The following is a 72,089-nucleotide window of genomic DNA, read 5'->3' as shown; positions in this document are numbered from 1 at the left end:
GACCTACTGTCGTCATTCACTTTTCCATGAAATCTTAATATCTAACCATACGGAATCCATACCTGTCGTATCAAATCCTTCTAAGGAGGTAACATAATCACCATTCATGATTCATGAAGAACACTCCTGATCCTGACATACATACATGACATGAAGCAGATAAAATTGCAGAAGAGTTTCAATCAAAGCAACGATAGCAGGTTAATACCATTCTTAATCATACGTCCTAAATAGAAGATTTAACTCAAGGGTTCATCTAGTCCTTTTTGAAACATGGTCCTGGCTTATCTCAAGATAGTATCTTCTGAGATAGATAGCCCGCCCATGGCGATTACACGAATTAAACCTTTATCAACTACTATTACGGTTGGGTATTGCACAGTCATCAGAAGGAATGTCAATCTTCCAAACCATAATACAACCTTTACGGCTTCAACCATCATCACTGTATTCCTTTGGCACAAGCGCCTATAATTATCCTCTTACCTTTAAAGTGTCGGCCACCTCTTTGGCCTTTCCTGATAGTAAAATTTCCTTACAGTCAATGTCATTTTAACCACCTTCAAATAAATTTTCTACCTCATTTCAATCACAGCTTATGTGAAGATGTTTTCCTTAAAATCTGATGAGTAAAAAAAAATCACCATTTTTCCATAAGTTATCCCCTCAGTCTTTAGAGGTTAATCATTGCCATGACTGACTCTCAATCATAATTAGAACATCTTTTATCTTAAGTCCTAATTGCCCTGAACAATTTCGACCATTACTGGTTCGATCCATACTTTCTCGTGGTTTAACACGTGCCCCACTTGGCAACATTATAATTACGTCATATTTCCTTTATCCACATTTCTATTCTTGAGAATTTTGAATATTACCTTTCTCCTTGTAAAACCTCTAAGGTTATCCTTCAATCGTTCCTCATGTATTCCTTAGATACAGGGCATATCAAAATACCATTTACTACTACTAGAGCCATTGTCTATATATTTCTGAAAAATTTCTCCACTGATTCTTAAAGGTTGTTATTACCTTAATCCTTTCCAATTCATCCTGTCAAAACTCATACTATCCCTATTAAGGGTGAAATGCCAACCTTTATGCATTCCCCTAGGATTCATTTTAAGTTACCGATGTTCTATTCTTAATTCCACCTTTAAAAAGGTACATGCATCCTTCCATGGATAAATCAAGTCATATATCCCTGATAAGGGTGTTTTATTCAATCATTCCCACCTCGATAGTATATGCCTAATTTCACAATAACATCTGTATTCCAAATGAGGTCAATCAATTATGGCCTCCAAAAGATAACGGCGGTTATCCGCTTTTCTTTCCTAATTTGGTAACGATAACAAGGATGTTCTGGAAGATATTGGTCCTGTTCAACATGAACTTCTTCTTAATAATTCCTTATTTACTTTTGTTGTTTATCTCAACAGTCATCTCAATGTTGGGATATCTCTCATACCTGGCGTCTCCCTTTCTGGGTATCAAGCCACCGATCTTACACTTCACATTCTTGAAGGTCACTTCCTTCATCCAATTTTCATAGTTTCTTACTTTCTTGTCTCCTCAGTCTATCCGTGTCTCATTATTTATCCTTTGAATTATCTCAAGGTTTCCTCGAATCTTCCCAACTTACAGGGGATAAAATATATGTATCTCTTATGCCCTCAACCATCAATTTTAACTCATGGTGAATCACCCTCATCCTGACGATTACATACTCTTCTATTTCTATTTCTACGAGTCTTTAGGGTTTCCTCATACCCAACTCCCTTATCATTCCTCAAACTCTATTGCCGTTATATTCCTTTCTCTTATCATTATTTCATGAACCAACACAACATAAGCATTGATTTCAAACATCCCGTCATTCTGGATTCGTGTCCTCAGAACGAATCTTGACAACTTTTACAACTTAGATTCATAATTCATCATACTCGTCCGCTTTTGTTCTGGCTCTAAAGCTTTTACACTACCTCCATAACCTTGGGAAGTACTTTCCCGAAAACAATTGTCTGAACTTTAATCAGTTTATTATAACCTCTGGCTCCGTGCCTTTCTTGGCCTTTCACCAACGGGTGGCCTCTCTCTTACGAGGGTAAGTGACAAAAACAGTCTTTTGTGCTTCATCAATCATTTAGAATCTCAAATAATTCCTATATTTCCTTTAGCCAGGCTCTTGCCTCGACTAGGTCAGCTTGTTCCTTGGACCTCTGAGAGCTTAGCGACTTAAAGAACCTGAAAGAATTTCTCACCGCATTGTTTCCTCAGGGTGGTGGTTGGGGATAATAGTCTAAGTTCTGTCTAGACAGGTCCATGAATTGTCGTATAGGAGTACCGTCTCGGGTCTCCTTTCCTTACTCGACTTTCTGTTTCCTTAGTATGAAATGTTTCATCCTACTCCCCATAATTGGGGTCATCTTTTAATTTAAAATCCTTATTTTCCACTCCATTATGTCATGGGTTCCTTCTATCTTGATGGCGACCTCCCTGACTATCACGTTCAGGGTTTGCCCTAAATCCTATTCCTCAAACTATGGCTCTCATCTAAGTTCTCATCTTTAAGCTCTTGAACTTTCGGAACCCAAATTCTATAGGAATACCTCATTATTCCCTTATCATCTTTCTCGGTATTAATCTCATATTTATTTGTTGGCTCTCTGCCTTCATTCATCACTCTTTCTGGCACAATATGTTCTTTTCCGATAATTCGGACTGTATTACAATCTCAAACAGTTTTTCGGTACCGGCTCCGGTTACCTTCACTTCTATTTCCAAAATCTCTTATAAACTCTCCCAAAGACCTTATCATCTTGAGCCTCTCCTTTTTACTAAGGGCATCAGCCACCACATTGGCTTTCCCCGAATGATACAGAATCTCCCAATCATAATTCTTGATTAGCTCTAACCGCCTCCTCGGGCGTATGTTGAGCTCTCTCTACGGGAAAATGTACTAGAGTACTTATGGCTTAGGTAAATCTCGCACTTCTCTCCATACAAGTAGTGCCTCCAATCTTTAGGGCAAAACTATTGCCACGAGCCCAAGCTCATGGGTGGGGATATCGAATTTTAAATTCCCTTAATTGTCTTGACGCAGACGCGATTATCTTGCTGTGCTATATAAGAAACACCCTAATTCCTTATGCGAAGCGTCACTTACAAATCACAAAATCTCCTTTTTCCCTCCGGCAACGCCAACATAGGGGTCGTCACCAACCTTTGCTTCAGTTCTTAAAAGTTGTTCTCGCATTTCTCTGCCTATTTGAACTTCTCAGTCTTATGAGTAAGCCGCGTTAAAGGGGCTACTATCTTTACAAACTTGAACGAACCTCCGGTAGTGACCGACCAATCCTACCTCTGGTAGTCGACCTAACCATGGTCATCAATTTATCAGTGGTCCTTTATTCATTCTTGCCAGGATCCTCCATGGGATCCTTCTCAGCAACTATCCCTTCTAGGACAACATCCTCAACCGCTACATTCTCAATATCAACATCATCCGGTCCTGCATTAGGACACTCTATCGGATCCACAATCCGATCTCCAATTAGTAATAAATATCATCGCGTTGTTGCTCCTCAACCTCAGGGTTCAGAGTCCCGCTACCATCTACGATAACGAACTACGCTTCTATCACGATATTTATAAGGGTTCCCATAAGGGTTTTAACTGTCAGTGCTACGTTAGGTAGCCCGACTATGAACTTGGCAAGAGTTCTTATTATCTTAATGAACTTATTATCTTAACGTCCCATCATCTCTGAGGTTTATAACGCTTAGCTCTGATACCATTTCTGTAACACCCCCAAATCCGGGGTCGGGGATCCGGGTTGTCATGAGTTCCATTTCCCTTAATAACACCCAATCTTAATAATTACTCAACTACCGTGTACTGTAACCCGACAATAAACACACACACCACACGTTATAGTCTCAGAGATGAATATCCAAAATAATCACAAGTCGTTTTATTCCACAATTATATGCCAATACACCTTAAAAAGGTTTCTGAATAAATTTACATTTTTTTGCCATTATTACAATTCATAAATATACATAAATCGGGTACATCAAAAGTTGAAAGCCTAGCCTATTGGTAGTTCCTACCTCAGCTACGGCGGCATCAATGCTTCTAGAAAACTGCGGAACGTCTCCTAATCACTTGCGAATCGGAAGCTTAGTCATGTTCATCTTTTCTATCTGTTGTTGTGTGATGAAAGAAGAAAGCAAGGGTGAGCAGCAAGCCCACCAAAATAATATGTATAATGATTAACAATATATGAGCCTTCTCATAGTACTCATGAAAATCTTGGTCAAAAGAAATGAACCAAGTTTGATATCTTAATGCGATGAAGTCGCAAAATATTCAGTATATATATATACATATATATACTTTTCAAAATATTGGAAGTCCTCTTCCATGCATAATACACACAGAGTTCCAGTGTATAATTGTATAAAAATATCGTTGCAAGGTGATCTCATATATCTAACCTTGTCTCAACGTTTTTCTGAAAATCTTTGTCATTCATAAGACAATTATTAACTAGATATAAGTTTAAAAGATGGAGTTACCAAATACTTCACTACACTTATATCATTTATAAAGCTACTTGAACTACCACTGTTCAAAGTATAATGAGCTTTCAACAGTTCATCACATAGATGAGACTACAAGACCAGATTTGAATAGATTCAATCTTTGAAATATTATTAAAGGAAATGAAGTTATGATATACTTCATTAAGTTCTGATATATATATATATATATATATATATATTCATATATATCTCCCATACATTTCCTGAAAACCTCTGTCATGTAAAGTATGAACAGACTTGCAATATCCAATAAATTTGGAAAGGAAAAGAATTTTGGCATAAACCAGATATCTTGCTGATCAGGCAAAGATACCCATAAGTAACCTTTTCTACTAGTAGATGGACGAATTCCCCACTGGTCATCACCCTGGTCGCAATAGGACCTTATGCTGGACTGCCACTCAGCCATTTATGCATTTGATGGACTCCCACTGAGCCACTTACACTATCATGGACGCCCACTGAGCCCATGTTGCTTATGCCGACTCAATAGATGGACTTACTTCCCGAACCTTGGGTAAGTAATCAATTCATTAACCAAAACTGCAACCTTGTTGCGAATATAAAATACACCATAGAGCCGGATCCCTTAGATTTTTGAGCGAGTATTCAAGTCCCCTTAAAATGGAAGATCTTAAATATAAAAATGAGTTTTGGGATCCGCTCTAACTTTTAAAAATCATTTTGAAGACTCGAAAACACTTTAAAGAGTGTTTGGAGTAAAGCTGATTTAATGAAGTAAATCACTCCCCAGAATATTTAGAAAATGACTGAATATTATTATTTAAATAATATTCCCATAAAGAATAATCTTTATAAAAATAATTGAAGTAGAAGTATTAAAACTTATACTTGAAACGAGTATTAAATAACCAAAGATATACTTATATGAAAGTACTATCTTTATTTGAATAATCGAAAATAAGTTTGATTATTGACACCTTATTCTTTAATAAAATAAAGAATATATCTCAGCAAATAATCGGAGTCATAGATCCTCAAATGAATATTCAAATAATATTCATTAAATAATATAAACTGAGTCATAAGCCCTCGAATGAATATTCAAATAATATTCAATAAATAATATAAAAGAGTCATAAGCCCTCGAATGAATATTCAAATAATATTCAATAAATAATATAAAAGAGTCATAAGCCCTCGAATGAATATTCAAATAATATTCAGATAATAAAATAAAAGGAGTCATAAGTCCTCGAATGAATATTCAAAATAATATTCATTTAATATAAAGGAGTCATACGCCTTCGAATAATATTCGAAATAATATTCAATAATAAAATAAAGTTAAAGTTATCGAATAAACCTTATTCGATTAATAGTTTTGAAAACTATGACCCCATATATATATAAGTATATATATATCCATATATATAAAATCTACTCGGGATCCTCGACTCCCGATTTTAGAAAATATTTTCACCTTTGGGTCCCTGTACTAAGGGTATATGCAAATTACCGCTATCCTCTAGCATAGGTATTATCAACTGAATCAACAGATATATATATGGAAAGAATGCGAAACAGGCATGCATATATATATACCATAGCAGCATGCTTCAATATATTGCAACATTTGCTAATTAACCAACATGCATCTATCGCAAGATAATGCAAATACATATACTCATCACCACAACAGTTATAACGGGTAGAAAACTTGCCTGAGCGACTGGGGGTTACGAATGGCTCGGGACGAGTCTGGTAACTTATAAGCAACAAGTAAGTTGGAATTAAACCAAAGTCACTTGTAAATCTATACTCTAACCAACTCAGACTCTAACGCTCGTTTTGCGCTCGCTGGTTCTCTTAAGTCACTCGAGTACCCTCGGCTCCACCAATTTTAATAATTTAACCTTTACGAGTTTCAAGGCGATTCCTTCGCGAGTGTCTTACCAACTGCCTAACACACTTACCATAAATGTTTCATACATTAATTAACCCTTTTTGGTCTTTAACCTATGTTTCAAAGTAAGGCGAGGGGAAAAGTTTTGTTCGCAAAACGCCGTTACATGAAACGGTCGTTTCTCCTAAACCGTGCATCGGAATCGAACGAACTACATATCAAAACGAAGCTCGTAACATGAGCTATCTAAACATGGCAATGGTCATAATCTAGCAGGGGGTTCTCGGGTCCTAATGTTATGCACAAAAACAGTCTAAAGAAAATCGGACGTTACGACGGCTATGTTTACGCGATTTCCCAATTTTAAACCATTCAAAACCAACCCAATTCAACCTCAAACCAAACATACAACCAACATCAATCCTTATCACATCATAACAACCCCAACCAATTCCATTTTAACATTCATACTTATGCCTAAGCTTAACTTTAACCATAATTAAGTTCTTTTAATCAAAATAACATCTACCATTCCATTTCACTACCATTTCAAATCCCAAACTCTAAATCACAACATCAAGCTACAATATCACCCTACTAATCAAAATCATCTTATAATACATAGGAATCTAGGGTTTGGAGATGATATACCTTCCTTGAAGTGGTGGGAGGAGCTAGGAAGCCTTAAGAAGCTTTGAGAAGTCTTAGGAATGCTTGGATCTTCAAGGAAAACAAGAAAAACTTCAAGTTAAAAACTTGAAAACACTATTCATTGTCTTCTTCTTTGATTAAATGAAGAAGATTGATAAGGAATTGATGGATTAAACTCATGATATAGCCCTAACTAAGCATGAAGATGATTAGGGAATTATCTTACCAATTTAGGAGGCTTGGATCTTGAGTTTTGAATTCTTGCCCATTTGCAATAGTAAAAAGCCGAGAGCATGAAGAACCATGCCTTGGTTTCTTTTTGATTTTGATGAAAAATGATTTGCTTGGCTTGTTTGGTTTGATTTTTGTGTTTGTTTTAGTAAATTACCTAGTTGCCCTTGATTTTGTGTGGTTAAAAAGCCACCACATCTCCTTCCTTCCCATGTCATGCTTGTGTCATCCTCATGATGTCATCCTCCCCTCCTTGTCCTCTTCTCATTGGTTGGGTGACATCATCCTCTCAAATCCCTTTGATTAACTTCCTAATTGTTTGCCTAATGACCGCTGATCTGTTATACGGTTCGCTTAACTTTCGTTTTCGTTTATCGTTTGAGGGATCATACCCGGGATCTTATTACTTAGGTTCCCTTAACCTTTCTAAATACATTATTTCCTTTTTATGATCCTATATTATAATCCTTTAATTTAAATCCTTTTATCCTATTACCTTATACTCAATTCTTTCCGTATCTATTGGATTTCCGGGAAAAATCAAAGTGTTCGGATTTGGATTCTGACGATCTTTACATACACTTATATCCCATATAAAGTACTAATAAAATCTCAGAATATCCATATCAGAACCCCTACATAGTGTGGCATGAAAAGTTTTCTCATTCAGCAAAAACACTATTCATAAGGGTTTCAAAATTTCCCAAAAATTGGGGTTATTACACAGGCTCTCGCCTCTACTGGGTTCGCTTGTTCCTTGGAACTCTGAGAGCTTAGCGACTTAAAGGTCCTGAAAGAATTTCCCACCGCACTGTCTCCTCAGGGTGGTGGTTGGGGATAATAGTCTAAGTTCTCTTTAGACAGGTCCATGAATTGCCGTATAGGAGTACCGTCTCAGGTCTCCTTTCCTTACTCGACTTTCTGTTTCCTTAGTATGAAATGTTTCATCCTTCTCCCATACTTGGGGTTATCTAATACGTTAAAATCCTTGTTTTTCACTTCATTATGTTATGGGCTCCTTCTTTCTTAATGGCAACCTCCCTGACTATCATATTCGGGGTTTGCCCTAAATCTTATTCCTCGAGCTATGGATTTCATCTAAGATCCAGTCCTTAAGCTCTTAAACGTTTGGAACCCAAATTTTGTAGGAATACCTCGTTATTCCCTTATCATCTTTCTTGGTATTAATCTCTTCTCCAGTCATTCACTCTCTGCCTTCATTCATCACTTTTTCTTGGCACAATATGATCTTTTTCGATAATTCGGGCTGTATTACAATCTCAAACATCGTTTCGGTACCGGCTCCGGTTACCTTCAATTCTTTTTCCATTTTCTCAAAATCTCTTATCAACTCTCCCAAAGATATTTTCATCTTGAGTCTCTCCTTAATACTAAGGGCATTAGCCACCATTTTGGCTTTCCCTGGATGATAAAGAATCTCATAATCGTAATCCTTGATTAGCTCTAACCACCTCCTCTGGCGCATATTGAGCTCTTTCTGCGTGAAAATGCACTAGAACACTTATGGCTTGTGTAAATCTCGCACTTCTCTTCATACAAGTAGTGCCTCCAATCTTTAGGGCAAAACTATTGCCACGAGCCCAAGCTCATGGGTGGGGATATCGAATTTTATATTCCCTTAATTGTCTTGACTCGTACGCGATTACCTTGTTGTATTGTATAAGAAGCACCCTAATTCTTTAAGCGTCACTACAAATCACAAAATCTCCTTTTCCATCTGGAAACGCCAACATAGGAGCCGTCACCAACCTTTGCTTCAGTTTTTGAAAGCTGTTCTCGCATTTCTCTGTCCATTCGAACTTCTCAGTCTTATGAGTAAGTCGCGTTAAAGGGGCTACTATCTTTACGAACTTGAACGAACCTCCGGTAGTGACCGACCAATCCTACCTCTGGTAGTTTCCCTAACCATGGTTATCAATTCCTCAGTGGTCCTTTATTCATTCTTGTCAGGATCCCCCACGGGATCCTCCTCAGTAACAATCCCTTCTAGGATAACATCCTCAACCGTTACATCCTCAATATGAACATCATTCGGTCCCTCGTTAGGACGCTCTATCGGATCCATAATCTGATCTCCAATAAGTAATAAAATATCATCGCGTTGTTGCTCCTCAACCTCAGGGTTCGGAGTCCCGCTACCATATACGATAACGAACTACGCTTCTATCACGATATTTATAAGGGTTCCCATAAGGGTTTTAACTGTCAGTACTACGTTAGGTAGTCCGATTATGAACTTGGCAAGAGTTCTTATTATCTTAGTGAACTTATTATTTTAACGTCATATCATCTCTGAGGTTTATAACGCTTAGCTCTGATATCATTTCTGTAACACCCCCAAATCCGGGGTCGGGGATCCGGGTTGTCATGAGTTCCAATTCCCTTAACAACTCTTAATCTTAATAAACAACCAACCACTGCGTACCGTGACCCCACAATATACACACACACACCACAAGTTATAGTCTCAGAGATGAATACCAAAAATAACACAAGTCATTTTATTCCACAATTATAAGTCATTACACCTCAAAAGGGTTTCTGAATAAATTTACATATTCTTTGCCATTATTACAATTCATAAATATACATAAGTCTGGTACACCAAAAGTTGAAAGACTAGGCTATTGGTAGTTCCTACCTCAACTACAACGACATCAACGCCTACAGGAAACTGCGGAACGTCTCCTATCCGCTCACGAATTGGGAGCTTGGTCATGTTCATCATGTCTATCTGTTGTTGTGTGATGAAAGAAGAAAGCAAGGGTGAGCAACAAGCCCACCGAAATAATATATAATAATTAACAATATATGAGCATTCTCATAGTACTCATGAAATTCTTGGTCAAGAAGAAATGAACCAAGTTTGATATCTTAACGCGACGAAGTCGTAAAATATTCAGTATATATATACATATATGCTTCTCAAATCTTTGAAATCCTCTGACATATATAATATACACATAGTTCCAGTTTATAACTGTATAAAATATCGTTGCAAGGTGATCTCATATATCTAACCTTGTCTCAATGTTTTTCTGAAAATCTTTGTCATGCATAAGATAATAAATTACTAGATATAAGTTGAAAAGATGAAGTTACAAGATACTCCAATATACTTATATCTTTCCCAGATACTACTTGAACTACCACCGTTCAAGGTATAATCCGTTTCAAAAGTTCAACACATAGATGAGACTACAAGATAAGATTTGAATAGATTCAATATTTGAAATATGATTATAAATAATGAAGTTACGAGATACTTCATTAAGTCCCGATATATATATACACCTATATATATATACATTTCATACACTCCTTGAAAACCTCTGTTATGAAAATTATAAACAGAGTTGCAATATCCAATGAATTTGGAAAGGAGAAACCTTGGCATAAACCTGATATCTTGCTGATCAGGAAAAGATACCAATACGTAACCTTTTCTACTAGTAGATGGACGAATTCCCCACTGGTCATCACCCTGGCCACATTAGGACCTATGCTGGACTGCCACTCAGCCACTTACGCATTGATGGACTCCCACTGAGCCACTTACACTTTCATGGACGTCCACTGAGCCCATGTTGCTTATGCCGACTCAATTAGATGAACTTACTTCCCGAACGATGGGCAAGTAATCAAGATGTTTTCTCAAAACAGCAACCTCGTTGCGAATGTAAAATACACCATTGAGCCGGATCCCTCAGGTTTTGAGCGAGTATTTAAATCTCCTTCGAAAGGAAGATCTTAAATATAAAAATGAGTTTTGGGATCCGCTCTAACTTTTAAAAATCATTTTGAAGACTCGAAAACATTTTTAAGAATGTTTGGAGTAATGATGATTTAATGAAATAAATCAGTCCCGATATATTAGAAAATATCTGAATATTATTATTTAAATAATATTCCCATAAGGATAATCTTTATAAAAATAATTTGAAGTAGAAGTTTTAGAACTCATTCTTGAAATGAATAATAAATAACCAAAGATCTACTTATACGAAAGTACGATCTTTATTTGAATAAATGAAAATAAGTTTGATTATCGAAACATTATTCTTTAATAAAATAAAGAATATTATTAAATAAAAGAAGCGGGGTCATAAGCCCTCGAATGAATATTCAAAATAATATTCATTAAATAAAATAAACGGAGTCTCAAGTCCTCGAATGAATATTCAAAATAATATTCATTAAATAAAATAAACGGAGTCATAAGTCCTCAAATGAATATTCAAAAATAATATTCATTAATTGAAATAAAGTTATCGAATAAACCTTATTCGATTAATAGTTTTGAAAACTATATCTATATATTATAAATATATATATATATAATATACTCAGAAACATCGACTCCCGGTTTAGAAAATGTTCACCTTTGTGTCCCCTATACTAAGGGTATATGCAACTACTGCTTATCTCTAGCATAGGTATTATGCAACTTATAAGCAATTGAATCAACAATTAGATATCAAGATTACGAAACAGACATGCATATATACCATATCACTTGCTCCAATATATCGCAAGATTTGCTAATAAAAATTATGCACTTATCATAAGATAATGCATATACATATATTTACATCATAACAACAGTACAACGGGTAGAAAACTTGTCTGAGTGTTCCCGGTTAGACTTAAGCTTAGAGTGGGTCCGATAACCTATGAACAACAACATAAGTCGGAATTAAACCACGTTCGCTTAAGAAACTAGACTTTAACCAATTGAACCCTAACGTTTGCTTATGGTCACTTCTACGCTTAACGAATCACATAAGTCTTTCGAGTACCCTTGGCTCCACCGTTTTTAATAAATTAACCATTAAGAATTTTAAGGCGATTATTTCACGAGTACTCTACCAACTGCCTAATCCACTTTATATAATTGTTTCATACTCCAATTAGTCATGTAAGGGCCTTAACCAAGGTTTCAAAGTAAGGCGAGGGGTAATGGTTCGTTCACGAAATGCCGTTACTTAAAACGGTCGTTTCTCCTAAACCGTACATAGGATTCAAGCGAACCACATATCAAAATAAAGCTCGTAACATGAACTATCTAAACTTGGCAAAGGTTAGAATCTTTCTGTGAGTTCACGGGTCCTAAAATTAAGAACAGAACAATTAAGGAAAATCGGGCATTATGACGTTTATGTTTACGCGATTTCCAATTTAATTAACACTCTAAATTATCATCAATTCACTCACAACCACCAATACAACAATATTCAACCATCATACTACAAACTCAGTCCCCAACTCCAAGTTTTACCAATTTATCCAACCAATCAAAGACCCAATATTCAAAACCAATACAAATCCACCAAAACTACTTACAATCAAAGATCAAGCCTTAATACTAACAATGCTACAATAAAACTTAATGGAATCATAAAATCAAAGCTAGGATTTGAAGTTGATACCTTCCTTGGTAGGTATTAAGTTGCTAGGAAGCCTTAGGGAGCCTTAATCTAACCTCCTAAAAGCTTGAACTTTCCAAAAAAATCAAGAACACAAAGTTAGGTTTTGAAGTTTCTAAAAGACCGATTTAAAAAACTATAAAAATGAGGGTCTTATTATGCTTATTTGGACGAGACTTGTGAACAAGCGTTGTAGGCCATCTCAGTACCTTTCCAACGAGCTATAGAACACAACATTTGAGTGAGTATTGAAGGAGATATGGTAGTTTTAAGTTGCTGCTCTGGTTTTGGCCGAGAGCAAGGGAAGAAAAAGTGAAGTAAAAATGTTTCTAGTTTGATTAAATTATTTGTGTGATGTTTAGCTTGGTTACTTCCTTTTGTTGTTAATTAGATTGTTTCCATGGTAAAAATTGTGTGGCTCACAATCAACCAACCAATCCCTCCATTTGTCATGCTTATGTCACCATGCCTATGTCATCTTTCTCATGTCATCCTCTTACACTTGTCTTCTTCTTGTTGGTGTGATGACATCATCATCCACTAACCTCTTTGATTAACCCCTAATTACTTGGCTAATGACCGCTTATCTGTTATACGGTTCGCTTAACTTTCGTTCTCATTTATCGTTTGAGGGATCATACATGGGATCTTATTACTTAGGTTCCCCTAAACCTTTCTCAATATTTTATATTCCTTTTATGATCCCCTCTAAAAATTCTTGAATTTAAATCATTTTTATCATGTTACCTTATACTCAATTCTTTCGGTATCTGGTGGATTTTCGGGAAAAATCAAAGTGTTCGGATTTGGATTCTGGCGATCTTTACATACACTTATATACCATATAGAGTACTAATAAGACCTCAAAATATCAATAAAAGAACTGCTACGTTGTGTGGCATGAAAAGTTTTCTTATTCAGCATAATCAGCAAAATCACTATTCATAAGGTTTACAAAAAGTCCAAAATTTTTGGGGTTATTACAACAGCATAAAATTGTTAATGAAGCTGAACAAGATGGCAATGTGGATGCTTGCTTAGATAAGGACTTTAGCTTGAGCATGGATGAGGCCTTGGCAAGATTTAGAGAAGAATATATAACTATCTTGGGAAGCAATGCCAAGGTTCTCAGTCCACAAGAAGTCTATGATGCCGTAACAGAAGTCTACAAAACTCAACTCAAAGCTTTTCATCTCAAAAGTAAAGCACTTCAACAAACTATGGACGCCATCAGGACAAAATTAGAAGATTGGTTAAGGACAAGTTGGATGACCTTGTGCCTACTCAATTTGAGATCAAGAATAAATTCTAGAAATTTTCTGATCAAATGGAAAGGTTTGACATGTCCACTATAGAGTAGAGCATCAAAAAACTAAGACAATCCTTTGTGTATTTGCATGAAGTTGTCCAGAATCACATTACAAGTAACAATGCCACAAGGGTCAAACTGGATCAACTTCATCAAGCTAGATATGAACCTTCAGCTTTATTGATGAAGGGAATTAAAGAGTCCATTTAAGCCACATTTGGTGCATCTGTCTCTTTAAACTCACAAGAACCAATCTCCACATCCACTAATCTTCAGATTCAATCTCTTCAACAACAAGTTTCCAATCTCCAAGCATCAAATGATTCTCTCACAAATCAAGTCTCTCAACTGACATCACTAGTACAAAGTCAACAGGCAGATATCAAGACTTTGGTAGAATCCCACATACACTTACAAATGCAGAATTCAGTTTCATTGAGAGCTATCACGGGTGCACTAAATATTCTGTTGCCTGCACTTCCAGAAGCTGTGAGGCCTGCAATTCCTACACCTCTACTCTTTCCTGCTACCAAGACTAAGGGGAGATAGATGCTAGGTTGCTAAAATCATCTATCTAAACTCAAAAATCCAAAGTAAAGGAAACTAAACAGCAAGATATTGGAATTGAGAGGCTAATGAAAGTAGCTGAGGGATCCAGTATGAGCAAAGAATTTGATGAACTGCTAAGGGCTCTCGGAGTTTCACTGAACAACAACTTCTTCACCTACAAGAAATCCTTGGACAAGATAGTCAAATTCTCAAGGGTGATTTTGGTAACCAAGGACAACTTTCAGGAGAAAAGAATTGTAGTCAACATAAATGATTCTGGTGTGGATAGGTGTATTCAAGTGTCCCTCAATTATCTTATAACAAGGAGGGTATCTGAATTGGACATTCTAATCAACAAGGTTAACAGAGTGATCAATAAAGACACTCTCTTGCTCAATGAATTGAAGAAGGCTCAAGTAGCTTTTTTTCCAAAAGTATATCTCTAACCAAGCAATGGAATGGAATACATCTGTCCATCCACCAAACATTGCAAACATTTCCAGATTCCAAAGCAATGTGTCATGGAAAACAAGAAGTTGATGATGAATCTAGAAATAGATTTGAAGATAAAATAGTACAAGACTGTTGAAGATGATGAGATGATCAAGACATTGGGGAGATACTTGAGAGACTGAAACCATGTTGCCCTAAACAAAAATCAATACTAAGGATGACTTGGATGATGATGAGCAGAAGAAAGATGATAAAAAACCTTCTGGCTCAAATCCAAGTCAGTCTTCTAGGGCAACTGGAAGCAAGATGAATATGAAAAGAAAGAGCCAGAATTACAAGAAGGATGATGGAAAAAGAAACAGAAAAGGTGGAAAAGGGGATTCAAAGAAAAGAAATGTCCAGGAACTACAAGCCAAGATTTAACCTACTCAAACCTCCAAGCCTGCAAGCTCAAACACTCAACTACCCTTAACCTTTAACCCTAATTTTTTGTACAAACCAACTGCAAACACCTTACTCAAAATACCAATCACTTCTAGCCAAACCACCCTAAAGAAAATATCAAACCTACATTCATTTAAGTCACCAATCAAAACTCATTACAAGACTGTTGGGAGAAATCAAAAGAAGTTGCAAGTTAGAAAGAGGGTTATCTGGAATTGCTTTGATCAGACTGATATTCTACCATTAAATCGGTGCATCACAGATGATGACTACTTTTAATAATTAGCTAAAGAAATAGTCAAAGTTTGGGTTGTATCATTGAGAGAAGTCAGAATCTATTATCAGGATGGCTCCTTCACTCTACTTGGCAGGGAATTAATGGATACACTTTCAACCACAGAATTTAAGAGGGTGATTAGCTTAATGAAGGATAAGGACACAAGTATAAGGGCATGGATGGTTGTGATGTGTCTATAGCTGAGAGTAAGAGATGAAAGAAAAGCAAAAGCAAAAGAAAAGGCCGAAAAAGAATAAAGGGATCAAAAGTATGTAGAAAAAATTTCCATGTTTGAACAAAGATTAAACCAGTTTAAGGCAAAGGGGATTAGTAGAATTTCTAAGGATGGACACTTTCTAAACATACAAGTTGGTAGATTTTCAAGATTCAGAGTTGGCTACTTGAATGGTTATTCATTGGATGATTGGCTCAAGCTTGTGGAAGCTCTAAGAGGGACTGAAATCATAGAGGAACTTCAAGTACTTGTAAATCTAAAGGACCTCATTAGAAAAGAATCAGGCTATGAGAATTTCATGTGATGAATATACTCATTGAACTCATGTAATTACTCAGTATATAAAAGCTGTATTTGTTATTCTATCAGTTTTATGAAATAATTTTATTTTTTTGTAACTTGGGGTTAGTCTTGTTATTAGGAATGAATTTGTGATAAACAATCTTCTCACAAATTGGGGGATATTATTGTGCAAGACATGCATATACAATAACAAGACTAAGTCAAACTAACAACCCTAAGATTTAGTTGGTTGATAATCAACTTTGTATTTTGAATTGTATTACTTGAGTATGTAAAAATGGTTAGAAGATTAGACTGGAGTATTTTTCTGTAAACAGTTCAAGCCTAAGGAATAAACTCTGGAAGAAGATCAAGATAGATCATGCCTCATAGAAGTGATACAGAAGCTTGGAGTTGAATAAATCTGTTTTATGAAAAAATTTCTAAGTCAAGATATCGACAAGTCATAGACCAAGCAATATAGAGAAGTCATTCGAGAACTCTAGAATGACTTATCGAGAATTCCAAAATGGCCTATAGAAAAATCTCAGATTTATCGACAAGTAAAATGAAGATGTGAAGAATGGAGATATCGATAAGTCATTTATGCATGTAGAGAACTTGGAGATATCGACAAGTAAAACTGAAGACGTGAAGATTGGAGATATCGATAAGTCAAATTATCATTAGAGATCTCAGAGATATCTACAAGTCAAAATGTATATAGAGATCTCTGAGATATGGACAAGTCAATTCTACATGTAGAGATCTCAGACATATCGATAAGTCACTTAGCATGCAAATAGAAACTGATGTGTATGTTAAAAATGTCTGATTTCTTCGCCAATAATGTTAAATGTATTATTCATAGATATCGGTTTTTACCCGATGTCTAGGACAGACTTTCACAACGGTTCTGAAAAATTTCTGATGTCTAATTCATATTTTTGTTGTATAATTGAGTGTTGTCAACTCCAGAATTGCAATATTAGGACGATTAGGCATGTTTAAATCTATAGCACACAAGCTTAGTATAGGAATTAACATTGATTCTAAATTAAAAACCGATGTCTGTTACTTTAATTAACATCGGGTTTTATATAATATGATGTCAAATGTTAGATTAAATATCGGTTATATATAAGTAACCGTTGTTAAAAACCTATTTTAACATCATTTTCTTTAATATAACCAATGTTAATTGTAAAAATAGACATCGGTTGTTTATTCTAGAATTGATGTTATTGCACTTTTTACATGTGCTGATATCCCTATATTAACATCGAATATTAGAAAATGCATTAACCACAATACTGAAAAAACTTAATTCTCAAAACTCAACCAATATTATATATTATTACCCAATTAAATTCAAGATCAAATATGCCTATCACTCTAAAAAACTATTCCCATGATAAGTTGTTAAGTGGCATTTATGTCCACTTAGAATGCTCTATAAAGGCTTCATTTGATGTTTTGTACTCAAGTTATTTGTGTATTTGATGTATTTTTGTAGTGTTTTTGCATTTCAGGATTATATCAGGAATCCATGTGATTTGGCATTATTTTGATGCTAATTTGGTGTTAGGATGGTGTTAGGAATAAAAGCTCGTTGTTCGCCAGCTCAAACCATGCAAGAAAATAAAAACCAGTATTTTTTTCCATAAGGTCAGCGTGCCCGCACGTGCAGTTTTGCAGCGCGCCCGCGCTGATGAAGCGCGCGCCCGCGCTGATGAAGCGCGCGCCCGCGCTGGTTTAGGATCACAGAATCTTGATTCTAATACGATTTTGATCAGCTGGACTTCTACTCTGTATGGGCTATTATATAAACATAACTTATGATTGATTTTGATAACATGACGTACCAGAACTTAAGGAGAAAGCGTAAAAAGACCGTATAGCACAATTCAACCAAGGCGAAGAGGATCAAGTTTATTCTTGTGATTCTTTGTTTTAAGTTGTAACTTTGGATGCTAGTTTTCTTACTTGTAAACCTATACTCTTGTTTCGTACTTGGTTTTATTTATTCAGTATAAAGACTACATTTGTTATATCATGCTTTCATCGGAACCCATATTGATGATTAGTCCGATTATGGGCTAATCGTTATCGTGGGGTTCTAGCGGATTTACTTATCAATTTCTATTATTAATTTTGTTTCGATACCTTAGTGTGTGGTGATTGTATAATATCCTAGTATTGGTTGTGCTTATTCGTCTTATGAGTGTCGCGAACTTATAAGATAGCGTGTTAATCTCTATTGAAGCGAAAGTGAATTTAAGGGTTTAGAACTTGCCATGCTAGCATAGGTTCATGTATTTTATATGCATGATTCGTAGGTAATTTTAACCATCTTACTTGCCCTATGCAATCTTGATAGATAACTTGTGCATTAAACCGTTATGTTATCAAATTCTATAGACATATATGGTCTCAATATAATTGGTGTCTATTCAGCTTCTATCTCTTTTGTGGATGTTTGGTCGTATGATATTCGTACAACGAAAGTTGGCGTTTATCAGTTTCGTGCTATCTGATTAGTGTCATCACCATTGCATGCTAAGGTTAAGAACAAAAAGGCTATTGAATGAAGTAGTAATGAAACTATAATCCCGTGTTTGTGTTATATAAGAAATCAATCTTTTTATTCTCTTAGTTAATTGCATGTTAGTTAATTTTGTGCTTTGGTGGTTGAATTGTATGAGATGCATGCTGTGGTTTTTGGTTATAAATGCTAGATGAAGTATTTCATGATGATGTGTTATTATATACAGTAGATATCAAGTGATTATTTTGGATTTATGGTTCGAATTTTTGCTTAAAACTCGAGGATAAGATATTGCTATTGAAAGGAATATGTCCTAAGTCCAATCATGTATTAGGATTTAGGAATAACTTTGATGTAATCTGTTTTGATTTCATTGATGATATTAATAAAGACTTGTTTTGTTTTTATTACAGGCTTTATCTATTTAAGTGTTTAAATAAGATATACCATAGTTTAGAGTAAAGCTTTTTATGGATTATGATGAGATCATAATAGTGAGACCTAAAAAGATGATAACTCTAAACTTAAATAGTTCCTGGTCATAGGATTACTAACTGGTAATTAATAATCCGCAAAGATCGGTACATACTATGCTTGCTTCATTATGAAGGATGTCTGTTCTCATAGACATTTGTGTGGTGACACTATAGCTAGTATGTAGGTGCTTATTATAGAATAAGTTCACTGAACATGACTCGCACAGCTGAACAACTGATGGAGTTCACTCACGTGTCAGCAGTTGTTCACATAGTGATAGTTGTACAAGTATCCTTAGACTTGAGGTCATCATAGTCATCTTGTGTACATTGAACTATGCTTTGGTTTAGTTCTTAGTCTCCAGGGACAATTATTAGGGCTCTTCTGGGTATAGGAATTTGTACACGAAGATAGTGTATGATCAATAAAGGATCTACCCCTTCCAGTGAAGGAAGCGAATGTTAAAGGCTGATCCACTTATGCTAGTTCAGGAATCTCTGGCCAGAGTAAATGATATTAGAAAGGAGTTTCTAATTTGCATAGAACTACGCATAGTAAATGGTAAGCAAGTGATTGAATTAGATAGGCTTGACACGAGATCCATGCCTTGTATTTAATCGGGACATTGTAGGGCAGAAGGAGTTTATTGTACGGTAACTATTCACTGAATAGGTTCTTGGTATTCTAAGCAGTGAATTCATATTATCCGGATAGTCGCGATATGCTGAGAAGTATCCATCACGATGTAGAATAAATGTGATTAATTAATTAATCATATTTAATAAATTAGAGAATTTATATAAATAATGATAAAATAGTTTTATTATTATTTATTTCTACTACCGGCTTAATATTGAACCTACAGGGTCACACCATAAAAAAAGAATGATTTAATGGTGGAGGAATTAATTAATAATGGCTAAATAATTATTTATTTGTGAAATAAATAATTAATTGGCAAATTTGATAATTGATTAAATGAGATTTAATTGATTATAAATTAATTAAGAAAAGTTCTTAATATTATTAATTAAGGATTTAATTTTTGGGAAATTAAATCAAGAGAGAGAATTATTTCTAAAGTGTTTAGAAAAATAATTAATGATTAAAATGTGTTTTAATTATTAATGAGAATAATAAATGGGATAATAATAATAATATTTATGGGAAAATTTCAGCTAAAAATTTTGCCTATAAATACACTATGATAGACCCTAATTTTATTCTAACCCCATCGAAACCCGAAAACCCAAAAAGTTTGGAAAACCCAATTCTCTCCACCTCCTTCCTCCTCCTTAACATCGTTTTCTTGGTGGATATCGGTGGAGTGCTTCACACTTAAGGAGCAACTGCTAAGGATCTCTGATCGTTGTCTCCGAATTATTTTAAAAGGTTAGATTCGATCCCTCGAATTTTTATTCACGATTTATACGCTTTTATTTGGATTTTATATGTGTAAAAGTGTTTTGTCATGCCCCCGCTGCGTTTAAAATCCAACAATGGTATCAGAGCCAGGTTGTATGCATATAGATCTGTGGTAAAAATTTCAGAATTTTATGTGCTTGTATAAATTAATTATGATTTTTACAAGTTATATCATGGATTAATTTTGTCTGATGAGAAATTGACTCTCAAAATAATTTTGAATGTTGATCTGGGTTCTACAAGTGTTGTAGATCGTCTGGGTATTTTTTTCATAATTTTATGATGTATAGATTTTATTATGAATTTTTGAAGTTGTTGCAATTAAATTCGTAATTAAATAAAGTCATATATATATATAAATAAATTGTTAGTATATATATATTATGTATCTGCACTGCTGTGGTTTGCTGTGTTGTCTGTTGATGCTGTTGGCACGGAGAAAAAAGACAAGGTACAGGGTTCAGTCTGACACGCACGGAGTCCGAGAAAAGGCGGCAGCGGCTGCTGAAAAACAAAACAAAAAAAAACGCAGGGGTGTAACGCATTCCGGGAATGCGTTACACACCTGTGGCGCATTCAAGCAATGCGTTACACCCTTTAATGGCTTAAAAGGGGTGTAACGCATTACCGGAATGCGTTACAGGGCTTGTAACGCGTTCCTGTAATGCGTTACAGCCCGTCTGTTGATTTTAAAATTGATTTTCTGGGAGTTTCGTAACTCCCTTTTGGGCGTGCAATATACCGTTGGATTCGTTTTTCCAAGACGGATCTAATGGAGTGATCAATTTTAGTTTATATAAAAGTTTTGAACTGTTTATATTTCCATGAAGTGTTTTAAAGTTGTTTTTAACTGTTTTAACTGCTTTTAAATGCTTCATGTGATACATAGAGATGTATAATGCTTAGTTCTATGTGCTAGATGATGTAAAATGCCTACCTTGATGTTTATTCATGTTTATATATGTGATACATGCTTAGTTTATCATGCGATGATAGATTTAGGTGAACTTAAATGAACATAAGGCGTTTGTTAGACAACCTAGTATAGTGAAATTGTTTCATAACCTTAATAATAATATTATGAATACAATCATAAGATTCTTGTGTTTATGAAACACGAAATTGAATATGAATTTTTGATATGAGAGAAAGGATGATTCTGTCAACAACAGATTTCTATCTGTAAGAAAGGGTTATTAAGTGACGCCTCTTGACAATGTTCCACCCGATCTGGGAATCATTTGATTATTGATTATTGATTTGAAATATTTAATTTAAAAGGAAGAATCTCTTTATAATATGATTATGATTGTAACGTAATATAATCCCTGTAAAATTAAATAATATCAAGTAGTCATGTTACATCATCTAGCACATAGAACTAAGCATTATACATCTCTATGTATCACATGAAGCATTTAAAAGCAGTTAAAACACTTCATGGAAATATAAACAGTTCAAAACTTTTATATAAACTAAAATTGATCACTCCATTAGATCCGTCTCGTAAAAATGAATCCAACGGTATATTGCACGCCCAAAACGGAGTTACGAAACTCCCAGAAAATCAATTTTAAAATCAACAGACGGGTTGTAACGCATTACGCGTTACAAGCCCTGTAACGCATTCCGGTAATGCGTTACACCCCTTTTAAGCCATTAAAGGGTGTAACGCATTGCTTGAATGCACCACAGGTGTGTAACGCATTCCCGGAATGCGTTACACCCCTACGTTTTTTTTTTGTTTTTCAGCAGCCGCCGCCTCCTTTTCTCGGACTCGTCAGACTGAACCCTGTACCCCGATCTGGGAATCATCTGATTATTGATTATTGATTTGAAATATTTAATTTAAAAGGAAGAATCTCTTTATAATATGATTATGATTGTAACGTAATATAATCCCTGTAAAATTAAATAATATCAAGTAGTAATTGGCCAATGACACAACGGGCTTGTGTCGGTCATAGCCTTCCAACATGGTAGAAAGTAGTTCTTATTTTTGAATCATTGTCGTTTCGTGCCACAGCCGAGGGCTTTCATTTCGAAATAAGAAATACTTGTCTATTACATAGAGATGTGTACATTGAATAAGAATCTAAAGGTCGTTACGTGCCACAGCCGTGGGCCTTTGGGGACTGATTCAATTGTACGGAATGTTGGGTTAGACTTGACTTAGAATATTGAGTTTGTCGTGCCACAGCCGTGACTCAATTATTCAAGAGGCTAAAGTTTGATTAGGGAATAACATTAGATGTAATTGACAAGAGTTGTCTGCCTATTGAACATTACATGGCGTTTCGTGCCACAGTCGGGGTTGTGTAATGGAATGTAGGATCCCTATTTCCACTAGCATTATGAATGCTTAATTTTTCACGTAGGGTTGAATAAATTAGGAAAACTAGTGGGAGCCACTTATGAATAAAGACTCGATTCATATAGTGTTTTAAAATGAAATCGAATATTTGCTAAGTGTTGTTATGTGTTTATTATTTACAGATTTACTTTGTACGTTATGTCTTCTGCACTATCACTCAGGAGTATACTAGATGCTCACAAATTGACTGGTCCTAATTATGCTGACTGGCTTCGAAACTTGAGAATTATTCTCAGGATTGAAAAGCTGGAATACGTGATTGACTCACCTAAGCCTACTGAACCTGCTAGTGATGTACATAATGATGAACATGTTGTGTATCGTAAGTGGATAAATGATGCAAATGTTGCTCAATGCATCATGCTAGCTTCCATGAACATTGAGCTACAGAAGCAACATGAGCATATGGATGCTCACACTATCCTCATGCATCTACAAGAGTTGTATGATGTGGCAGGGAGGACAACTCGATATGAGATATCGAAGGAGTTGTTCGGTTGTAGGATGTCTGAGGGATCATCTGTGAATGACCATGTACTTAAGATGATCAATTTGATTGAACGTCTTGGACAACTTGGTTTTGCCATGGATGGGGAGCTGAGCCAAGACTTGGTCTTGCAATCGCTTCCGAGTTCGTTCTCGTAGTTTGTTGTGAACTTTCACATGAATAAGTTGGATGTCAGCCTGCCTGAACTCCACAACATGTTGAAGACTGCGGAATCGAATTTTCCCCCTAAGAAGAGTTCTGTTCTTCTAATTGGTGAAGGTTCCAATCCTAAGAAAAGGAAGAGGAACCCTTCCAAGAAAAAGAAAGTAGGTGAGAAAATGCCGGTTCCACCAAAAGCTGAAGACCCCGAGAGCAAAGTTGTTTGCTTTCACTGTAACAAGGTGGGGCACTGGAAGAGGAACTGCAAGGTTTACCTTGCAGAATTGAAGAAGAAGAAGGGTAGTGAGACTACCGCTTCTGATTCAGGTATGTTCATGATAGAAATGAATATGTCATTAAATCAAATTTCTACTTGGGTATTAGATACCGCCTGTGGTTCTCAAATCTGCAATTTATTGCAGGGACCAAGGAAAAGTAGGACTCTTGAGGAAGAGGAGGTGATTCTACTGATGGGAAATGGAGCAAGAGTTGCTGCTGAAGATGTAGAATCATTTCATTTACATATGCCTACGGGCAAGACTATTGTTTTAAATAATTGTTATTTTGTTCCCTCGATTGTGAGGAATATTATTCCCATGTTAGACTTGGCTGGATTTTCATTTATTATTGAGAATAATGAATGTTCTATTCTTAGAGATAATATTCTTTATGGACGTGGTACTTTAAATAATGGTCTGTATGTATGTGACATAATTTATTTCAGATTGAACAAACTAATAAAAGAAAAGGGATGATGAAAATCTCACTTTGTAGTGGCAATGCAGTCTCCATTTAGTAGACATGGAGAGAGGACTGCAAATTTGCTAGGAATGGTACACACAGATGTATGTGGACCAATGTCTACGCAAGCCATGGGTGGATTTTCATACTTCATTACTTTCATAGATGATAGATCTAGATTCGGATATGTGTTTGATGAAACACAAGTCTGAAGCCTTTGAAAAGTTCAAAGAGTATAAGTATGAAGTGGAGAAACAACCAAACATAGTATTATAATTCTTCGATTAGATCGAGATGGTGAATACTTGAATGGAGAGTTTCTGGATTATCTCAAAGTAAATGGTATAGTCTCCCAGTGGACTCCTCCAGATTGGTATCTGAAAGGAGAAATCGAACTTTGTTAGACATAGTTCGGTCCATGATGAGCTATGCAAATCTTCCAATATTCCTATGGGGTTATGCATTGGAAACCTCAGCATATTAACTGAATAAGGTGCTTTCCAAAATCTGTTCCTCCAACTCCGTATGAGATATGGAAAGTAAGGAAACCGAGTCTTAAACACGTTAAGATTTGGGGATGTCCAGCTTATGTCAAGTAAGTTGACCCAGATAAGCTGGAATATTGATCCGTAAAATGTAGTTTTGTGGGATATCCTAAAGAGACTTTAGGGTATTACTTTTACACCGATCATCGGGTGTTTGTCTCCAGACATGCTACCTTTTTGGAAAAGGAGTTTATCCTTGAAGGAAACAGTGGGAGCAAAATTGAATTTGATGAAGTTCAAGAAACACAAACTATTACGGATCAAGTGGAAACACCTGTTCTGACTGAACAACCTTTTGTGGAACAGCCCATTCATAGGTCAGGGAGAGTGTCTCGCCAACCTGAGAGGTAATATGGCCTTGTCATTGAGAATGACAAATAGTTGTCGATCATTAATGATGACGACCCTGTGACCTATAATGAGGCTATGAGTAGTGTTGACTCAGAGAAATGGCATAGTGCCATGAAATCCAGAATGGAATCTATGTATACGGTATACAAAAGATAGATTATAGCAGATGGTCAGGTGGAGACCTTTAAATCCAGGCTTTTGGGAAAAGGATTCAAACAAAGGCAATGGATTGACTTTGATGAAACCTTTTACCTGTAGCCCTGTTAAAATCAGTTCAGATTTTGCTTGCGAATGCTGCTTACTACGACTATGTGATCTGGCAAATAGCCAGATGGTTTTCTTTCCAAGGGAAATGAAAACCTAGTGTGTAAGCTGCTGCGAACCATATGTGGTTTAAAGCAAGCTTCTCAAAAGATGGAACATTCGTTTTGATGAGACAATCAAAGAGTTTGATTTTATCAAAAAACGGTAGATGAACCATGCGTCTACAAAAGGGTTAGTGGGAGCGCGGTAACATTTCTTGTATTGTATTGAAATAGAGTTGACACACATAACAACATAGCAGACCCACTCACAAAGCTACTTTCTGAAAGTCACTTTGATCGTCATAAAGACAAGATGGGTATTAGATACCAGAGTGATTGGCTTTAGTACAAGTGGGAGATTGAAAGGAATATGTCCTAAGTCCAATCATGTATTAGGATTTAGGAAAAACTTTTATGTAATCTGTTTTGATTTCATTGATATTAATAAAGACTTATTTTGTTTTTATTATGGGCTTTATCTATTTAAGTGTTTAAATAAGATATACCATAGTTTAGAGTAAAGCTTTTTATGGATTATGATGAGATCATAATAGTGAGACCTAAAAAGATGATAACTCTAAACTTAAATAGTTCTTGGTCATAGGATTACTAACTGGTAATTAATAATCCCCAAAGATCGGTACATACTATGCTTGCTTCATTATGAAGGATGTTTGTTCTCATAGACATTTGTGTGGTGACACTATAGCTAGTATGTAGGTGCTTATTATAGAATAAGTTCACTGAACATGACTCGCACAGCTGAACAACTGATGGAGTTCACTCACGTGTCAGCAGTTGTTCACATAGTGATAGTTGTACAAGTATCCTTAGACTTGAGGTCATCATAGTCATCTTGTGTACATTGAACTATGCTTTGGTTTAGTTCTTAGTCTCCAGGGACAATTATTAGGGCTCTTCTGGGTATAGGAATTTGTACACGAAGATAGTGTATGATCAATAAAGGATCTACCCCTTCCAGTGAAGGAAGCGAATGTTCAAGGCTGATCCACTTATGCTAGTTCAGGAATCTCTGGCCAGAGTAAATGAAATTAGAAAGGAGTTTCTAATTTGCATAGAACTACGCATAGTAAATGGTAAGCAAGTGATTGAATTAGATAGGCTTGACACGAGATCCATGCCTTGTATTTAATCGGGACATTGTAGGGTAGAAGGAGTTTATTGTACGGTAACTATTCACTGAATAGGTTCTTGGTATTCTAAGCAGTGAATTCATATTATCCGGATAGTCGCGATATGCTGAGAAGTATCCCTCACGATGTAGAATAAATATGATTAATTAATTAATCATATTTAATAAATTAGAGAATTTATATAAATAATGATAAAATAGTTTTATTATTATTTATTTCTATTACCGGCTTAATATTGAACCTACAGGGTCACACCATAAAAAAAGAATGATTTAATGGTGGAGGAATTAATTAATAATGGCTAAATAATTATTTATTTGTGAAATAAATAATTAATTGGCAAATTTGATAATTGATTAAATAAGATTTAATTGATTATAAATTAATTAAGAAAAGTTCTTAATATTATTAATTAAGGATTTAATTTTTGGGAAATTAAATCAAGAGAGATAATTATTTCTAAAGTGTTTAGAAAAAGAATTAATGATTAAAAGGTGTTTTAATTATTAATGAGAATAATAAATGGGATAATAATAATAATATTTATGGGAAAATTTCAGCTGAAAATTTTGCCTATAAATACACTATTATAGACCCTAATTTTATTCTAACCCCATCGAAACACGAAAACCCAAAACGTTTGGAAAACCCAATTCTCTCCACCTCCTTCCTCCTCCTTAACATCGTTTTCTTGGTGGATACCGGTGAAGTGCTTCACACTTGAGGAGCAACTGCTAAGGATCTCTGATCGTTGTCTCCGAATTATTTTAAAAGGTTAGATTCGATTCTCAAATTTTTATTCACGATTTATACGCTTTTATTTGGATTTTATATGTGTAAAAGTGTTTTGCCATGCCCCCGCTGCGTTTAAAATCCAACAGCTATTATAGTTGTTCTTTTAACCTCTTGATACTTGATTTTTGTGAGTTGCCCATGATTCCTTTGATAAAATTCTATTTTATATTATATATGATGATATGAGCTTAATGTCAGTAGGTGTCATGATGTAATCATGCATGATTGCTTCAAATTTTTCCTATAAAATGCTAAGTGATGAGTTATCTTGTGAAGTATTACTTTACTTGTTCTTATAATTGATTTGCATGCTAAATAGATTGTAAATAAGCCATATATGTTGATAGTCAGTAGGTACTAGTGTATGTTAGGACTTTTCTTGGTTGGTTGATGTTTGGTTTTGGTGTAATGAAGGGAGTTAAGGTGGAAGGAGTTGCATTGGTTATAATTGGACATATTTTTGTACTAGAAGTTTAGGTCATTTTAAGTGAGCTTTAGCATGGCCTTGGTAGGCCTAAGCTCAAGGGAGTTGGGAATTAGTTTATACTAAAGTCCAGTAACTTTAGATTGAGTAAAAAATTGCATTTGGTTAGGCGCACACACACAAACTCGAGAGCAACTAAGAACATGGCAGATTTGGGTAAACTTGACTTTTGGTTGATTATTATCATGTCATAGGTTAGGCCTTCATGGGTCCTTGGTCTAAATAGATAGAATGAAGTCTTAGAAAGCTTAACAAGTTATTAAAACCAGTAATTGAACTAGATAAATGAGTTTTAAGTTGGTAAAAACAAGGAAGCTTGGAAATCAGGGAAGGCAGTTTTGTGTCAACTTCCACTCGAGGCCTAGAGAGGCCTGAGTGAGGACTTTAAGTCATTCCAACTTCGTGAGTCAGTTAGAGTCTTAAAACCCTTGAGAGTTGGTTTGGAGTGAAGGCCCAGGGTGGAGATACCTTATTTCCACCAAAGCACCCGAGAGTCACCATTAGAGTTATCTTTGGGGACATTAGAGAAGTGCATTATATTTCTCTGTCTTTTAAGTGAGGCCTTGGTGTCAAACCAATTGATAAAGTTAGATTAAGGTCATAAGAAGTCATATGAGTCAGAATTTAGCAAAGGCCCAAGGTAGAAATTCATAATTTTGCCAAGGCACACAATTGGTGCCAAGGTATGCATTCGTGTAAGATAAGTAGGGTCCATTGCATTTGTAAGTCTTGTGAGGTGAGGCACAAGTGTGCCTTACTAAATCTAGGTTTTGTTGAGGTCTGTAAAGGAGGATTAGGAGTAATAGTCTTGATAATTACTTGTTAAATGGATAATTGCTTGAGTAATTAGGATCTAAGTGTACTATTGCCATGCCATTCCTTGTTATGTGTTATGTGGATTATGTGAAGCATATATTACTTGAAATTAATTATGTTTAAATGTAAATATATACATATATAAGTGTGTATATACATATTTATAGTATATGCGAAAGGGTAGTAGCAAGATTTGTAATGAGGATACTATTTATTATAGGTTCTAGTAGGAGGCTAGGAAAGGAGCCCTAGACGATTCCATCCAAGTACTCAGTAAGCGTATTCCAGGAAAGTGAACTCTCAACTTACCTCTATAATTCTGTTGCTTGTGGTTAAAAACCCTGTGAATGCATAATTACAGTTTCAATAAGATTAATTAGTCCTTACATCACCCAATGATTAAGTCTTGAATCTAGTTAATCTCTTCCATACCTGAATTGATTCCTTTTCTCATATATTACCTTCTATCCATGTACATACCCTACAATAGTTCCTTAATAAATTATGTGAATCCGAATACCCTCAAAACCTAGAATCATTTCTTTTGGAAACCCAAACACTAGTATCGTTTCCTTCATTTGAACTTTGTCAATATCAACCCTTGTTATCTTGTCCTTGATTAAGAACCCTTTTTAAATTAAAATGAATTGATTAAAAGGAATTGGATGGTATATTTTGTTAATATTGAGGCACCAGTCATTGTTAAAACCTAAGTAGCAGGGAGCCTGATGGTTTTATATGGCCAATGTGTGCCGAGGATCATCAAAGGTTGTGAATCACTTGTTATGTGGTTCGGAGCTTTGATGTGGGCTGATCACCCCTCATTGCTCATAGCGATGTGTGATTTCCAATTCCATTCACTTATTAGAATTTGATCTTCTATTTGAGATTTCATATTGTTAAATTATCCTCTGTTATTATTTATCGAGTTTATGATACATTGTTATGCACTATTATTCACTTGTTGAGCATTTTTCTCATTAATATTATTATTGATGTTATCCCTTCAGTGAAACCCGAAGATGGTTCATTTTAAGAAAACCGTGCGTCAGACTTCTGGGGACTCGAGGTATGCCTACCGTCAGATGTTGGAGCAGGTAGGGAACTAGTAGTTCCTTAAGGGTTGTAAACTTTGGGTTAAAATTTGGTAGTAATTTGACTTAAGATATTTTGGTTTGTATTAATGAAGATGTTAGATGTTTTTCAAATTCATTCCTATGGATTCGGGGATTGTGGATAAGGGTTGTAGCCTTAATTATCTTTTTTAGTACTTTACTGTTTAATCTATATTATGTATATTCCTGCTAGTTAGTATTGTGGGTCCGTCACACTCGGTGTTAATTTTTAATTTATGTGTTTATCATCATTGGTCGTTAAAGTTCAGTGACTCAGACATTGTTACTTACTTGTTTCCTTGTCGTGTTTCAGGTACTCTAGCGAGCGTGTATGCATACGCGTTCTCGGTCTCATAAGAGAACACTGGATCAAGCTGAGGAAGAAGTTGTAGTAGCTTACGCGTTCACTAAGTCTTATAGGTTGCTTGTATACTAGATCATGATTATGATGTATTTGTTTGTCGAGGTTTAATCACTTGTTTATATTTGGAATTTAGGATATTCTCTTAATGATAAAATAACATGGATATTTAAAAATTAGAGTAAAAAAATGGATTTCATTGCTAGTTGTTGTGGCTAGGTGTCAAATGGCTAGTAGCCGGCTCATTTTATATGAGTAGTCTAGGGTTGAACGAGATGGAGCGAAACGCACTCGTTCAGAAATTTGTGAAAAAAAAAAAAAAAGAAAAAGAAAATAATATATATATATATATGTTATGCATAATTGATCACGAGTGGGCTCTTTAGTACACGAGTTATTAATTTTTATGGGACTTTGTGCCAAGTAACCTAAGGCTTTTATAGTCTGGGATCCACTAACCAACGCTCGCTACATGGGTACTATTGTATAAGTCTTTTGTGGACCTCACTCATTGCACGGTAAAATAAACATATTTGTGTTATTTATGTGTTAGCAATAAAAGCATCAATCCATGTATAACTCCGATATAAGAATTGAAGTATTGTCGATCACGTTTAGCTTTTTATTCTATTTATAACCTTGTGATTGCCTTGATGAGTAGTGAGACATGATTATTGATCTAGTTGTGTTAGTATACCTGTTAAGCATTTGCACACACGCACGCTTCTGGTTTGTGAATTGATTTGTGAGATTTAATTAAACTTGTGCGAATAACTGCATTTGTTGAGATGTCGCTTGTTGGTTGGTTAAGTTATTCTAGGGGGGTCGTTACATTCATATAGGTTGCATTCATGCATTTTTATTTCTTGTTCTTTGAGTCTGTTTATGCTTGAGGACAAGCATCGGATCAAGTTTGGGGGTGTGTTAAATGGCATTTATGTCCACTTAGAATGCTCTATAAAGGCTTGATTTGATGTTTGTACTCAAGTTATTTGTGAATTTGATGTATTTTTGTAGTATTTTTGCATTTCAGGATTATATCAGGAATCCAGGTGTTTTAGCATTGTTTTGATGCTAATTTGGTGTTAGGATGGTGTCAGGAATAAAAGCTCGTAGTTCGCCAGCTCAAACCATGCAAGAAAATAAAAATCAATATTTTTTTCCAGAAGGTCAGCACGCCCGCGCTGTAGTAGCACGTGGTCGCGCCGAGATGCAGTTTTGTAGCACTCCCGCGCTGATGAAGTGCGCGGCCGCGCCGGGATCACAGAATCCTGATTCAAATACGATTTTGATCAGCTGGACTTCTACTCTGCATGGGCTATTATATAAACATAACTTATGATCGCTTTTGATAACAAGACGTACATGAGCTTAAGGAGAAGGCGTAAGAAGACCGTATAACACAATTCAACCAAGACGAAGATGATCTAGTTTATTCTTGTGATTCTTTATTTTAAGTTATAACTTTGGATGCTAGTTTTCTTACTAGTGAACCTATACTCTTGTTTCGTACTTGGTTTTATTTATTCAGTATAAAGACTACGTTTATTATACCATGCTTTCATCGAAACCCACGTTGATGATGAGTCTGATTATGGGCTAATCGTTATCGTGGGGTTCTAGCGGATTTACTTATGGATTTCTATATTTAATTTGTTTTGATACCTTAGTGTGTGTGGTGATTGTATGATATACTATTATTGGTTGTGCTTATTCGTCTATGAGCGTCATCAACTTATAAGATAGCGTGTTAACTCACACCCTTATTTCATAACTTTTTCCCCCTTATTTAATTATCTGTTGACAACGGTCAACTCACACCCTTAGTACTTCCTCCAAAACTTTCGGAAGTACATATATATATAGTAAAGCTATGCCTATCAACAAGCAAAACTCTTGGAGGAACTTCGATGTGGTTCGAGTTCTCGAGATATGATAGGATTTCCTAAAGGACAAGGGAGGGGTGGGATCCAAGTACTTCGTGTATTGGATAGACTACTGGTACCATAGGAGACGGTACAATATGTACCTATGGATCTGCGAAGTGTGTGTATACCCGAAATGAGGACACATAGCCCGTATGCGGCAAGGGTGATAACCGAGATGTGAAGGTGTCATCCCTCTACTAGTAGAAAAGGTTACTTTTATCGTAGTACGACTGATCATCGTATGTGGTTGCTCCAACGAATGTCCAAATTCTTCCAATTGGAATTGTGATGCAATACCGTAACCCAAGCCTAGGTGTTGGGATTACTATTAAGGTATTTGTAGGATAATAAAATCCCTTAAAGAATTGTTTTCATAAGAAGGTGTGTATCACCGAGGAAAACTATTTTCGAATAAAACATAATTATCGTATGTGATGTTATCATACAGTCATTTTCATACTGTACATTATTATGCTGGTCATTATAGCTCACACTTGTTTTCTTAAATTGACACAACACAACAGTGAATCGAGATGCCTTCCATGAGAACCACAGCCAGGAAACGGGTAGGAAATGGCCAGCTGTTCCGTAGATTGTTTGGTGTTGTACCACAGGTAATCCGAATAAGCTGGATTAGTTTTCAGTTGTTTTTAGTTCGACTTATTTATAAGTATGACTTATGTAAGATAATAAACAAGAAATGTATTGTTGGCCGAAGGACTAGCTTTACTTAAAGGTTACTCCCCGGTAAGGCTAAATTACTTTTGGGTTGTAATAATTATCACTTGATGGTTGGAAGTACTCTAGATATGATGGTTCATTTCCAAGAGAATAACCTGTAAGTGTGTGTGTGTGATAAGTGTGGGGTCGTGAAGCGTGAGTATTTATATATTATAGTGTGAGTTCTGTGGTTGTAATAGTTTAGATAGCATGGCCTCCGAGATTCCTGACCCCGAGTTTTGGGGCGCCACAATATTAATCAGTACAATCCATATTTTAGTTCAACCTAGGATTATAGCGAACGATTCTAATGATACCATGTCCTTTCTCATATCTTCTAATTATAACGGAGTATCAATACTGAGTATAAATATAAATTATTCTAGAATTCTTCTAGTTCATGTTTCAAATCAAGCTCTCCACTTAGCAATTCGTCCATCCTTGGCGATATACACTTGTTCTTATTAATTAACTTGTTCAACCTCTGATGACCAACACTTGGTCTCAACCAACACTCTTAAAATCTTGCGAATGAGTTCATTGGGTTTTAAAGCTTCACATCTAAAAAAATTGTTGCAGTCAAACCACCATACCTTCGTCTCCCCTTATGTCTTACCATATTGAACCTTCTTTGTCGTCCCTGCTACAAGCATAAATTTTACCACAACTCACTTACTTGAGTGGAAAATCCAATCATCCCTTGATGAACACACTTAAAGTTTATTCGTAACTAGCATTTATTCGATCTTGAATCTTCATGACAAATATCTTCCACATGATTGAGATATGCTTCATTTTCATAACATTTTAATCGATTATCTGGTTATTATTAAAAATTTCCTCATTCGCCTTCATTGTCCAATCGATCATTTGCCTCATCTGATACATGCAGCTTTACTTTCTTGTTTCTCTAGGTAATTTTCCTCACACGGTTTGCTAATTACTCCAATTCACGCCAAAATCTCATACTCGAAACGAATCATGTATATAGATTTTCCGCCTTTGATTTAATACCCTCGCAGCAATCCCATTATCGGTATAATAATTCTTCTCTGCACGTAAATGTTAACCATCCTTCGCCTTGCAATTTCCCACATAACTCTCCTTGTTGTACAGGTTCATTTTATTTCCTTTTAAGATATTCAAAGAACAGATCTTACACAAGAAGAGATTTGTGTATCTAATTCTGATTGGAAACCTTTTTGGTAAGGGATAAGAGTACAAGGAAGCAATCGGAGAAATTCATAAATCAACCAATCAGGATTTAAGAAGAATGAATGAATAATGATTTGAATAGGAATGAGACGACCATATTGGTACTCAAGATGGCCAGTCTTTCATACCATATGGCACACAGCACATGATTAGGTGGCGTCTCACCAGACTCTTTGTCATTTCGACAAATCGTCACACCATAACGCTGCTTGTCCCGATTAGGAAACAATATTTTGAAGAAGGAATGATTTGAAAGGGATTCAACAATCATCTTATAAAGCTGATCATGAAAGAAGTTCATACTTTACTCGAGATTTATAAGAATGATAAGAAAGATTGATATCATTGGTCGCCATCTGCATTTTATCTTTTTACAGCTTCAACGCTTTTCCGATCAATAGATCACATGCCAAGTCGTATATCAACTTTAGAAAGTTCTCAAAAATATTTTCTTGAATCGATTAAAATAATTTCCCACGTATTAGGTTTTGTATCTTTAGCGTCACTTTTCCACGTTCATATATGATTTTATTTGCAATCTTACGAGATTTATGCTCATAACTTCAAATTGCGCTTATGCTGTTAATCGTTCAACTTGTCACCTCTTTTGCTACTGACGTTCTACCTTTAGAAAGTCTAGAGATTTCCTTAATCTTCTTTGCTCGTACTCAGCTTCTCGTGAATCGACATATTCCTCGTGCTCTAATCGTCTCAGCAATTGGATAAACAGTTTCTCCGTAGTAGCGGGTCCACTTGTCCTTCTAAACGAACCATACTAATTTCTAAAATAAGTATTCGTCTGGATAATCTGAATCGAACAAAAACTCAAGTAGTATTTGGACAACCAAGTTTTTAAAACTTATTTTGTTCCAAGGAATTTTAGAAAATTTTTGCGAATAAAATCTCTTTGGAAAACTGGTTTAAAATTTTGAAAATCATACACATGGTCGTCGTTACTATATGAGTTGGTTGTCGTCCTTCTCAACTATCACAAGAAATCCAATTAGGAAAGTAATCCGATAAGAGCCCATTCATTTCCATATATCTTTTACCCCTTATTGGGTCCATTTTACCTTCATTGGTTAACAAAATTCCAATTACCATTGCATACTATCTTATTCGTAACTTCACTTCTAGTCTTCCCTATTGGTAATATTCCCATCATCATCTCTTACGATTACTGAGTATAACAAATCTATCCAGCAATCATAATATTTATTCCATAACACAAGGTTGATTTATATCACATACTTTTATTCGTATCATGTTTGGTCATTACATCATCATCTAATTTCAAGAAAACTCTCGATTTCCAATACTCTCAAATTTCTTTAAAGATCCATCTAGCTCACTCCACAAGATAGTCGTTGGTGACATACTCATTAGTAGCTCCCTATAACCTGATAGCGGCTATCTTCCGCAATACATGTATCCTCACTCTAGGTTCTTTTAACATTTCTTAATGCCTCGTGTACTCACCATATGTTAGAGCTTTCGAATCCATCCTTCTAGGTGTTGTTACTCCATAAGATGAGTTTTGAACGGATGTTATAGAACAGAATGTAGAGTAGACAGAAAAAATGCGCACACAACTGAATATCTGGTAGAACTAGAATCAGCGTGTGGGGGAAATTCTCGAATAGATCACACCAGGGGATGAGATAATAATGTGAAAAGGTGCAACCGTCGTAACAGGAGGTGACATGGAGCATACCGGTGGACGAGCAAGGCGTGAATCAGATGATAGTCTTCCGAATGAAGGCTCCGAATGATCAAATGATCCAGGGATAAAAGAATCTTCCATCGCCGCCATCTGAAAATTACGTCGCTAGATAAGGATGTCGAATTTCATCACGAATCCAACTAAAACCTACTATTTGATCGCACTCAACCTCCCGATGTTCTATCTTTATATTTCCTAATCCTAATCCTAACCCTCTATCCATTCCCGACAATCTAGGCTTGTTTCAGTGACTTATAACATGTGGCTCTGATACCAACCTGTGACGCCCTCCAACCCCGGGTCAGAAGTTTAGGGCTCACAACACACCACAATATTTAAACCTGTATATAAGTATTATATGCATTGACCCTTCTTTACACAACCACGGATCGTGACAGGTTAAAGCATGAGAACAAGTCATAATCTTAACTTTTATTACATAGTACCAAATCCCAACTAATTCAACTTACAATGGCTAAGGATATCGCACTTACAATCTTACACAACTCCTCTAATATAAAGCTCCTGCTAGCTCGATCCAACTTAACCGGGAATCCTAGCTCGCACGTTGGACTGGGAATCCTTGTTATCAACAAATTTTCCTTTTCAACTGTTGAAAACATAAAATTTTTTGCATGAGTGAGCTAACTAGCTCAGCAAGTAATAATAGCAGCAATTGAGGTTAAACAATTACCAATTGAAATGATTCAGAAGAATCAAGTTTCGGAATAAGAAATGATTAGAATTGGAAATTCACTTTTTATTTTAAAAACCAAGGTTAGGCTGCTGATCAGTCATGCACTAACCCCGAGCAAGGCTCCCGGCTTTGCTCTATTTACTGGATCCAAGGCACACATTGGCCTACTATGACCACGAATCTGGTCCGACCACGAATCTGGTCCATATTTATAAAACTATCCAATTCTAAAACAATTCAAAATGATAACCAATGTAATCAATAAGTTAAATCATAAACAATATTTATCTTAAAACATAGGGTGATTCACAATACCATCTAGGTATAACAAGGAGTTCAAAAAGATTGGCTTTCAATCAAGGAAAGAATCAGAAATTAGAAGACCACGGGTTCAAGGGTTCCAAGGATTGGTCTTCTGTTAAACAAGGAATAAGGATTGGTATATCAAGCAATTCAATATCAGAAATCAGTATGTGGTAGGTATGTATTTGTGGAGTAGTATCGTATGTGTTTGGATAGTATCTGAGAATTTAACAATTATTGGTTTATGAAGAACAAGGCTTATGGCTCAAGATAAAAAAGAATCAGGGTTCAAGGTTAAATAGTCTAAAGCACTTGCAATATAAAACAAGAATTATTTTGAATAATAGCGACATGTTATGAAAACAGTTTGAAAATATTTACAATATGTCTTGAAGAGGAGTTCAGAAGTACTTGCCTTATCACCGACGATTTTCACTTTACTTGTACTCATCTAACAGTTTCATTCATCAACCACTTTTCTTCTCTTTCTACGCCTTGCTTCTATTTATCAATCACTTTCCTTCTCTTTCTACGCTTTGATTCTATTTATGGATCACTGATTTCCTTTTCTATGCCTTGTTGACTCTGCGAGGTATCACAAGTATCGATCAATACTCAATCTCATATCATTATAATCGTCACATAGACGTCATAAGCTTACATCTACCCTTCGTTTCACTCAAATCCGATTTACGGATTAAAAGTTATGATGAAAACAGTCAAACCATAACCACATAGGCATATAATGCATCAATCAGGTCACATATAACACGTAGCACGTAAGATATTTGATCAAAATAATTTTTCAAAGAAGATTCGGAGTCAAAATGATTTTCCATGTATTTAATACAAATTTTTGAACATTTTTCGGAATTAAAATTGGACCCCGAATTATTTTATAATTAAATAATAGGGTTTGAACACCTGAATTTGACTTTAAAATAATTTTATAATAATTATCGAGCCTTGAAAATAATTTTAAATAATATTTTAAAGCTCGAAACTATTTTTTGGAATTTTTAAATCAATTTTAAATAATTAAATCTAATTATTAAATCAATTGAAATTAATTAATAATTAATCAATTAATTATAAATTAATCAATTAATTAAAATAATTAAAAATTAATTAAAATTAATTAATAAAATAATTTTGATTTATTTTTGAATAAATAAATAATTAAAATAATTTTCTGAATTTAAAATAATAAATTTTGGAATTTTAAATAATCAAAACTAATTTTCTGAAAATAAATTAAGTAGAAATATGATTTTTGAAAATAATTAAAACAGGAATCCATTCTTTGTAGATTTTTAAAACTATAATACAAAATTTGTAAGCTTTTGTAAACCACAGGGATTAAACGGTAATTTGTTACCGTCTTCCTCCCCACATCGGAGCTCCGGCGGCGGCGGCGGCCATTAACGCCGCTTCTGAGCTCGTCGGAGATCATCCTACGCTTGTCAGAATGGTTCCAAAAGGTGCAGATCACAAGTTTATAATCTCCACAATCGATTTCAACAATCTATTTCTATAAATAAACACCGGATTGTCCGGATTTTTGGCTGAAAGTTCAAGAACGCCGCCGGCCTTTCATTTTCCGGCCATGTCGTTCCAGCTATCATTTGTTTATTACGAATACACCATTCGAATCATCCTTGGACGATCTACAAGATGGTAAAATCAATTGCAACTGATAACCCCTAACAAAGAAATGCCTAAATTCAATTGAAAATATTCAAATCAATTATAAACGCTAATTTCTAATTCCGAGAATCAAACACAGTTTTCTATATGTTATTGAACTCCAAATTCATCATATAATATACCAAAATGACCAGGAAGAGATTACCTACAAGATTATGCCATCAAATCACACAAACAACATCAAGAACAGAAATTCCTATTTTAATCCATAATTAATTCGAAATAAAATAATTAAATCAGAAAAATACCTTGATTTCTGGGTAAAAACAAATGGTTAATTCAGAAAGAAGATTTCGAGAGCTTCGTTTTGATATATTACACGCCCGAATCGGAGTTCGATAACGCCTTCGTTCGTGCGTTTGATTTTCAAGAACACGGTTTTAATTCGGCATTTTCTCTGTATTTTACAGGATTTTACTGACTGATTATGATTATACGAATAAAATGAAATAATAAAAAGGGCTATATATTTTTTTGGAATATTTGCTTGTTTTGGATCGTTTTGGATCATCTTGGATCGTTAAATTAGTTACTTAGCCGCTAAGTAACTGCAAAAATGATCTGATTGGATACTCGTATTGGATAATTATCCAAACCGGGATTCTTATAAAACACTGTATATGAAAATAACTTAATAATATCTCGTCTTTCAAAAATACGGATTTTGTTGGTTCACTGAAATGATTATCGTATCGAAAATCTTGTGCCGAGCCGCGCATGGGTCAAACCGTAATCCGGATCGAAAAGGTCAAAACACGGAAAATGTCCGGAATTACCAGATTAGGTTAGGAAGGAGTTTTCGGAAGAGTTTCGGGTTGTAAAAACGTAAAAACGGTTGAAGTCGGACGGTTCCCAACTTTATAAAATAATTTTGTAATTATTTAGAAAATAATTAATAAATTCATAAATCAATATAAAATCATTTAACAGTCCAAAAATTACCAGAAAAATACCGTAATTATCTATATTTTATTCTGGTCATAATAAAATTAGCAAACTTATACTGTATCTCATATAAACATTCACATATTCACACCAATCATCAGATAATTTACCAAAAATCACATAATAATCATATAAAAATTATTTATTGATGAAAATAATTACAAGCGATATCCCGGATGTTACAGTATAGCTGAGAGTAAGAGATGAAAGAAAAGCAAAAGCATAAGCAAAGGCTGAAAAGGAAGAAAGGGATATGAAGTATGCAGAAAAAATTACCATGTTTGAACAAAGATCAAATAAATTCAAGACAAAGAGGATGACTAGAATTTCTAAGGATTGACACTTTCTAAACATACAAGTTGGCAGTTTTCAAGATTCGGAGTTGGTTACTTGAATGGTTATTCATTGGATGATTGGTTCAAACTTGTGGAAGCTCTAAGAGGGACTGAAATCATAGAAGAACTTCAAGTACTTGTAAATCTAAAGGACCTTATTAGAAAAAAAATCAAGCTATGAGAATTTCATGTGATGAATGTACTTATTGAACTCATGTAATCACTTAATGTATAACAGTTGTATATGTTATTCTATCAGTTTTATGTAATCATTTTATTTTTTTGTAACTTGGGGTTGGTCTTGTTATCAGGCATGAATTTGTGATAAACAATCTTCTTACAATTTGGGTGATATTGTTGTGCAAGTCATGTCTATACAATAACAAGACTAAGTCAAACTGACAGCCTTAAGATTTAGTTGGTTGATAATCAACTTTGTATTTTGTATTGTATTACTTGAGTCTGTAAAAATGGTTAGAAGATTAGACTAGAGTATTTTTCTGTAAACAATTCAAGTCTAAGAAATAAACTCTGGAAGAAGATCAAGATAGATCATGCCTTAGAGAAATGATACAGAAGCTTGGAGTTGAATAAATCTGTTTTATGAAAAATGTTCAAAGTCAAGATATCGATAAGTCACAGATTAAGCAATATAGAGAAGTCATTCGAGAACTCCAGAATGACTTATCGAGAAGTCCAAAATGGCTTATAATAAAGTCTCAGAGATATCGACAAGTCAAATGTAGATGTGAAGATTGGAGATATCGACACGTCATTTCTGCATGTAGAGAACTCAGAGATATCGACAAGTCAAATTGAAGATGTGAAGATTGGAGATATTGACAAGTCAAATTATCATTAGAGATCTCAGAGATATCGACAAGTCAAAATGTATATAGAGATCTCTGAGATATTGACAAGTCAATTCTACATGTAGAGATCTCAGACATATCAATAAGTCATTTAACATGCAATTAGAAACCGATGTCTATGTTAAAAATGATTGATTTCTTCGCAGATGATGTTAAATGTATTATTCATAGATATCGGTTTTTACCCGATGTCTAGGACAGACTTTCACAATGGTTCTGAAAATTTTTTGATTTCTAATTCATATTTTTGTTGTATAATTGAGTATTGTCAACTTCAGAATTGCAATATTAGGACGATTAGGCCTGTTTAAACCTATAGCACACAAGCTACGTATAGGAATTAACATCGATTCTAAATTAAAAACCAATGTCTGTTACTTTAATTAACATCGGGTTTTATATAATATGATGTCAAATGTTAGATTGAATATCAGTTATATATAAGTAATCGTTGTTAAAAACCTATTTTAACATCATTTTCTTTAACATAACCAATGTTAATTTCGAAAATAGACATCAGTTGTTTATTCTAGAATCGATGTTATCGCTCTTTTTACATGTGCTGATATCCCTATATTAACATCGAATATTAGAGAATACATTAACTACAATACTGAAAAAACTTAATTCTCAAAACTCAACCAATACTATATATTATTACCCAATTGAATTCAAGATCAACAAATTCTCAATGTGTATAACTAATCTCAAATATGCCTATCACTCTAAACAAACTATTCCCATGATAAGTACAACTAATATCAATGTGTAAAATCAACCATATTCCTAGTACTCAAGTCATCCCCTTTCATGCTGGCTAGTCTTTTTGTTCTTCATGTTCTTGACCAATGACAATAACTTTTAACCTTTTCACGCCTCTTGATTTGTTACTTCCAAAGACTTAACTAGATATTCTACATCATTACCCAATACAGTTTTTTGATCTAATAAAATATTTTTAATATGATCAAAAAGCTTTATTGGAATATCCTGTAGAATATCTATTTTTTTTGTGTTTTATCCACAACAATCTAAAAGTTCCTGCAATATAAAAGCTCATGCGGTAAAACAATTCTCAATAAAAGAACAGTTCCGTAACAAGATATTTGAAAGAAAAAGAGACATTTCTGAAGTGTACCATTTTAAACGATGATTCACGATTAGGCGCTGCTACTTACTACCATAAGCTACATTAGGCGTCACAAACTGGAATGTAGAAGAGTCCGTAGTTGTTTGGAATTATCATCAACCTATCCAATAATCATAAACTGAGATCTAGAAAGACAATATTTAGTATATAACTATGTCTTTTCAAATTTTCTCGATAAGTACACTATCAAAAGCTCACACATCTGACTAGATTAAATAATTTTTCAAGTCCCTAAAATTTTCCACCCCATCCAATCTTGAGATATTTACAACCTATGAATGAGACAAACATAATAATAATAAGGAATTCCAACAAAATATTTATGTTAAAATCCAAAACTTACTTGTGTTCCATGTGCCTCATATCAGTTGGCTTCTTCTTGTTATCCTCAACAAATAAGATAGTAAGCTGTTGACCAAGTATAATCTGACCTTCCATATATATGATATTTAGTTTCTTGAGCATCAACGAGATTTATAAAATGTACAAAATCAAATCATCGCGGTTCCCAACAATTGATGATATTTAGCCGTGCTTGAGCATCAGCAGGATCCATAAACATACTGATGAAGGACCTAATTTAAGTATTTCTCAAATTGATTAAAGAATTTAATTACTTGAAGCTCTTCTTTTTCTTTTCTTAATAACCTGATTATTAGATACTTCTAAACCTTCAACTTAGTTTTCCCATATATGCAATAGACCTATGACTATATAAAACAGCTTTTTAGTACAGCCATTTATCTTACCTTCAATATCTTCCACTTAGCAGAGTTCTCAACTTGCAAAAGCTGAGGGACCTATGATACCCTATTGGACTTTATTTAATTTTTCATGACATGCCAAGTTCAAATATAAGCCAAGTAACTACAGAAGATCCATTTTTTGGAGCCAAAACTAGTTACATAATTTATATATGGTTTTGACTCTTTCCATATATCATTTGCGTATGGTTTACATGAATTTATTTAAAACTAAATAAAATGGATTAAATCTTACCTTAGCACAAACCACCGTGAGAGTCTCGCGCTTATATTTATCCATCTAAAACGTAAGGCAACATCTCTTATTGTCTTATCTTTTAACTACTTTGCAGTTTTAGCATATTTAGTGATGATGTATGCATATCTGAAAAAATGTAAAATAAGAAATGCATTAGGTACACATATCCATGGGACTGGAAGAACAATTCTATACATAACAACAGTAAGAACCACAATAAAAATGATAAATAATAAAATATAAAACAAACTATCAAACAAATTGATAATACAAAGTTCTATGAAGATGTGTACAAACCTATTCCCTACTTGTTTACTTTGCCGTAAAATTCTAGAAGCCAAATAAACATATATCAGAATGATGATAAATAGTGCAGTGTAAAATTTCTATACTAATATTTAGATCACTCGAGAAATAATAACAAGTTTTCACCTTATTAACAAACTATATACACACAATTAAACCAAAAATATAATATAATCGAGTATTTTTAAGTAAGTACAACCAATACTCTGATTCAAATTAGCATTTTCCAAGTTTTAAAAATTTACCAAGTCATATGAATATGGTGATCCAACTATCCCCAAGTCACTTTCCTTATAAACACCAAGATTTAATATCTAAATCCAATAATTCAAACATCCCCCAAGGTCTATCCTCTGGTGAAGAAAGCTCAATTGCTTTATATTACAAAAACCCTAATCATACGAACAAAACAAAACAAGAAATAATCTAGAAAGTTAAATAGTAAAAAAAATAATCTACAAAGTGTTCCCTTTTCCAGAGTATAATCAACAAACAAAGTATAAATATTTAAGTGAGACCTTAAAGAATATTAATATTAACAAATATAAAGATGCATAAACACATGTGTCGAGAATAAAAACGGAATAAAAAACTGGTAATTAAGAAAGAGCATTAAAACCCTTTTAAAACTTTATAAACATAGAGATTCACAAACAACAAGCGTAACTCTTGAATATATTTGCTTCAAGAAACAAGAAAATACCCTGAGTCTGGAAGATTTGAGATGGGTACTGATATTTCAAAACCTGTTGAAAAAATCAATAAAAATTAAGAACACATAAAACCTAATCTTGATAAAGAAAACAAAACCCAATTGAACAATCTAATCCAAGCTAGGTCGAGAAATTAGGATTTCTCATAGCAGGAGTTTAATTAATTGAAGATCTATAATTTGTGGTTTAATTGGAACCCTAATTACTTGCAATGTGAGATGGTGATATAAATTAGGATTTTAACTATGAAAATATGGCCAGAGAGATAAAGATATGAGAGAAAACGAGAAAGAGAGAGAGAAAGAGAGATGAGTGAGAACGAGAGAGAGAGAGAGAGAGATGATAGAGAATGAGAGAGAGCGATAGATACGGGTGAAAAAGAGAGCTGAGAGAGAGGATAATAGATCTTGGTGTTGGGGAAATAATTGGGAAATAAACGGGGGAATTATTTTTGTTGTTAAGGGGGGAAACATTTGGAAAGTAATTGGGGGAAAGTATATGCGTGTTTTTTAAATTTTTTTAAATTAATCATTAACAAAGGTTGTAGCTTCAAATCGATGTCTAAAAAAATTTGACAACGGTTATTCTATAAAACGATGTCTAATTCACTTTTTTCATTTTTTAAAATTACTATCAACAACGGTTATTTTATTGACGATGTATAATACACACAGTAACTTCATTTTAAAAATAACCGATATCTAAAAGAATTTTAACATCGATCGTCTGAGCAACCGATGTCTAAGGATCGATGTCTATTGATAGAATTCTAGTAGTGAAGCTGCAAGTTGGAGAGGGGGTTATCTGAAATTGCTTTGATCAGATTGATTTTCTACCATTAAACTGGTACATCACAGATGATGACTACTTTCAACAATTAGCTGAAGAAATAGTTAAAGTTTGGGTTTTATCATTGAGAGATGTCAGAATCTATTATCGGGATGGCTTCATCATTCTACTTGGTAGGGAATTAATGGATACACTTTCCACCACATAATTTAAGAGGGTGATTAGCTTAATGAAGGATAAGGACACAAGTACAAGGGTATGGAGGGTTGTGGTGTGTGTATGGCTGAGAGTAAGAGATGAAAGACAAGAAAAAGCATAAGCAAAGGCTGAAAAGGAAGAAAGGGATAGGAAGTATGCTAGAAAAAATTGCCACGTTTGAACAAAGATCAAATCAATTCAAGACAAAGAGGATGAGTAGAATGTCTAAGGATGGACACTTTCTAAACATACAAGTTGGCAGATTTTCAAGATTCAAAGTTGGTTACATGAATGGTTATTCATTGGATGATTGGCTCAAGCTTGTGGAAGCTCTAAGAGGGACTGAAATCATAGAAGAACTTCAAGTACTTGTAAATCTAAAGGACCTCATTAGAAAAGAATCAGGCTATGAGAATTTCATGTGATGAATGTACTTATTGAACTCATGTAATCACTCAATGTATAGAAGTTGTATTTGTTATTTTGATAGTTTTATGTAATCATTTTATTTTTGTGTAACTTGGGGTTAGTCTTGTTATCACGCATGAATTTATGATAAGCAATCTTCTCACAAATTGGGGAAGATTGTTGTGCAAGACATGCCTATACAATAATAAGATTAAGTCAAATTGACAACCCTTAAAATTTAGTTTGTTGATAATCAACTTTATATTTTGTATTGTATTACTTGAGTCTGTAAAAATTGTTAGAAGATTAGACTAGAGTATTTTTCAGTAAACAGTTCAAGCCTAAGAAATAAACTATGGAAGAAGATCAAGATAGATCATGCCTCAGAGAAATGATATAGAAGTTTGGAGTTGAATAAATCTTTTTTATGAAAAATATTCTATGTCAAGATATCGACAAGTCACTGATCAAGCAATATAGAAAAGTCATTCGAGAACTCCAGAATGACTTGTCATGAAGTCCAAAATGGCTTATAGAAAAGTCTCAGAGATATCGACAAGTGAAATAAAGATGTGAAAATTGAAGATATCGACAAGTCATTTCTGCATGTAGAGAATTCAAAAATATCGACAAGTCAAATTGAAGATGTGAAGATTGGAGATATCGACAAGTCAAATTATCATTAGAGATCTCAGAGATATCAACGAGTCAAAATATATATAGAGATCTCTGAGATATCGACAAGTCAATTCTACATGTAGAGATCTCAGACATATCGACAAGTCCTTTAGCATGCAAATATCCAGAGACATCGACAATTCAAATACATCTATAGAGAACTCTGAGATCTCGATAAGTCATTATACTTATCGAGATGTCACTTCTCTTTTGAAAAAACTGGAGATCTCGATATGCCTCTCAAATACAGACGACAAACAAATGAAGATTCAAGATTATCAGTCAACAAATAATCTATCAACTAAATAGAAAAGTCTACAAAGTAGCTGAAGATAATACAAGATCAAGGGCCAAGATTAATCAAACAAAGGATGGTCACAGATCTGCAAGATTTTGCACAGGTTTGCTAATCCAGGAATGGAAATAGAAATAGGTTTCTTTAGAAAAGAGTTTAGTACATTTTAGTGCAAGTTTTGTAAACTCGCGCTGCTAGTGTATAAAGCATTCACCGGTCCTTAATTTAGATGTCACAAACAGATTCAAGAGATAGTTCTTGTATTCTCTCAAGATAGAAGCTGAGTTCTTTACTTACGAAGAACCCAGGATTTGTATCAAGACCTAACTTAATTTTAATACAAAATTAAGTTAGTTTTGAACTATTGTGTTTGCTGTCTTATTTCTGCTAATATAATATTACTGCATTTCTTATCTGTTTTACTCACACAACCAAACAAATCTAAAAAAGATTAAAAATATCCAAAATATATTCACTTCCCCTCCGTGTTACACTTATTATCTAACACATATTTATCTAAACATATATTAATTGTAATTGGTATATAAATCAATTACCCTTTTCAGCGAAAACACATTAAATTTTTTTTATTTTTCACAATTAAAACACCTCCTTTTCCAAATATCTTACTGTCAATTATATTTAAAAAAATAAATCAAAATATTATAACTAAAAGTAACACATATTTTAATCCTAATTAGTATATATAAATTGATTACCTTTTTGAACTAAAACACGTCTATCTTTTTTATTTTTTCAACTATAACACATTATTTTTCAAAAATATTATGGACAATTCAATTTAATAAAAAAATATAATTACTTATAATTAATCAATTAATGTTTTAAGCTAAAACTCATTATTTTTTTCAAAATAATATATAATTTTATTTATTTCAGTTTAAATTAAATTAAAAAAAATTATATAATATTCTAAAAAAATTATGCATCGAACGGATTCTAAGCTAGTAACCTTAAAATCTTAAAATTATAAGTAGAGAAGTTTATTAAGCCGCGTTTCGCGGCAGTTTTCTAAACTAATGTTTCGTTTTTTTTATTTAGTGATTTTGATCATTCTAAAATTATGAATAATAAATAAATAAAATAAATCAAGAAGTTTAAATACGTTTTACTCCAATGAGCTCTCATTATTCACAAATCTAATATCATAAAATTATGTTATTTATTAGTCAATAATGAATGCAATATTTTTTCTATTTAATAATATAAAAATTGCAAAAATTACATATATATATTGAGATAATATGAAAGGCGCCACCTTAGTGTTCTCGTCTATTTTACATAAGTAATATATTGATATAATAATTTTAAAAATATTGCGAAAACATATTTATATCTTTTTATTTGTAATATTTCATTGACTAAAAATTAAAATAAAAGTTCAAGGAAAATTTAGTAACTTATTTTAGGAGAACGATGAGAAATGGTAAAAAATGAAGAAATTTAGGAGAATATCAAGATGTAAGTTGATTTAAAAAGAAAGAAGAAGTTTTAGAAGAATATTTTGATGGTAAGTTGATTCCAAAAATTTTAATGGAAGATGTGGTAGAAATTTTTAGGAAAATATTACTAACGATGATAAATATTTCTATATACTTATCTTTGTAATATTTCATAGGTTAAAAATTAAAAAAAAATAGATTTTTTTTTAGAAATATATAGCATTGTAAGTTGATTTTAGGAGAAGGAGAAAAAAAATTAAAATTTAGAAGAATAATAACATGGTAAGTTTATTTTAAAAGAAAATAGAAGTTTTAGGAGAATGATATGGTACTAAGTTGATTCAAAATTTTTACCGGAAGATGTTGTATAAATTTTAGGAGAATGTTACGAACAAAGATAATATATTTCGCCAAATATAAGTTAATTGTCATTTTTTATATTCATTAACTCAAAAAAATGAGAAAAATAGAAAAAAAATGAAACGATTTGAGAGACTACACATAAACGCCATGTATTCTCATTTGTATAAGTATATTGATGGATAGAATTTAAAAGAAAAGTTCAAGGAAAATTTAGTAACTTATTTTAGGAGAAAGAGGAGAAATAGTAAAAAATAAAGATGGTAAGTCAATTTAAAAAGAAAGAATAAATTTTAGGAAAATATTTTGATGGTAAATTGATTCCAAAAATTTTAATGGAAGACGTGTTAGAAATTTTAGGAGAGTATTATTAACGATGATAAATATTTGTACATATTTGTCTTCCTAATATTTCATAGGTTAAAAATTAAAAGATCTTTTTAGAAAATATAACATAGTAATTTGATTTTAGAAGGAGAATAAATGATATTAAAATTTAGAATAATATCAACGTGATAAGTTTATTTAAAGAGAAATTAGAAGTTTGGAGAATGGTATGATATTAAGTTGATTTCAAAAATTTAAAAAGAATAGAAATTTTAGGAGAAATATTACGAACGATGATAATATATTTAGCAAAATATAAGATAATGGTAGATTTTGATATTTATTAACTCAAAAAAATCAGAAAAAATAGAAAAATAGATTGAAACAATTTGAGAGGTCCTTTATATAAATATACTGATTTTGAGCTAATAACATTAAAATTATAAGTGTGCATTTCATTTTTTGTAAATGTAATTCATGTAAATCACAAACTAATATTAACAATAATTTCAAACCATAGCCCGTCCTCTGTCTACCGGGTAGCCTCAAGAAAATTATGAGGGGTTTCTAACGATTTTCAACCGTGGAAAACCACGATCTCTTATTTTTTATTCATTTGTCTTGATTAAGTTTTCATTTTCGTTATTAAGTTCTCAATTTATTTTAGATTTTGTTTGATCTCTCCTTAATTGTGAGAGTTTGGTTTTTATTATGATTTATCTTGTTTATTATGTCCGAGAATGCAGATGTGCGGAATTTTCATGATATTCATTCAGTGATAAGGATTTTTATGGTGATGCATATATGGCCGATTGATAAAAACAACAATTCGAGGAATATAATATGTACAAATCTCTCCAAAATATCGCTTGGTTGCCTATCTAAGAAGGAAGGATTCGACGATAATATGATTACACTTTTGTTCAATTTCGATTTTATGTGTAGATGCCGTATGACTTTTTATTATTGAATTATTTTTTCTTTTTCAAAAATAAAATAAAAACAATAACAATAATTTCAAAAGTAATTTAGCAAAAAAAAAGAATAATTTCAAAAGTATACTACCTCCGTCCCATGGGATTCTATACGTTTACTATTTGCACGTATTTCGAGTCTTCTATAAAGTATAGTTTTATAATATTTTTTTAATTTTTTTTAAATAAAAGTTTAAACATAAAACTTTTATTCAGAATTTTTTTTATATATTATGGAGTCATGCTTTAAAAAAGTATTGAAAAATGTGCCAAAAAATAACGTATATAATTATTGGAATTCATCAATTCCGGGAGATTTGATTGAATACCCGAATAAATAAACCCGTACAAATAAAAAAACCCAGGATGTAAAATCTCAAGCAGAAGAAGAGGATGACAATGTTTTCAACCCCTCTTAAACCCTACAAAAATTCAATCTTTCTCATAACAACTCGTCTTCATTCATCAAAACCCTCTACAATTTTATCTCAAAATCGAGTCCAAAAGCTCATTTCCTCTCAGTCCGATCCTCTTCTTGCTAAAGAAATCTTCGATTTAGCTTCAATTCAACCCAATTTTCACCCCTCTTACTCAACTTTCCACTCTCTCATTCTCAAACTAGCTCACTCCCATCATTTCACTCATATCAACTCTCTTCTCACTCAGCTTAAATCTCGAAACTACCCAATTTCCCCTTCTCTTTTCTCCCGTCTTATTCGTGTTTATGGCGAAACCAATCACCCCGAAAAGGCCCTTAAGTTGTTTTATACAATTCTTGAATTTAACACCAAGCCATTGCCTAAACACCTTAATGCTATTTTGGGAGTTCTTGTTGCTCGTCGCGGGTTTCTCCAGTCAGCATTGGACTTGTTTAGGTCAGCTCATAGGTACGGTGTGCTGGCTAATGTCGAATCGTATAATATTTTGATGTCTGCTTTTTGGTTGAATGGTGATTTGAGTATTGCGTATAAGTTGTTTAATGAAATGTTTAAGAGGGATTTAGTTCCCGATATTGAGTCGTATAGGATATTAATGCAAGGGTTGTGTAGGAGGAGTCAGGTTAGTAAGGCTGTTGATTTGTTAGAGGATATGTTGAATAAAGGGTTTGTTCCTGATGCGTTGAGTTATACGACTTTATTGAATAGTTTGTGTAGGAAGACCAAACTTAAAGAGGCGTATAAGCTTCTTTGTCGGATGAAGGTGAAAGGATGTAATCCTGATATTGTTCATTATAATACAGTTATAGTTGGGTTTTGTCGAGAGAACAGGGCAGCTGATGCAGTTAAAATTCTTGAGGATATGTATAGAAATGGTTGTTTACCCAATTTGGTTTCTTATCGGACTTTAGTTGGCGGGTTATGTTACCAGGGTTTGTACGATGAAGCTAGTAAGTATACTAAGGAAATGATATCTAAAGGTTTTTCTCCACATTTTTCAGTTTTTCATGTTTTAATAACGGGCTTATGTAATGTTGGTAAGACTGAGGAAGCTTGCGAGTTGTTAGTTGAATTACTGAGGTTTGGAGAAGCTCCTCATGTAGATACTTGGGGGGAGATAATAACTCGGATGTGCATTTCGGAGGATGAAGTTTTGAGAGTGGAGGATATGCTGAAAGAGATTTTGAAGGTGGAGATAAAGCCTCACACAAAGATAGTTGAGGCTGGTGCAGGTTTGGAAGAGTATATAAACATGAATATACAATATAGAAGAAAGAAGTATTCAAGTGTCATCTGATCTTTGGTTCCTTGTCAATTCTCACTCCGGATCAACCTATAATTGGCTTCCAGGTGCGGCTACTTTGCATGGTGCCATTAATTGTCTTAAAAATGTAGTCTATATTTTTCATGTCAATGTAAAATGTAAATGACCAAGTGAATCATATATTAGATTTAAGCAGCTGGTATGTTTTCTTGGATTTTTTTCTTCTCGAAAAGAACACTTCAAGCTTTGAACGAAATTAAGAAGAAAATTACTAGTTATTACATAGTTTCTTTTGGTTGTGGGTCCTTTGGGGTTTTACTAGGCCCTAAAGAGTTATTTAATAAATTTTAAAATTTGATATTAATATTTTAATTTCAATCCGTGTTTCGCACGGGTTGTAAGTAAATTTAATATTTTTAATCTCGGACGCATGCTTTGCACGGGTTATCGCCTAGTATGTTAAAAAGAGTGTTTCAACTAAATATAAGAAATATATTATTAAATTCCAATGCAAGGCCTTGAAGATAAGCTTCAAGCCCTTGAACTGTAATTGCCTTGAATATCAGTTAAATAAGCTTCAAGCTTTGAACTGTAATCGCCTTGAATATCAGTTTGAAGCCCTTGAAAATTTCTGCATGCCGTAACGGCGTAACACCTTTTCTTTGCTCCTTTCTTTCCAATGTTATACTACAAACATGAAAAATCATCCTTAGCATCCCATCAAAGTTAAAATGCTAATAATAATGTTAATCATTGACTAGATAATTACAAACCAAAGATAGACGAGGGAGAACATGCTAAGAAATATGTATAAATTTAACATGTATTATTTACCGAAAAATGGCAGTTATTTTTATCACGGGAAACATTTACCCAGTCGTATATCTATGTGAGTATTCTTTTACTTGTCCCAACAGTTTTCTTTTGCAGAAAGTCTGTTATCATCAAAATTGACATCGATTAACAGGGGTAGAAGTCGCCTTTAAAACGAGCGGGGGTGTTCTGCCTAGTTAAAGTACCTTACTAAGTTGATAATAGATTTGGAACAGAGACTTATGGGCTCAGATAGGGAGCAGTGCGGGTAAATAGGATTGCAGAATCTTAGTTTGAGGTAGGAAACTAGTACTGCAATTTCTACCGTCACATAGATGATTCAGTTTAATTAACCATCTGAGCTAATTATCCGTCAACTTTTGACAAAGGATTTGGAGACATGTAATTATAAATAGTTTAATGGATTTGAATTAAACCTTTTTCCCTTCTAATTCTTAGGACTTATTAAACAATGATTTCTGCATAAAACAATTATTGAAGAAATCTGTGCATAAATTCAGATTGAAGGATGTCTTTCTACGAAGAGTAAAATAGATCCAGCAATTCCTTGTCTCATCGAAGATTACCTCTTTTTTTTTTAATTTTTTTTAAAAGAGATGGTGATACCCTGATTCCTGTACTAACCAGCTTGGGCCCATAGTCATTCATGACCTTGACCCATATGGGAAAATGTTGCATCAGATGTTAATACAGATTGATAACTGCAGGTGACATTGGTTTTTTGTACACTGCTAAGCTGAAGAGAAAAGATATACATACTTGTAGTACAAGATACTTTTCTGATTCAGGTTGCATTACTAGTTTTAGAATTATCTGTGATTGAGCTTTAGAAGATGATCAAACATATTCACTTTGTCATATTCTACTGATAATTTATTCCTGTGGAAAATGCACCAAGTCTTTAAATAAATTAAATGTTTTTTTTCATTCTCGAGCTCATTGCTGGGATCCGTGCAGTGTGCAACAGTGATATGCACTTATTGTGCATACAAAAATGCGAGACTGGAGATTAGGATTATTAATTCCTGGCTTAAGTTATAGCTCACTAGCGTGTTTTCATGTAAACTGAAGCATTGCATACAGTTCAGACCTGTCGTTAATATGATCCTTGATTCATATATCTTGGTAATGTACTAATAGATTAGTTGACAAATATTTTCATACAATCGTTATGGATCCGACTGTATTATGCTCGCTGACTGATTATTTTTATAAGGTAGATCATGCAGCACTGATCTCTCAAAGGAGTGGGTTTCACAACAAAGGCATGGCTATCTGAAGGAGCTCGAGGATGAGATTGTTCCATATCTGATCAAATTGTACCACACTGTGAGTTCAGAAGTTCTATAGATCAATTTTTCTTATCTAAATGATTGAGTTTTAAAAAAATTATTGGATCAGTAATATTGAGGTGCACCATTAAGTTAATTTTAAGGAAATTTTAACTTCAGAAGCAAACAAGGAAACTAAGCATGTTAATACATAATTATACTTCTATATTGACTGCTTCTAAACATTAAGTTATCAATCATCATAACAATTATAAACAACTGATAAGATAGAACCCACAAAATAATATATGTAGTTGTACTTTCATGATGTAACAGACCACAATGAGAAGAGATGGGCCTGTTTGAAGACAGACAAAAATCTTTTTAAAGCTAGATGATGGAGTTTAGCAAGGGGACAATTTAAAATGTGGAGTAGCTTTTTGACCATCCAATTTTCGCTCAATATACCTGCTTACTAAAAGGCTGTTAAAATTACATGAAAGCTTGAGAATCCTATGTAAATCATACTTAATAATCTCCTAGTCGTGGAGATCTATATCCGTACACTTCATTAAGCAAATGCATACCTTTAGAGGTGGACGGCTTTCAACATACTGGACAAGGTTTTTAGGTGAAAAAATTTGAGATTTTAATTCTTTGAAAACCTCCAATATTGGTTCGTTTATGACTATGATGCTTTGTACACTTATAACAATCCAGCTTAAAGTAAATATAAAAATTTCAGATAATAATAAATAACAAATATGAAATTCAAATAATAATATTTGAATATTACAAGAACGGGAAAAAAACACAGCACTTGAATAATAACTAAATCTAATTCAACATGTTCCAACAAATATAGTCCATCAACCAAAAAAGAGAAAGAAAAAGTAAAAATGAAGAAAAGAAAAAGAAAAGAAAAAGCTTTTTAAGAGTAAGCACTCTAAAGGGAAGGCTGATAGGGGCAAAAAGGCACGACTCAAATATCATGCATCTTGGATGTTGTGCTTCTTGATCTTCTTTCTTTCTTAAATTTGAAATTACCTGAAGAATAAGAAAGGAATAATTGCATTATTAATTTGTTATATAATACTATAAAAGATAACAGTAACAGTAATATTGTATTGATCCATAACATAACTAAAAATTTGTCAGTACTAAATTTCAGTGATATATATAGCACCTCCAGGCATTATATGGTCATGCATAGCGAGTATCCGGAACTCGTCTTTTCCTTTATACAAGTATAGTGATTAAAGAAGTATATATATGTTACGTACCAGAAAGAAATGAAGAAAACATTACGGGTAATAAGAAGATGATTTGCTCCCTGCAGGCTCCCTGGGCGCATTGCATCGGAAGCATTCCATCCGGCTAGCAAAGTTGTGTTCATTGCACCCTAACCTGCACAATAACCAAATTTATTATTTATCTTCAGTAATGTAAAATACATATAATGTCTTTTAAATTTCAATTAATGGATGATCTCAATAATTTAAGTAAAAAAGTTTTGATTGAAAGAATGTAGTGTGAGAACGACTAGTATTCCTTTGGATTAGCTATGTATGTGTAGAGATATGTTACGTGAACAGTATGTAACAAAGTTTACACGGACCTGTTACAAATCCAATCACCGGACTTCCATGCAGAGCGTCCGGCGCTACCACTTCCGCCTCCAATCCCGAAACCTCTTCCCCTAGAAATGTCAGCTCCACAATCAAATCCCCCCCCTCCGCCACCACCTAATTCATCCTTGAAAGCACCACATTTGAAACAACTAGACCGGCTTGCAAAATTGTGAGTGCCACAATTTCCAATGTTACAGTACCAGTCCCCTGGCCTGACATCAGGGCCTGTGACCCCGAACGAAGACGATAAACTGGGACTCCTCATTCCAGAAACTCCATTGAGGAAACTGAAATCTATACCACCTCTTTCGATGCAACCGTACCGTGGCTCGCCACATCGGTGACAGGAGTCTCTTCTCTGAAAGTTGAGGTGCATGCATGACATGCAGTTCCAATCTCCTGGCCGGTTCATATTTCCTGTCAAAACAATTTTATAGCTTACTGCATTTTAAATAACCATCATGCATGTATGTAGGTGAAGAAATTGAGCCAAGCAGTAGATAGATATAGTTAAGATGCATGATAAGATAGAGACTAACCTTGTTGGGACATAAGAAAATGAAAGAAATGTAAAAGAAGCAAAACAGGAGTGTTGGCTGAGTGCTGAAAGGAGAGATGATTGAGGTTTCAGTATGAGGGTTGGTAGGGCTTATATATAGAGCGAGGTCCAGAAATCGAGGCCAAAGGTGATGCAAATGTTCTGAGTTGGACGAAGGAACAAAATATATTCGATTCTGAAAAAAAAAACACACTAATCTTACTATCAGAACTGGTGACACCTTATTCTATCAGTATCACTCAATCTCCTCCCGTTAAATGTTGAAAGTTCGAATCTTCTAAAATATAAGATATACGTGTTATGTATGCTGTGTTAATTATACAAGAGAAAATATATATTAAAATTCCCAAAAATGTTCATAAAATATTTTCAAATGTTGAATTCTCGTAATACTTTTGATTATATATATGTAGAACTTTAACGATAAACTAATCAAATCAGTACTTAAACTAGCTAAGTAAAGAAAAAGGAGAAGAATATAATAGGAGTAATTAAGAAGGGCGATACATTACTAAAGATGGTAATTAGAGTGAATAATACGAAAATTGAGAAGCTTTACTAGGCCTTTAGCTTTATATATGTCTTCTTTTGAGGCTTCTAGTTAAGGTTGCGAGTTTGAACACAGACTACACTTGCCAATAAATTGCTCTTTCAGATTATAAAGACGCTCTTCATTTTTCCCAATATATAACATCTTCTTTATTTGAGTCTAACTAACTAAATAATCAGTCAAAATGAAGATGCCACTTGATCACTTCTCCAAGTTCAAATATTAGTACCGTTTTGAACTATATTTATGTACAACATTGCAGAGAAGAGAATGCACTCGCCTGTGTATGATTAATATTTTTATAGCAGGTGTCTATAACATTGTAAAAATTATGTTACTGCCTCGGTCTGCGGGCCGCGGAGTTCAGCACACATTTTAATGCTCTTCTAAGTATGAATATAAATTATTTTGATTTTTTTTGAATAAAGTTTAATGCTTAAAGTTTAATACAGAAAAAAAATTTAAAAATAAATTACGGAAATATACTTTATATTCACTTTAAAATACATGTTGAGTAGTGAATTGAATGGGACATGTGAAATAATTATTTTTAAAATTCTCCAACATATTAATGTTTGATAAGTTTGTCAGAGTTTCAATTTTAAAAGACTTGTCGATTTCGAGTCCTCCCGTCTGTTCATCTACATGTAAGACTTGTTGATTTCGAGTCCTCCCATCTATTCATTTGCACGTTGTTCCTGAATTTTAGAAAAGTGAGCAAAACAAGTGCGGGGTATGTAAATTAGTTTCAGTTCACTCGTAAGTGACGAAAAATACGAATTTAACATAAGTTCACTCCATACTTTTCACATATTTAACATGCTTATCAGTTACTTCTCTAAAACTCGAGTAGGAATTAGTGAAATAGTTTGTTATAAATTCGAGCAGGAGTTAGTGCAACATCCATATATAATTTTCGAAAAAAAACATGCATATATAAAAAGAGTTTGAAAATCATGAAAGTAAAGGATCAACGGTGGAGTAGTATCGATAAAGATAGTCGAGGTTGATGATGGAAGAGAAGTCTTCGAGGTTCAGTTTGACCATCTTTTCTTTTTCTTTTCCATCAAAACACTACTGCATTTTGCTTTATTTTGCTTTCATTCATATATATACACACCCACATTATTTATCTTTTATAGTCTACTTATTCCAGCAAAACTGGTGACACGTAAAAGAATCGGATCAAGAAGAGGAGGAGTTGTAATTGATATCATAAACCATTATTATTGGGGAAGGGTAAAGAGAGCTGCAAGCAAACTGTGGAAAAGCAAAAGACAAAGAGAAGGAAAAGGGCTTGGGGCCTTATTCGATTCGATTCTCTTTGGGAAATGCATCCATGCACGACAAATTCACAACCTATGTATTTTCTTATAATGTTAATTTATGAAGAAATCTGTCCAATGAATTCTTTCGGGGATAATATTATGTATTTGTTCAAATAAATTTCGTGATTGAGCGAAAATTGAATTCAGAATTTAGTACGATATAAGATAATTTTTTAAGAACTTAAGGTATCTCATTTAATCTAAATAAATAAATAATTTCCGTGCCTCAAGTATATTTATTTATGAAAATTTAAATGCAATTAAGTCCAAGTTGGTTTTATTTATATACTTTCGAAGCAATTCCTAAAAGTCAATCGAAAGAGGTTTTATATTTATGAGTATGTGTCGATTCAACTTATAAGTAAAATTTATAACTTATATGTTAGTACGTTAAAAGTTGGTAACGACGTATTTTTTATCCAGCTTATTTGGATTTTTTCATTTTTTAATCTTAAATGTTATCATGTATACCAGTTTAAAACCGGTGCAATGCACAAACATTTTTTAATATTATAAAAATCTTTTAAATATTTAATTTGAATTAAATTTCTCAATTTATTCATTTAAATTTTTTAAATGATATGATTCTAGATAATTACATTAATACATATATATATTCATGAATAATTTAACTAAAGTTTTGTGCAAGACATGCCCTAATATAACAAGACTAATTAGTACCACATAAATGGTCTTTGACAACATCCTAACATAAATTTGTTCACATGTTTATGTTTATGAAGTTACAAGTAAGTCAAGCAGTTTCAAGGAAGGTGTCCACAGTTCCACATGTTTCTTAAGTTACAAATGAGTCAAGGAGTGTCAAGCTGGTTCATCAGCAGCATGAAGATCAATCTCAAAAGCTCGTTTATGAAGCATGTCATTTTATATAAGCAGAACCTTTAGGTCAATAGTTGGAATTGGTACGAATTAAAAGTTTATGTTGAAATTATTATGACTTGTAAGTTCTTTATTCAAGTATTTTATATTGGTATGTGTGATGTCTTGGTTGAATTTGATAAGTACTGGGATGTTTAATTTAGGTAACAAGTTGTTCAAAATTTATCACTAAAGATGTTGCATTATAGTCTCACAAGGTGTTGGAAAAAATAAATCAAATGATGTTTCTATACCACGATAAGTGTTGGCAAAAATAAAAAATGTTAATAATTTAATGCTGCTATAGACTGACAAACGTGTTGCCATAAGAACTAAGGCAACATCAACTTTATGTTGCTATTAACCACGAGGTGTTGCCATAAACTTAAAGCCAACACCACTTATATTGTTGTTGTTGTGAAAATAATGTTGCCATAGATACCTAAGGCAACATATTTCGCGTGTTGGCATACTTTTCTAAAATGTGTTGGTATAATATTAAAGGCCACATGCAAATTTCCAACACCCTCAAAATTGACTAAAGTGTTGCCTTATGCTTTATGGCTACATTTTCAACATTTTTTTTGGATGTTTCTGAAGATCATTTATGTGGTAGTGTAAGTTATATTGACAATCCAAATAATTAGTTGACTTGTAATAATCTATGTAATCTGTAATGGCATTTCTTGAGTGTGTAAGAATGTTGAAGAAGACTAGAATGGAGTATTTTTCAGTAAACATCCAACAAACTAGGAATAAATCTCTGGAAGAATATCAAGCATGATCATGCCTCAAAATGAAGATATACAGCTTGGTAAAAAATAATGTTGTAAATTGAAAAATATTCTAAGTCAAATGTCAAGAAGTCAAAGATCAAGAAACGTCGAGAAGTATATTGAGAACTACTCAAGCTTATCGAGAAGTCAATTTGACTTGTAGAGAAGTCATTTCTCTTGTTGAGAAGTCATCTCACTTATAAAGAAGTCACTATTCCTATAAAGATGTAAACAAGTTAAAACGCATGTAGAGATATGGAGATGTCGACAAGTCATTTACACATGTAGAGATATATAGAGGCCGACAAGTCAGTTATACATGTAGAGAAATGGAGATATCGAAAAGTCATTTACACATGTGGAAAAGTGGAGATATCGACAAGTCATTCTACATCGCGATACATACATCTCTATACACCTTGAAGATCTCGATAACAACTTCAATTGCATAATAGATCTATCATGAATATTCAAAGTTATCAGTCAACGAACCGTTTTATCATTAAAATGGAAAGTCTAGTCTATAAAGCATGTCACGAGTCCTTTGTTCAGTTGTAACAAAATAGTCTAGATTTTTTTTGTATTTCCTTAAGAAGTAGCTGAGTTCTTTAATATTCAAACTCAGATTTGTAGCATAATCTATTTGATTTTTGAAGAAAAGATCAAGTGAGTTTTGATAATTGCTCCTGCGTGTCTTTACAGTTAGTTAATTATCACTGCAAATACTCTAAGCTGTTAAGTTCAAGAAATCCTAATCACATAACTTGATTTCTTGAAAACAAATCACAAAGTTTTTAAGTAAAAATCAAGAAACACGTATTCACCCCCTGTGTGCATTTCATAACTAACAAGTGGTATCAGAACAAAATCTAAAAGCAAATAGATTAAATCTTGGAAGTATGAGTGCACAAAACCTTAGCAGTGTCAAGATACCCATCTTTGACAAAGAAAACTGCTTTCTGTGGAAAAAGAAGATGATGTTATTTTTCAGGATGGCTCATCCGCTGTATCTTGAGATTTCCAATGTTAGGAATATGTTATGAATTTGATGATAAATCATACAAAATACCTTAGTAGATTTAACTTAGTGAATTTGTAGCACTCAACGGATGATCAAATATAGTCCCAACAGATGATTTAATATAATCCCGACGGATGATGATTTGATATCTATCGAGTGAGTAGCTTATGTAATAATAAGTATTATAGCACATTTCTGTAAATAACTTTGTGTAGATTCCGGAGTAGCATATGAGTCATGTTGACTACTAGTAGATATGCATAATAGATTGATTAATTGTAAATATGAGATGTCTTGTAATTCTGTATAAGTGAAATGAAGTCAAGTGTCAAATAGCTATCCGACGGATGATCAACAAAGCTACCCGACGGATGATCAACAAAGCTACCCGACGGATAACAAGAATGTTTCCGACGGATGATCAATTCAAATATCTGTTGAAAGTGACAACACAGTCACATGCGTTGGGTGTTTGTAAAAGGAATGTGGCAGCCTGTTTAGAAGAAAATTGAGAACAAAGAAGCATTACCATTTCCATGCTATTATGAAGATATTCAAAGATGCTGGAATAGAGTAATGAAGTAGCATGGAGTTAGACTTGATAGGTTTTGTTTTATTATCTTATCTTATTACTATGTAAACTTGGTGATATATAAACCAAGTATAGCTAGTAGAACAAACTCAACTAAGCAAACACATTTAGAAGAGAAATAGAAAAAGTTGTACTTGTCAAGAATTTCTCTGTAGTTTGTTTGTTCAACTTGTAAAGCAGCTGTGAGCCAATTTGAGCTTCACAGAGTTCTCAAATCGATATATATATATCTGGTGGATACATTCAAATTCATCAGAAAGTTTTAAAGACTTGTGTTTTTATTACTTTGTGTTTGATTATTTAATCCTTTCATTCCGCACTTTGCAAATCAAACACTGTTATATATTTATCAAGGTAGAACAGTTTTTAATAAATCTCAAAAAGAAGCCAGAATTACATTCAACCCCCCTTCTGTAATTCTTGTTGTATTGTTAGGGGATAACAATTGGTATCAAAGCAAGCTCTTGAAGTACAAAGAGTGTAAAGATCACAACAAACAGCAAGATGAACAAGAAGGATGTTGGAGTTAAAATTCCTTTTCTGGACAAAGACAATTATCACCACTGGAAAGTAAAAATGCACCTACATCTTCTTTCTCAAGATGAGGCCTATGTGGATTGCATAGAGAGAGGTCCTCATGTACCAATGAGAGCTGCAACAGGAAATGAACCATCTGTTCCCAAGCCTAGGCATGAATGGTCAGATCCTGATATTGAGCAAGTCAGGAAAGACAAGAAGGCCATGAATATATTATTTAATGGAGTTGATGGTCATATGTTTGATAACATCATTAACTGCAAAACAGCCAAGGAGGTTTGGGATACTATCCAGATTATTTGTGATGGTACTGAGCAAGTAAGAGAGAATAAAATGCAGCTATGAGCACTTCCATTGTGAAGATAGTGAGTCTCTCACTGATATTTTTAGTAGATTTCAAAAACTACTAAATATTCTGAAGATGCATGGAAGAGTCTATCAGACAAAAGACTCTAACCTCAAGTTCCTTAGATCTCTTTCAAAGGAGTGGAAACCAATAACAGTCTCATTGAGAAATTCTCAGGATTACAAGAAGTTTACCTTGGAGAGACTGTATGGCATCCTGAAGACTTATGAGCTTGAAATAGAGCAAGATGAGAGGATGGAGAAAGGAAGGAAGGAGGGTCCATAGCACTGGTTGCTGAGTTAGAGAAAGAGAAAGAGATGAATGTAGAAGCCGTTGAGTCTACTTCAAAGGTCTGTGAGAATAAGGGCAAGGGGCTGGTAGCTGAAAATGACGATCATTTGAGCCAAGATGACATGGATGATATTGATGAGCATTTAGAATTCCTTTCCAGAAGATTTGCCAAGCTCAAGTTCAAAAATAACTTTGGAGCAGCCAAGCCAAGTAGAAACATGGTGGATAAATCCAAATTCAAATATTTCAAATATGGCTTGGCAGGGCATTTTGCCAGTGAATGTAGAAAGTCAGATTCCAGCAAAAAGAAGTTTGAGCCTGTTGATTACAAACAAAAATATTTTGAGTTGCTCACGCAAAAGGAAAGGGCTTTCATTACACAGGAAAATGACTGGACAGCTGATGGATTGGATGAAGATGAAGATGTAAGCTATGTCAATCTAGACCTGATGGCCAAGCCTGATGAAATAGAAACAAGTTCTTCAAGTAATCAGGTAATCACCACTAACCTAGCACATTTATCTAAAGCTGAGTGTAATGATGCAATCAATGACATGTCTATAGAATTATATCACTTGCGTGTTACACTTAAGTCCCTCATTAAGGAAAATGCTAAAATTAAAGAAAACAGTTTATTTTTAAGTGAGAGGAATAATGTGCTAGAGTCTCAGTTTATTGAATTTGAAAAATTGAGAATTGAGTGTAAGATTGCTAAGGATGAATTAACCAAGTCCTTGAAGAAATAAGAGATTTTAAAGAAGCAGCTTGAACGAGAACATGAAGTGATTAAAATATGGAAATCATCTAGAGATGTCCATGCTCAAATCACTAAAGTTCAAGGTATTGAGTCCTTTTGTGATGTAGCCTGGAAAAAGAGTAAGGAGAAGATGGAATCTAATTTGGTTGAAGGATTTCTAACATATGTGGACTCGACGGATGATGAGAATCATCTGTCGGATAATCAAAATGATTATTCGTCGAGTGACAAAGAGCCACATTCGTCGGCTGTGAGTAAACCTATGAGCAAAGCTAAGCTTGCCAAGTTGAATGAAAAATATGGATCAGTTTCCAAAAACTTTGTTTCAGGAGAATCAAGTCAAGTGAAGAAGGAGAAGAAAGTTAATGTTGGTCATCTATCCATCAAGCAATTGAATGACAGATTAGAAAAGATTGAGGTTAAAACAGAAACTAAAAAGAAAAATAATAGAAATGGAAAAGTAGGGATTAACAAATATAACAACTACACACCTGATAAGTATGCTCCAAGAAAAATATGTGTTAAGTGTGGTAGTGTTAATCATTTGTCTATTAGTTGCAAACTTGCCATGCCTAATCCTATATATGTACCCTCTTCTTTTCCCAACATGAATGCCATGCCTTCTATGCCTATGAATGTTATGTCTACTCAGAATATGAATGCACAATTTGCTAATATGTCATTTACACCTAATCCTTATTATGTTGCATTTAGTATGCCACAAATGCCATTTAGCATGCCCTACTGGAATAACATGTTTGCAAATAGCATGCCTTTTTCTGCTAATCAAAATGTGCACGATAATTCTGTTTTAATGACTGGTTTCAAAGGTCCAACTCAAATGACTAAGGGTGAATCAGAAATTCCCAAGTCAAATGAGACCAAACTTAAGAAACCTAAGAAACCAAAGAAGAAAGCTAACAAGGCAAGACCCAAGGAAACTTGGGTACCAAAATCAACTTGATTTGATTTTGATGTGTGCAGGGAAACAGAAAGAATATTTGGTACCTGGATATTGGTTGTTCAAGGCACATGACTGGAGATTCTACCCTGCTCACAAAGTTCAAGGAGAGAGCTGGCCCAAGTATTACTTTTGGAGATGACAACAAGGGTTATACTGTGGGATATGGCTTGATTTCAAAAGAAAATGTCATCATTGAAGAGGTTGCCCTAGTGGATGGTCTCAAGCACAATTTGTTGAGTATCAGCCAGCTGTGTGATAAGGGAAATTCAGTAACCTTCAACTCAGAATCTCACTGGTGTGAGAAAAGAAAATGTGTATCTAGCTGACTTCAACTCATCTAATGCAGAATCTGTCACTTGTTTTCTCAGCAAAGCAAGTCAAGATGAAAGTTGGCTATGGCACAAGAAGCTGTCCCATCTAAACTTCAAGACCATGAATGAGCTTGTCAAGAAAGAACTGGTTAGAGGCATTCCTCAAGTGGAGTTTTCTAAGGATGGATTGTGTGATGCCTGCCAAAAAGGAATGCAGATTAAAACATCATTCAAAAAGAAGCTTGATTCAACAATTGAAGAACCTTTGCAATTGCTATACATGGATTTATTTGGACCAGTCAATGTGTTGTCCATTTCAAAGAAAAGATTTTTCCTAGTAATTGTGAATGATTTCTCAAAGTTCTCTTGGACATACTTCCTAAAGTCTAAAGATAAGGCTAGTGAAATCATCATCAATCATATAAGGCAAGTCAACAATCATCCTGATTTTAGAGTAAGGAGAATCATGAGTGACAATGAAACTGAGTTCAAGAATTCTGTGATGAGATCATTTTGTGAAGAGAATGGGATAATGCATGAGTTTTCTATAACAAGAACTCCACAACAAAATGGAGTAGTGGAAAGAAAGAACATATCTCTTATTGAAGCTACAAGGATAATGCTTGAAGAATCAAATTTACCAACATCTTTTTGGGCCGAAGCTGTAAATACTGCCTGTTACACTCAGAATATTTCTGTGATTAATCAAGCAAAATGTATGACACCCTACCAATTGTTCAAGAACAAGAAACCAACTCTAATTTTTCTTCATGTCTTTGGCTGTAAATGTTTTATCTTGAGAAATTAAACTGATCAACATGGGAAGTTTGATGTTAAAGTAGATGAAAGAATTTTTGTTGGATATGCTGTAGGAAAGGCATATAGGGTCTATAATCTAAGAACCAACATTGTTATGGAATCAATACATGTTGTGTTTGATGACAAAAAGATTGAAGGATTGCAAGATGGAGATTTCCATGAAAGCCTCAAGTTTGATAATGTGAAGATGGTTAGTGATGACAGTGATGATGGAAGTGATCAAGAAAAAATGAATAAGGATAATGTAGAAAAATCTACAACTAATGAAGCACATGATTCAACATCTGTCGAGTTGCAAAATGCTTCATCCGTCGGGAGACAATCTGCCTTATCCGTCGGGAGACAATCAGCTTCATCCGTCGGAACATAAAGTGCACCATCCGTCAGGTCATTAAGAGAAGCTGAAAGTTAAAATAGGTCACTTACAGAAAGTTCCCCTTTCTCAAATCAAAGATTCACAAACTCAGGGGGAGTTTCTAATAATCAAAACTCAGTCACACATCAAGACAACAATGAGGCCTCTTCATCTAGAGCTAATCTACCTCAACAAAGGAAATGGACTAAAGATCACCCTTTTGAGCTCATCATTGGTGATGCATCTTCTAGAGTTCAAACAAGGAGAGCAACTCAAGAAGAATATCTATATAGCAGCTTCCTATCTAAGGAAGAACCAAAGAAGGTAGGAGAAGCTTTGTTGGATCCTAATTGGATTTTAGCTATGCAGGAGGAGCTAAACCAATTTGAAAGGAACAAGGTATGGAAGTTGGTACCCAAGCCTAAAGGAAAGAATCCAATTGACACCAAATGGGTATTCAGAAACAAGATGGATGAAAATGGCATAATAGTCAGGAACAAAGCTAGACTGGTTGCTAAGGGCTATTGTCAACAAGAAGGAATAGATTTTGATGAAACTTTTTCTCCTATTGCAAGACTTGAAGCCATCAGAATTTTCTTAGTCTATGCAGCTCATGTCAATTTCAAGGTCTATCAAATGGATGTCAAAAGTGCTTTTCTGAATGGAGATTTGGAGGAAGAAGTCTATGCTAGTCAGCCTCCTAGTTTTGAAGATCCAAATTTCCCAAATCATGTCTACTATCTTTTGAAAGCACTTTATGGACTGAAGCAAGCACCTAGAGCCTCGTATGGCACTTTATCAAAATTTCTTTTGGAAAATCACTTCACAAGAGGTACTGTTGTTAAAACTTTATTCTTTAGAAATGTTAATGGCTCTAGCATACTTGTTCAAATTTATGTAGATGATATTATTTTTGGCTCTACAGATGAAAAACGTTGCAAAAAGTTTTCCAAACTGATGCAAAGTAAGTATGAAATGAGCATGATGGGAGAACTAACTTACTTTCTTGGTTTGCAAGTTAAGCAAGTTAGTGATGGAATATTCATTAGTCAAACTAAATACATTCATGATCTTTTAAAAAAGTTTGATCTAATGGATTTCATATCTGCAAAAACTCTCATGGCCACTGCAACTAAGCTTGAATTAAACACTACTGAAAAGTATGTGGATATTTCAAGCTATAGAGGTTATTCAGATGCAGATTATGCAGGTTACAGAATAGACAGAAAAAGTGCAACATGAACCTGTCAATTTCTAAGGAACAAGCTTGTGTCCTGGTTCAGTAAAAAGCAAAATTCAGTTTCTACTTCTATAGATGAAGCTGAATATATTGCTGCTGGTAGTTGTTGTGCACAGATTTTGTGGATGAAAAACCAATTGTTGGACTATGGTCTACAAGTGGATAGAATTCCCATTTTCTGTGATAACACAAGTGCAATTGCCATCACTTAAAATCCAGTGTAGTATTCAAGAACAAAGCATATAAATATCAAGTACCACTTCATATGGGAACATGCGATGAATGGTACTGTGAAACTTCATTTTGTTCCAAGTGAAAAACAACTTGCAGATATCTTTACCAAGCCACTTGATGAATCCACCTTTTCAAGGTTGGTAAGTGAGTTAGGTATGCTTAATTATTCCTGAATCATTTCAGATATTTTTGCAAGTTTTAATACAGCCAGAAATTTAATTGATTTTTCTGTATTGGATGAAATTTTGGCTAAGTCAAAATTTACATCCCGACGGATGCTCATTATCCATCGAGTGTGATCATCCGTCGGAATATTAATTGTTAATAAAAATCAATTATTTTTCTGGAGTATTTTATAACTCGACGGATAAGGTTCTAGTGGCAAACTGGGTATTTGTACAATATACGATAAATCATTATCTAATTTTCGAAAAGATTTCACAAAATGACATCTCGACATGAGTTCTCTATAAGCTCAATGTGACTTCTCGATATAATTTTTACCGTTTCTAATTCTCTTATCGTGAAGTGTCATCTCTACACTATAAATACCCAAGCCTCTCGACATAACACCTATTTACTCTCTCGAGATCTATTTAACCTATTTACATCGATTTCTCTCAAATTTACATCTCTACAAGCTTTTTTCTTCTAAAAAACTTATCCACTCGTTTTTCTAAAGCTTTCAAATGGCATCAAACTCAAACACCTAAAGAGCAGAAATCCCCAAGGATAGAACCAACTACCTTGCATTTGTGGACCCAACTCAAGCACCTGATAACTTCAATTATTTTGTGAAGTTTGTTGTTGATTCTTATCTTGCAGGGGTTCTTACATCAAAGCCTGCCCTGTTCCTAGATGTGTTAAATGAATTTGAGGGAAGTGTTGTTCTTGCCATAATAGATGACAATCAAGTGTCAATGATTGTGTCCAACACAATTAAAAGGGTTTCAGTGGAGTTTGGTGTAGCTGATTTGAACAAAGCTCTATGGATACCTATGGACAAACATGTTGTAGTTCCTACTCTCGGGAGATTGGAGACTTCATGGACTTCATTCACTATAGAGATAAGATTAATTTTTTCAAGCTAAACATGAAGCATCTCAGGAGGGTATGATCGTTTGTGTTTGACACTGTGATCAAAGCTTTCACCCGCAGAAAGACTGGTTATGAAAATATCTCCAGTATTGTTCAAAAGCTAGTCTTCTCAATGGCCAGCAATAGAAAACTGGAATTTGGAAGCCTCATCATGAGTGAGCTGAGCACCAGGCTAATAAAGCCTTGAAAACAGAGATAAGGAAATCTTTTCCCCTAGATTTATAATGTCTGTCTTAAACCATAAGGTTAATGACATTCAATTAACCGAGGGTATTGATCAAAGCTTAATATGCATTTCTAAATCAGTGTCCAAAGTTCTATTTGGACAATTGAATATGAAAAACCAAGTAGGAGTAAGTCTAAGTATCACTAACTTTATGTAGAGAAATTTAGGACTTACCCCTGCCCGATGCCTGACATGAGAAGTCTTGCAAATGCTAGTACAACAATGACTCGTGGTCCTGTAGAAGTATATAAATAGGACAACCCACAGGGGCCTTGAAGCCATTTTTTCAAAATTCTTTGATGGTAGTAGGCAACTGCTTCATCCTCTCAAAAGGGTGAAGTTAGTAAAAAGAAGAGAAAACATACAAAGTTGGGTGTAATCAAAGAAAGTGGAGAGCAACCAAGTGAGAGTGAGAGTCATCTGGTTAAGAAACCAAGGAAGAATAAAATAAAGTTGACCACTCAACTAACCACTTATGTATCTTCTCAAAAGGATGCAAAATTAAATAAAGGATCAACACAGACTCTAGTGGCATTTTCTGAACAAGGTGTCACTATTGAACAACGCATTCTCCCAAATGCACCTTGTATAGAGTCTGCACCCCTTCTTGAGTACTCTCAAGAAGGTGAAAGAAGTCAATTGGCTGTCACACACCATGAGAGCACATCAATTGAAACTTCCTCTTCTACTCAGGAGGAGTTGTCAACACTTACTTCTGAAATATCAAATCTTATATCTAAAATTCTTCTTCATATAATGAAGAGCTTGAATCTACTTCTTAAGCTGTGCCAAAATCAAGTGACACGGTTCTTGAAACTGTGATCACCAGTTAGAACCCACATTTGGATGGTGAGAGGCTACATGGGGAGGTAAACCTTGATGACACCATCACAAACACATGGGTTTCATCAGTTTACTGAGGACCCTATGACAACCAATGCACCTTCATGTGCAAATGAGCCTTCACAGGCTTTAAGGTTTGAGGGTAGTAATATTGAGGAGGTGATACTCAAACCCTCTCCAATTTAATTGGAGGTTCTTCTAGAAGGAACAACTCCCCTCAAAACCCTATCTAAAATTACTTTGACAATTGAAGCTAGGAGTTCAATTGTTAATGATCCATCCACTAGAGAGGCAAGAAATCAATCATTTCAGGTTTCAGTTCTTTGCAAGAAGAACAAGGGTTTGAGGTCATGGTACATGACAGTAACCTGGCTAACTCCCCTTTAATTTAATAAAGGTTCACTCTCAAGGTAAATAAGAAACTATCACAACCACAGTTCACACGGTGAGTCCAACTGTGACCTCAATTACAGGTGTTCCCATCACCTCAAATACCATATAACCAAACTCTGACCTACGCTCTACCTCCACATAGCAACCTTCATATCTCCTAGCCAACTGGCTTCAAGATACCCACACTTAACCAACTTCTGTAAATAATATGCTTGTGGATCAAATTGAAGGCCTTGTATAACGACTCGTGTATTTTTGAATTATTTAATTATGTAATTATGGAAATTATTAAATAAATAAAATATGTGTATTGGTTTAGACCACTATGTGTTGTTTGAATTATTGATGTGTGATTATAATGTACCGGGTTGTCCGCGTGATTAATTATGGAGTCGTATTGAATTGTTTTCATTTTAAAAAGTGGATTTAGTGAAAATTTATTTGCGTAAATACTTGGAATGTCTCTAAAATTATTTTTATGATTTTATAATTACAATAATTATTTTTAGGATTTTATAAAATTGAGCAATCAATATTTTATTAATTATTTATCTTTAAATAATTTTCTGATTACTTTTATTTGTAAAATTCATATTTAATTCTAGAATTCTTCAAAAATTATGAAACTCATATTTATTTAAGTTTGAAATATTTCGAGTATTTTAAAATTATTTTGGAAATTTTCGGGATTAATTTCACCGGCGTATCGATTCGTTTAATTGCTAAAAGCGGGTATAAAGTGTGTTTTAGAAATTGTTTTAAAATTTCAAAATTTGTGTTTTTTATAAACTTCGGGATATTTATAATATTTTAAGACTATTTTCGAGATTTTATGAATTTATTTTAAGTGCAGCTCGATTCGTTAATTGTGAAATGCGGGTACGAGTTAAATTTTGAAAATACTTTAAAAATTATGAAAAAAAATTATTTTAATAACTTTGAATTATTCGTGACATTTTAAAAATTTATTTGGAATTTTTGGGATTATTTTTAATCGCGCGATGTTCTATAAATTTATAAAACCGGGCCTGCGAAACGGTTGGGGGACACGTGGCTTGAATTAGAGCTGCGTGGCACCTATTTCTGTACACGTGTTGTATGCAGGATTAGATCACAGTTATAAAAAGAAACAGGAAACAAACATCACTTTCCTCTCGTCTCATCTCTCCCTCTCGCTCGACCTCACTTCTCTCTCTCTCACCGGTTAATCTCTCACATCTTCCTCTGTTTCTCCCTTTCCGACAATTTTCTTTTTCTGGTGATCCGCTTTCCGGCGATTTTTCCGCTTCTTTAGTCCGGTTGTCCGTCGGCGTCACGTTGCCGCCTTGTTCCTGTGATTTCCGGTTCGTTTCCGGTTATTACTTCCGGCGTGGCATCCTGTTATTCCCGTTTTGCATGTATATATATACTTGGTATATATGTAGGTGATTAAGTGTGTGTTGATGTGAGTTTTGCACGTGTGCACGTGCAATTGGGTCTCTGTGTGTGGCGGCCTCACGGCCGTGTGTGGTGGTCTGAATTTGTGATGTATGGTTCGACTGTGTTGCATGCTCGATGTAAGATTTTAATTATTTTATCATTATTTTTGCAGGAATTGTTTTGAATAAGGTTCGTGATATTAAAATTTAATTCATGCGGAGAATGATTTTTTTAAAAAATTAATCGGTGGGAATTTGCGTTGGAACCCGGAATTTAATCGGGTACCCGTAAGTTTTTGCCGCCGTCGGCGATGAGCCCCGGCGAGCCGACGATGGACAGTGATGATCCAATTCTGAGTCCTAATACGAATAAAAATATAAAATGCGAATAATAGTAAACAATCGAATAATATTGGTGATTGGGATTTGTGACGTGGATTTCGGTTATGGTATCGGTTGAATTAGTCGTTGGGTTGTTTGTTGTTGAATTGATGTCGAATTGTTTCGACGGGTAGTCCGATAAATAAAAGAGACGCTGCCCAATTTTCGAGAAATTTACCTACGAAAATACGGGAGCGTATCCAACGATTATCGGGACATTGAGTGGTTATATAGATATATATGTGTTTTATATGAAACTTGACTACACGACGTGATGAAATAATTTGCTAAAACCCATAACCCTGATTTCGTAAAATTACGAGTATACGTATTTCCTGAAAATGAACACCGAACCGATTTCGAGAACGTGAACCCTAAATTGTTGTTTGTGTTATTACAATATGAATGATTACGAGTCGGAATATGTTATCGTATGGGTAGGTTTTTAACGAGGATATGTCAAGGATAACTAGGAGTCTAACATAGAGTATTTCGACCCTGTTGGTTCTAGTCGGGAAACCGAAAGTGGACGATGGGCTAAAGATGACCTAGTAGTCAGTCGACGAGCTCAGTAGAGTTTCAACAGAAAAACCTGAGTATCGAAGTCGAATCCAATGTGATCTAGTGGTTGGACTTTAAAGCCTAAGCGGCAGAGTCGGCTCAGAGTTGAACAGTAATAGTTGTAAAGCCCTGTAAGGCAAGTACTTCTGAACTTTTCTTCAAGATATCTTGCAAATACTTTCGAACTGTTTCATAACATGTCGCTATTATACAAAATAACTCTTGTTTTATATTGCAAGTGCTTTAAACAATTTAACCTTGAACCTTGATTTTTCTTAATCTTGAGCCGTAAGCCTTATTCTTTGTAAACCACCCTTTGTTGATCCTCAAATACCCAACCACACAAATATGATACTACTTCCCAAATGCATAACTACCAACCACCAAACACTGGAAGAGAATTATTTGAAAACACAGAAACTTTTATACCCCAACCATTCTTTATAACATCAAAGAACTATACCTTGGAAAAAAACATTGTTTGTCTAATACCTGATCCTGTTACAGACTGAAAACCGTTTCTTATACATACCCTGATATACCCTTATGATATCCATGAGTTTCCTTACATTT

The 72,089-nt window shown here is 34.1% G+C and overlaps 2 protein-coding genes and 1 long non-coding RNA gene across 6 annotated transcripts; 1 reads left to right on the top strand and 2 right to left on the bottom strand.

Annotated features, from left to right (window-relative positions):
- Nucleotides 1-41,603: 41,603 nt before the first annotated feature.
- Nucleotides 41,604-42,515, bottom strand: LOC141663759 (uncharacterized). The gene is made up of 3 exons (XR_012551624.1): nt 42,431-42,515; nt 42,076-42,187; nt 41,604-41,978 (listed from the first exon to the last, which is right to left on the bottom strand). It is a non-coding gene; the product is annotated as an uncharacterized LOC141663759 (long non-coding RNA).
- A 7,437-nt stretch (nt 42,516-49,952) lies between these two features.
- On the top strand, nt 49,953-57,481 carry LOC141667421 (uncharacterized). Of its 3 annotated transcripts, none has more exons than XM_074473913.1 (3): nt 49,953-51,387; nt 53,352-53,464; nt 57,303-57,481. In XM_074473913.1, exon 1 carries the CDS (start codon nt 49,994-49,996, stop codon nt 51,332-51,334), a length of 1,341 nt encoding a protein of 446 aa, XP_074330014.1. In that variant the 5' UTR covers nt 49,953-49,993; the 3' UTR covers nt 51,335-51,387; nt 53,352-53,464; nt 57,303-57,481. The 3 variants fall into 3 exon arrangements, with proteins under 3 accessions (XP_074330014.1, XP_074330013.1, XP_074330016.1); XM_074473912.1 differs by having other exon boundaries at nt 53,356-53,464; nt 57,303-57,478; XM_074473915.1 differs by lacking the exons at nt 53,352-53,464; nt 57,303-57,481 and adding an exon at nt 52,219-52,858.
- Nucleotides 54,153-55,731, bottom strand: LOC141667422 (RNA-binding protein involved in heterochromatin assembly dri1-like). Of its 2 annotated transcripts, none has more exons than XM_074473916.1 (4): nt 55,577-55,731; nt 55,025-55,454; nt 54,690-54,813; nt 54,153-54,453 (listed from the first exon to the last, which is right to left on the bottom strand). In XM_074473916.1, exons 1-3 carry the CDS (start codon nt 55,587-55,589, stop codon nt 54,711-54,713), a joined length of 546 nt encoding a protein of 181 aa, XP_074330017.1. In that variant the 5' UTR covers nt 55,590-55,731; the 3' UTR covers nt 54,153-54,453; nt 54,690-54,710. The 2 variants fall into 2 exon arrangements, with proteins under 2 accessions (XP_074330017.1, XP_074330018.1); XM_074473917.1 differs by having other exon boundaries at nt 54,715-54,813.
- Nucleotides 57,482-72,089: the final 14,608 nt, after the last annotated feature.

Source organism: Apium graveolens, chromosome 6, assembly GCF_009905375.1.
Source record: "Apium graveolens cultivar Ventura chromosome 6, ASM990537v1, whole genome shotgun sequence".
NCBI classification, from domain to species: domain Eukaryota; kingdom Viridiplantae; phylum Streptophyta; class Magnoliopsida; order Apiales; family Apiaceae; genus Apium; species Apium graveolens.
The sequence above is the reverse complement of the archived record's forward strand: the minus strand, read 5'-3'. Positions and strand labels throughout refer to the sequence as shown.

Bases quoted from the DNA above. Each gene is read 5' to 3' on its own strand.
- LOC141667422 (XM_074473916.1), bottom strand. The intron at 54,814-55,024 runs GTCCGTGTAAAC...GTTATTGTGCAG, and splicing joins GGTGATTGGATTTGTAACAG to GTTAGGGTGCAATGAACACA.
- LOC141667421 (XM_074473913.1), top strand. From the start codon at position 49,994: ATGACAATGTTTTCAACCCCTCTTAAACCCTACAAAAATTCAATCTTT.